Source organism: Chenopodium album, chromosome 14, assembly GCF_948465745.1.
Source record: "Chenopodium album chromosome 14, dcCheAlbu1.1, whole genome shotgun sequence".
NCBI classification, from domain to species: domain Eukaryota; kingdom Viridiplantae; phylum Streptophyta; class Magnoliopsida; order Caryophyllales; family Amaranthaceae; genus Chenopodium; species Chenopodium album.
The window spans coordinates 3,803,680-3,865,000 of record NC_137847.1 but is presented as its reverse complement, the minus strand read 5'-3'; the positions used below and the strand labels follow the sequence as shown (position 1 = coordinate 3,865,000).

Sequence of the window (61,321 nt, the reverse complement as noted above, 5' to 3'; positions counted from 1 at the left end):
AGTAGTTTGGAATTTAACTAGTAATGTGACAATTAAAATAAAAAAATAAAAGTGTAAATTTTTTTTTTTGTAAAAGTGTAAAATATTAAAAGTACAAGTTTTATTTGAATTTGAATACTTCGTGCTACATTATCTAGTTAAGTTTTGTACTCCATAATTACTTATTTTTAATAAAAGCTATAATTAAAATATTACAATATTGAGCATTTGTTTCACAATGTGAGGCACTCATGAGTCATGCTTATTGAGGGTCAAACTTTGACCACATAGTTTGTTAAAATTAAAATTAATATACTTTATAATAAAATATTAGGTTAGGATTGAAAAAATATTCTCACAATAATTTCATTTTGTGAGATTTGAGTTCAACCAAAATTTCATTAATTAAACCCTTGTATTATGATAAAGGGTGAATTATAAGAGTAATTTTTTAATATCGTCCTCTATTTTACTTAGAAAAAAGCTCTTATTATCAAACAAAAAGATAGTGTATGTAGTTCAAAGGTGCTAGCTAGCTAGTTGGTTAATTTAAAAGGGGTGGTATTCAAAATATGGGAATAGTTTCCTTCCAGATTTCTTCGATTCTCTTTGTAACTCTCTTTTAATTTCAATTCTCTGACGAAATTAAATAGTTTGAAGAAATGCTCAAATTTCAAGCTATATATGTTACTCTACCAGCTTTTTTTTTTTTTTTTTTTTTTTTTTTTTTTTTTTTTTTTGTGACAGAATGTTACTCTACCAGCTTGTTAGAGGAATAATTCGTATCTAATCATAGCTAAAACAGTCTAATATTTCAAAAAGTGTACTTAAAAAAGTCTAATATTTCAAAAAGTGTACTTAAAATGAGAATATTCATCCATACTCTAAATTCTTTCAAAAAAAAAAAAAAAAAAAAAAAACCTAGTTGTTATCATTTTTGTCCGAAAATTCTTTTCCATACATCTTCAATAATATTGATCAACAAGCTAGGGTTGCAAATATATAGCTGAAATTTGTGGATAAAAAATACACACTATATAATTTAGCTCTCCACTTAATTATATGCAATAACGCCAATAAGCTAGGCAAATACACAATAGTCTTGTATACCATCTAAAATCACATTATATTTTCCATTAACTTAATCTGCTACTCGATTTGCCACTCGATGTTAATTAGTAATGCATCAAAGCATATACAAGCACATCAGAAGAATATAATTACATCGACTCTAATAAGCGATCTTCATATGTTAATTATCTTCCAAATATCGATCGATATATATATATATATATATATATATATATATATATATGTATATATATATATATATATATATGTATATATATATATATGTATATATATATATATATATATATATATATATGTATGTATATATGTATAGTACTTGTACGCGTTCTTCCCCATTGACGAACAAGATATATACTGCATCTTAGCTTCTTGATTCAACTTCTGGCTGTTATCGATTAAACCCGAGTTCCCGAAACCTCCGGGAAATTATCTCATTGATTAGAGTGATAGCCTGAGCTCCAAATCTACTTCTTCCTGATCACTTGATTCTGAATTCTGGCTATTTCTCAAGAAATCAATTCTTGAATCCTACAAGTTCGAATTTTTCTAAACTAATTTAGTACTCGTAATTCATAATTAAAAGGAATGAACATATAACATAAAACAAAATAAAATTATGGATATATATATGTACTAGCTAGAACTAATTGATTTCATGAATATACCTCATAATAGCTAATCCGATGCCTAGGAATCGCGTTTGCTTGTGTATACGTCGAGCTCTCTAGTATACCATTAGGGTTCCATCTGATCCAAGATAAACATTATATTATTAGTTAATTTAGCATGTTTAAATGAAAATTAAAATATTAAGATGCTATATTTAAAAAAAAAAAAAGTAATCTTTATATGTAAGAATTTAAACTAGTATTTATAATCATTCTTCATTTAGGTTTTACATAAAATTAGTATAATACTATAATCGTAAATGGTTTCAAAAAAAAAAAAAAAAATCGTAAATGGTTTAAATGGGAAAATATATTACTTAAATTAATCTTGCTAGAAAACTATAGTTTAAATTCAATAATGCAGCAATTAAAAAAAATTTAGCTATGTACATTGCATTGGAAAAACTAGCCACATACGTAGTACTACTCTATACAATTAACTTGCTTGTTTAAAATCGATGTACCGAAAGATTAGGCTCTTGATGCTTCACATTTAGAGATAATAATCATATAATTAAATATTAATTATATAGTAATATAGTTGAGTGCATCAAGCTTGTTCTAATTTTTTATTTTTTATTTATTTTTTAACCTTTATTACTTGTAAATCAAATGTATGTACATACCTTTGTGCACTACTAGGCTGAGAATCTTGGTATCTTAAATTGGACCTTTCATGATCTCCAAATACCATCTGCAAATTAAATTCATGCATGGAAATTTGTTAGAGATTTAGTGAATGTATATTCCTTTGAATATAGTCACCCAAAAAGACCAAAGAAGAAGCTAAAATAAAGATAACGATAATAGTAAGCTCGCCTATTAGGAAAACTATTACATGACAGTACTCTTTTCGTACCAATGTTTGGCAGATTTGTAGCACAAGTCACAAATTACAAAGTGATAAAAATTGTTGAATTTGGAATCTCCCAAGAAAATCCCTAACATTTTGTGAGTTACAAAAGTACCCCCCATAGTACTTAATTACTGTTTAATTAGAAGGACAAATTTAGATTTGCAACCAAGCTTATTATTCCACACCAAAGTCAAAGAAAAACAAAAACATTGTAAGAAGAAAACAAAATATTTGACTAAGCTACAATATGATGCAAAGATTGACTAAAAATTAATTACCATGAAGTTAGGATGATGAGCATAAGAAGTTGATGAAGTTGAAGGTGAAGAAGATTGTGAATAATATGGATTATTATATGATGCCGAAGATTGTTGTACCCCATAACTTTGTAGCCCTTGTAATCTCACATCGTCCTGTAATTTAAAATCACATAAAACAACCTAAAAAGTTAAAAACGCGACAATTTCATTATCGCCATAACAAAAAATACATAATTAGGTAACTCTTCGCGCTATAGCGAAGAAAACCTAATTTCTATTGTATACATAAATGAGAGTTGAAAATAAGTGTTACGAGTATTTAGAATATACAAAAACCGGCTACCTGATGAAAGGTGGCCGGGGTAGGGGAAGAGTTAAACCCGCTACAACCCATCTGGCTGCGCAGTCGGATTTGTTCCAACTGCGCAACCCCGAGACCTCTTTGAGGTTGTTTAGGCTTCTCAGAGCCACTCTTTTTACTCTTCCTAGACGACGAAGATGATGACGACGATTTATCATTCGAGTTTCCCATTTTAGGAATCCCAAAATAGCCGCTACCCATATCTTCAAATGATCTGATATCGATCTTTACTTTCTTCTTCTTGTAATTATTTATTTTTATGAGTTATTATAAATGAAAAATATGAAGGAAAAAAAAAAATTGAAGGTTTTAGAGAGAGAAAATGTAGCTTTCAGAAATCCTGAACTGATTTGCCCAGCTACCCTTTTTATATTCTGAGTGTGTAAAGTAGTTGCACCGCTGGATCTGATTGCGATTGATTTTTTCAATTTTTTTTACAAAAAAAAAATTAATTATTGTTTGAGAAAAATAATTAAAATAGAAATAATTAAAAATTATAATAAGAAATATTATAATTAATTAAAAATGATTGAATGAGGACGTAAGATTCTGTGCGGGATGCATGCTCGTTTAAATTGCGAAAGTGATAAAATAATAGGCGTTACTTTTAGGAAGTTCTACTACAATACCTATTATGTGCTGTCTTTCTTACTGGGTTTTTCTAATTATTGAAATCCCTTTATTTTAGGACTGCAACTTGATTGAGATTTGTCAGAGTTTTTTTTTTTTTTACTGGGTTTAAATTTTGATTTTAGTATTAATAATCTAAAAAGGAGTTGCCTAATTCATTGATAATGATCGAAGAGACAAAGTTAAAGCAATGGTTAATTAAAGTGATTGACTAGTTTAGTCAATATGTTATTTATTTTATTTTTGGGTGAAAATATTCAGTAAATTACTTTTCTCTCGTCTCTAAAAGTCTAAAAGTTCTTTAGTTTTGATGGTGTTTTAATAAAAAGAACTTTTAGATATGAAGAAAGTATAAGACTAGATCTACTTGGTATATGCAATGCTATAAATATTAAAAAATTAAAAAAATATTAAAAATATAAATATATTGTATATATACATATACAATACGACACTACGTACACCCATCATGCCATGATAACTTATTTTAAATTAGCATTTTAAAACACTAAATTTTATTAAGAGATAAAAAATAGTAGGACATTCATCAATATTAGGCAAACATCAAACTACTCTAGGGTAGAATTATATAATAGAGATATTTTCATTTGTATCATAATTATACTTTGACATTTATGATTATACTTTGACATTTATGTTTATTTGTCAATATACAACTTTGAACATCATAATAATTTTTTTAAAAAAATATGGTCAAAATAAAACATAAAAAGTGCAAAAAATGATAGGATCAAATTGTGTGTAAACTATTTTGAGACAAAAGATGTATGTATAAGATAAGGTTATATGCTATAATAAAAATAAGTTTAATTATTGTCTCAAAAAAAAAAATTTAAGTTTAATTAGATTAATAAAAAAAAAATACATACAAATTTGGTTGAATAGAACAAAGCTTAATTAAATTCAAATCGTGCTATTTCACTACATTGCCCCTCCCCTCCCCCTCGACTACCTTAATAAAACATTCACCGGTCTAACAATTTTAAATATATACTTCGTGTATATATATATATATATATATATATATATATATATATTATACTTTCATTTCTTTTTTATTTGTTTGTTTAGTATGGAATATTCAATTTGAGGAGCGAATGAATTTAAAAGTGATGAATCCTTATACATATAAATATAATGACTTATTCAGCAAAATCAACTATCGTAGTAATTTATAATTATGTGAGTATTTGTTACCTTTCTAGACCTAATAATGGCCAAGCCAAGAATAGCAAAAAAGTTGGCCCATTTCAAGAAAAATCTTTAATTTGAATCAAAAATGGCCCAAGTTTAAGAATAAAACCTATACCCACACCTAGGGGTGATAATGAGACTGAGCTATTCGTGAACTATTCGAGCTCGATTCGGTCAAAGCTCGATTCGTGGTGGCTCGACTCGGGTTTGAGCTCGGCTCGAGACCTTAACGAGCCAAGTTGAGTTATGCCAAGTTCGGCTCGAAAGTTCGTGAACAAGCTCGATTATTTTTTTTCATATAAAGAAATCATGTATATAAATATAAATATATTTATCAATAGATATTACACAATAATAAGTTAGTGTTTTCATTATTAAAAAAATAAACTTGTTGTAAAATAAAAAAAATTAATAATAAACAATAAAGAAGACAAGTAAACTAGGGATAAGAATAAATCAAGTTTGTTCGTGAACAGTTCGAGTTCGGCTCGGTCAACGCTTAGTCAAAGCTCGGCTCGGTCAAAGCTCGACTCTTAAAGGTTTGAACTCGGTTCGAGTTCGAACAAATTTAAACGATCATGAGCCGAGCTGACCATAGTTCGGGCTCGGCTCGCCCGATTAGCACCCCTACCCACACCTGTTATTTTAGGCCAATAATAGCGGGCTTTTCGGTCCATTCTTGATTTGGAGTAAAATTTTAATTAAATATATTGTTTTAGCGGCCTAAACCCTAAAGAATCATACAAAAATGTTTGGCTCGTATTTGAGATTCACTTTCGAGCTAGTAAATTTTTAGGATGGGTTGCATTTGATCAGCTATATGATTGTCAACTACTACGTCATTTTATTATTTTGAAAGGAAATGGTAATTGAGTTGTATTTAAGAACCTAAAAATAAAAGAGAAACATTAAATTAAATAAAACTTTAATTACACTAGTTTACGCGTAATTTTTTCAAGCATTTTCAAATTAATTGTAATTAAGGAATTGTTTTAAATGCCCACAAGCTATTCTTAGGGTTGCATATAGTACTACACATTATCAAAATGTACTTAGCTTGGAATGGTATGGTCTAAATATATAGTTTAAACATACTAGCAGCTAGCTTTTTATTTTGACGAACAATAATTTAAAATAAGATCAACATTTTTATGTTCAAATAAAGTTATGTACGTATTAGCAATCATACCTATTCAAATTGTACGTCTAAACTAATTAATATGGGACAAAGTAATTCAATTGGCTATATCTCTTGCGATGAATTGAAATATATATACTTAGCTTTGAGATCAGATAATTATATTGGATTATATTTGATTAGACAATGCAATGAGCACTTAGTGAGTTAGTGAACAATATTTATACTTTAGCAAGCTAAGATACCAAAAACATTCCCAAATGTCAAATGTGATTCCACATTATCTAGTAATCGTATCATCAAGTTTGTTAGAAAGTTTAGAACCTTTATGGCCTGTGTCTGTCAAAAGATTTGCATCAAGAATTGATATAATTATATTCTAGACATTTTATTATATATGTCAACATGTAATAAACTAAAACTGATTCTAGACATCTTATTACACACTCTTGGATAATAAAATTGGATATATCCTATGTCAACATGTAAACTAAAACTACTTTGCTAAACTTTATTATAGTTGATGAACCTAGAATATTTTTCCTTATTCAAATAATAGTCGTGAATATTATTTTAGAATTAGGATAGATCAAATAAAAAACATTGTCGATCTTATTTCATTAATTAAGGGCCTGTTCACTTAGCGTAATTTCAGTTCAGCTCCTAATTTCCTTCTCTTATAAAATATTCATTTCAGCCCAGCTCAGTTCAGTAAATGTGAACAAACCCTAAGTAAAATTTTATTACTCTGCTTCTTATATACGTATAGAATACTTAATTTTAATAATAACGAGTTGAAACAATGTGACGACTAATCCATTGTTTTAGAATGGAGAGAAGTCAAAGAATTATCCCTAGGAGAATATAGAGTTTAAGATACTCCTAGCAATTAGCAACTAACAGTGACTATTTATAGGAGAAATAAACGAGAAATTAAAATTTTTGGTCAAAAGCTAATCGTCATTTGTCAAAATCATACTTACATCGTATCTACTTGAGCTGTTCAACGCAGATTGCATGCATTATTCTACGGGGTTATTAATTTTTTATACTCTACGTGAGCATCGATAATTAAAAATAAAAATAAATACAGTGTAATTAATTTGTAAAGTTCAGCTGTTTCACTGTTTTTTTTTTTTTTTAAGAAGGAAAGTTTGTTACAGTTATTAATTGGCTGAAGTCCGAATTCTATGGCATAAGCCGCATAACGGTCGAATTTCATCAGACTTATATAAAAGTTGCAAATTTTTCTATGGATTTTTTACTATATATCACTTAGTTTTAATTTAATTCATCATATACTATCAAAAACTTTCTAATTCACCATGTACCACTGAGTTCCTTGCAATTAGTTGAAGTCTGACTTCTAGACATAACACAGAGCCACAGAGGCTGAATTTCATCAAACTTATTTAAAAGTTACAAATTTTTCTAAAATCTCCCTTTAGGATATAGGTCATCTCCTTCTTAGACGATACATGCATGCACTTCTACGAATGCTTGTCTCACACATACCTTTGTTTAGGTCACCTTCTTATATTCCCGAAAGCACCGACGAATGTTTTATTGTACAACAAGAGTTCATACATAACAACAACGGTCTTAGCTTATACTAAGTATATCTTTCCTCCTCCCCAAAAAATGCAACAAGTGTTGTGTTTGCCTGTTCAATGTGTTAAAAACATATTACGAGTTAGGGGTGACAATTTGAGTTATTAGCAGGTCGAGTTCGGGTCATTTTCGGGTTGTGCTTAAAAACTATCAAAATTAGTGTAAAACTTAATATTATTACAAAATATGAAATTTGGGTCAAATTAGATCAAATTCGAATCGTTCGGATTCGTTTTGGATCGAATTATCATGTCGGATCATGGATTGCAAGCCCTACTAGTAACAACCAACCAAACTAACCCCACTAGTCACAACTATATATCATGTCATGTAAGTAGATCAATTACTAGGAATAATTAAGTTACGTCTTGATTTCATACTCTTTATTTTTCTGATTCAAATATCCTTTGCTAGATTGTCCCTTGTTACACATCATGAATCATGTTAATATAGCAGCTGTCTAACCTAGTAAATTAAATCTAACCATCTTCGAAATTAAAGCCTAACGATATATACGACGACCTATTAATATTGTTATTGTTATTATTTTACGAATAAATTAACTATTTGCTGGTGATGACGTAATAGATGCAAATTAAAATATTTATTTAATAAAATGACAAATAATAACGCAAGATATTGGGGAAGGTATATACGGAGAGAGAAAATGATATCTACTGTAGATTTTGGGGCACATGGCAAGTATATTATTATTCTCTTAAAATACACTTATTAATAATTAATAAACATTTTAATTTTTTTGAAGATGAAGAAGCTCTCTTACAATACCCCACTCCTTGATCAGTTTTACTACCATACCATATCAACCTCAATCTCAATTTATATTATTATTATAAGATTCCCTGACTTTGTTATAATTGTTCTGTTGGCGTAAATTAATTAATACTATAGATTATACAAATTAGTAGATAACTTCACAATTAATCCTTGACTATTATCTTTCTCTTCTTTGTTGTGCTTTGCTAATTAGTTCTTGACTATATATCTATATATATCCACTCTATAACTGTTAAATATACTACCTTCGTCTTTCGTTACATATTTGTTGCAACTTTGGAATATTTTATGTCTCACAAATAATACCTCAAAGTTGCATATATAATATAAAACAGAGGTAGTAGGTGTATATATACTTCCAATTGTTTGACTAATTTTGAATTCACTAGCGTACATACAATAAGTAATGTATGTAATTTAATTTTTGAGCCAAGGGTTTATATATATTAATAATGTATATTTTCTATTTCAAAGCATAAACTACAATGAATGATATGAATTAGTTAGAAGTTTAGGCCGGGCTTGAATTAGCCGTTAATATTGATTAAGCCTTTTACTAATTGATTCAAGGACTTGTTTAAAGACAAATGAGATTTGTACTTAATTAAATTGTTTAAAGATTTCCTAAAAAAAAAAAAAAAATGTTTAAGATACTGATGTGTGTTTGAGTTTGGCCCAATTACTACCTAGTAACAAAAATACCCTTCTCAATACAAAGCCCATTGCTTGAACCAACATGTAATATTATTGTCTCATGAATTCACAATAAAATAAGATCTTGAATTAAAAGCGTCTAATTATCTTTCGTTAGAAATGACAATTAAGACTTGACTATCAGATCCTCGGAGAGGCATTTCAAAGATCAACTCTTGAGACAACTTACTTTTTCAATTTTATAGGCTATGGGACTCCCTAAAGAGATGACCTCAACCACTCTAACTACTCAAGAAGTCAAGATTCCGAGTTAGGATAATTATTCCGAAATACCCCTCATACTACTGATAAGAGATCTTTGTTCTAGAAACAATGTGTATATCTAATCTATATACATCTAGTAGACGAAATCACTTTTGTTGTAAACATTACTGGCCTCGTCTAAAATATTATTTGCCCCCCTTGCTAGCTAAGTATAGGTGGATGCTTTATCTCCTAATAATTGTTTCTTCATTTTTCAGTATAATAATATATATATTAATATACTAGTATGTATTGATTACTACAAATTATACAAAATCTACACCCAAATAAAAGATTTGAATACATAATAATGTACCCGTAACATGTGCATTGAAACAGCAGGGAGAATCTAACCCAAAGTGTGTGCCAAGTACAAGATCTTCAAAATTGCACAACATCCCAACTACTTGTGATTTGGTGGATCATCTGCGCATATACCTATGCAATTTATACTCACCCTTTTTGGCTAATCAAAACCATTATACTAGTATATCTTATGTTATACACAATGATCAGAGTGTAATATTAGATTAGTTTTAACCCTACGAATCTGTTTGTTTTGACATATTTTATCTTAAACAATTTCAGCCAAAATAACTTCTAACACATTCATCTTTAAGTTTTGTTATCATGATGAACAGATAATATAATTTTGTATGAAATGAGTTAAATCAATCAAACATAATCTTATGTACAACACACACCACTCTCCGATATAGTTTGAGAATTGTTGCATATATTAAATATGTTTAAAGGATCAAGTTGCATTGTATTAATTAAGAATTTACCACACTTGATTAGCCAATTAATCTAGGAAACTTCTATATATTTTGTACGCACTAATTAATCAACTAGAGATTGACCAATCCAATAATTTTGGGACAACTGTAATGGGGGACCTTGGAAACTACAAAGGAACCCTAGTGGTGAATGGTGATATATGTCCTAACAAACATGTGAGGATGCCTTAGAGGTGTACACGTGTTGGCTTCGGATACGGGGTCATGGAAAAAATATTTGCAATATATATATGACGTCTTATATTATGGAATTATTGTGAACAAATTATTAGCACAAACATCCCAATATATGCACTCAGAAATGAGGATCTATCTTGGATATGACATACAAGACCATGTTAAATGATAGAAGTGAATCAAGTTTGCAGGCTGATTTGATTGGTTTGAGCTATAATTTGTGTCATTTTAACTAAATTATCATTAATCAGGATTAAAATAAGTATCAAATAGATCTATTAATTTTGTACAAGACGTAAATGTCGGTTTTCTTAAGTCTATTGTACAAAATACATCCGTTAATTAAGCTTATATTAGTCCGTGACTACTATTGGCATGATGGATAAGATAATTCTGTATACATCCAATCAATTACTCATACATTCTTTTAATTTGCCTTCTTTGTATATCCGCCATATATATATTACTCAACCGTTGTCATTTGAGCCAATAACTACTTCTCCTTTGACGTCGTAACAACAACGACAACAACTCTAAGAATTTTATTTAATTTCCCTCTTTGGTGCTAGATCAATGAAAAGGCAACTATATTATTATCCTTTCTATATATCATGTAAAGAAACACATTCATGCATTTATTAAGTAAAGAGTTTCTTTTATTTAATGTCTTAATCTTGGAAGACAACTTTTAATGAAAAATATTGTTTTTTAGTACAATAGTTGTGATAATATGATTGATGTCTCTTGCTGCAATTCCACCTTCCTCTGTTTGTAAGCCTTGTTTTTCTCTCTTTATTTTCATTGATTTCAATTTATATATGTATAAGTTCATGATAATTAAGTTTAGATAAAAGCAAGGCTAGCTAATGAGATCGAGCTGAGAAATTCAAATGTACGTATTCAGATCAATAAAATTATCATTTAATTCAATTCTTATATGATTATATGTGAGTTTAATTCAATTCTTATATAATTATATGTAAAAATTGGGTAAATATAATAATGCACTCTTAAATAGTGTCCTTATTATCACTAGCCAACTCTTTATTATTGACATGCGCGCAATGTAGCTTTAAGTAAACAAAAATCCTAAGTACGTATTATAATCGAATCCACTAAAGACCCTTGGGTCTCAATTCTCAATGGTAACAACTTCAATCTTCTAGGGGAAGACGTGAGTTCAAGCTAGGAGCCTAGGAGGAAACATATAGAGGAGGAAGGATGGGTTTAATGGCCTGTGTTGGATCGACGTATCCTTAGAGTTTGAGACAAGACATTATGACCCAGACCGCATGGACTAGATCGAAACATTACAAGGCATCCTTATCTAGCCCACATGTTCCAAACCAAAAAAATGCTATTGATTGAATTTTTTTTCTAGCTTAGCTAACACAAAATCGATTCTAGCTTAGCTAATTAAGAACAATTGACCCATAACTAATAATTCTTCAAAACCAAGATAAAATCCAATATTTATATATTCAACCAGATAATCATACATGCATGCATGATATTTGCTGTTGTTGCTTCAGAAGATCAGATTATATCACTCACACCCAAAACTTTTGATGCACACATGGTGTGTACGTGCACATTGCACAAATACCTACGAATTGAAAGAGATCATAATAATTAAATTAAATTAAAATTAAATCACAAGTTACTAATAATATGATCAAATACATGGGACCCACCACTAATTATATGGTTTTATTTCACCATAATGCATATATATCTTAAAATGAAGATCAGAATATAATCTGAATGAAAAGGGAAGATCGGATAACAATCTGTTGGTACATCTCAATATTAAGAAGCATAGGATATGATATGGGGGGATGTATAAAGACTTTAATTTGCTTGCTAATTAGGTGGATTTCTTTAAAAGCTAAACACTGTTTTAGAATAATCTCCCTTAATTTAAAGATACCTTTGTTGATGGACTACTACTGTTTGTCTACAAATCTTCTTAATCATTGGGTTTAGTAACGTAAATGACTTTTTGGTCTAATTATAATATTACTATGTTTTAGTATGTATGCATGCTTTTTTTTCTTATTCATTATTGTGTCATGATTCATGATGAACTTGAGTTGGTTGCTAGAACGATTAATAAGTTATACTCCTGTTTTTATTTATTTATTTATTTATTTTTTATATAAGCTAGAGTTGAATTTGCATATTTGCCAAGACAAAACTTTAAATATCAATATCTTTAATTAGAGGTTAGAAAAAATTATGAAAAAATTAATTTATAATACATTATAATAAATCCAACAACATATTATATGTGATCATATTTATATATTATATATTGACAAAAAATTTAAGTTAATGATGACATATGAATAGTGAAAAATCCCAACTCCAGCTTAAAAAAAAATAAAAAATAAAAAATAAAAATAAAAAAATAAAAAAATAAACCGGAGGAAGTACGTTGTAACCAAACAAGTTTGGTGAAGTTAGTTGGTGAAGTATAAAATTTGCTACCAATATATATAATCCTATGAATTACAAGCATATAAGCATAAAATATATTTCTTATAATAGTATTAATTATGAAATCGATGACAAAATTGCGCATTGAACGATATTCTTAAGGGTTTTTTTTTTTTGGATGATGTATTCTTTAAGTTGATGATTTACTTTGTAAGGGTGCTTTATTTCATATAATTATACACAGAATTATGTATTAAGTTTACCAAAATACATTGACAGAAAAAATGATCGAAGTTCAACTTTTTTTTTAAATCAATAAATAAAATACTAAATATAAAAAGGGACAAAGGTTAATAGTATTACTACTTTACTAGTAACTAATGTAAAGGAGTAGTTCTTTTTATGTAAGAGAAGTTTTCCTTTCAATTCAGAACTACTCATTAGTTAACTCGACTCAGCTTAATGGACTAGACATTTTGAGAGTGGCAGTGGGGGAAGATAAGGGGGTCTTCATTTTTAAAGTATCTCTAATGAAAATAATTAAACCCCCAACCCATGCTTAACAGGGAGTGTTCTATTTTTACTTTTCTGAATTTATTTGAACTCATTCGAATTTATCTTAGTTCATCTGAGAACATATTAAAACTTATTTTAGTTGTAATTTGAACTTGAATAACGTTTATGAGAACTTATTTTCCCTGAACTATACTTATTATAACTTAATTAAACTTATCTGAACTTATTAGCGAGAAATAAGTGAAAATAAGGTTAACATAACAGGCTTTGAAAGGTTCATTCCTTAGTCCTTACTCCTTACCACTAGACTAACATGGGTTTTTTTTTTTTTTTTTTTTTAATTGTTTACTGTTAGTGTATGGGAATAGTTGAGTGTAATATGACAACCTTAAATGAAGCATCATTTGACTCATTTCAAATAGATTAAGAAACTTGAACTCACAATCTTTCCCGAAGAAAGAAACTTGAACTGACAAAGAAATTTGGATCCATTGAGCCCAAGGAAAAAATGTTACTTAAACCACTAAGAAAGTAAGAGGTAGTAAGGTCCAAGGGCATATTCTTAGATGCACCCTTGTGCATCTAAGGTAGGTGCACCACTCATCAAATTTCCCATTTTATACACCAAACACACATATATACTATGTACTAGTGTATTACTGGAGTATTGGTATATACTACTTCATCTCCTTCCTTCAATCTTCTTCTTATTTTATTTCTTTCCTTATTTCTTAATATTCACATAAATTTTTCTCTTTTTTCAAATTCTTTACTTAATTCTTAATTTTGGTTGAAATTTTCTCATCCACTGTGTTTGACATTATCTTTTTCTATTAAAATTTTCTCTCTCCTTCATTTTTTATATTTTCGTTGATTTGTGATGGATTTAATAGGAATCTTGAAGAGATTGTTGATATAAGTTAGTTTATGTTATTGATTTGTAATTTGGTTTAATTGGTTTTATTCCAGGTTAGTGTTTTGTTTGGTTGATTGTAATTAGGTTTTTTTTAAGGTTATATTCAATTGTAATTGTATTTAGTTTAATTTCAATCAATTTGATCTGTGTATGAATTTCGATTTTTTTTGTGGTGATTTTGTAATGAATTTTGATCAATTTTATTAGGTTTGTGAACATGTATTCATATGAATTGAATTTACGGCCTTTAATTATGAACATAAGAAAATTGAAGAAATAAAAAATAAATTGATTATTAAACATACGCATTATAAGTATTAAAAATATGAACATATGCATTTTATAAAATGAACATACACATTCAAAATTTGAACATATACATTGGTTCATTTTTGAATGCGTATGGACATAATTAAGCATTTCAGAAGGTGAACATATACATAAAAAATATGAACATATGGATTTAGAAAGTGAATATATGCATTTCAGATGTGAACATAAGTTCAAAATATGAACATAAGAATTCAAAATACGAACATATGCATTTCAGAATGTGAACATATAGTATCCGTTTGATTTCACTAATTTTTTTTGACAATTCCAATAAAAAATTTCGAACAACAGGGTCTCGAACAATATTCAAACAAAATTAAGTGATAATCATATAAATTCAAACAAAATTAAGTGAAATTTACATAAAATTGCCTTTTTTTTTTGGGGAGAATTCGTTTGATTTTTCATCTCATCTCAAATATTCATGATTATTTTTGAAGAGAGAGAGTGAATTGTGTTTGATTGTTAGAGAGAGAAAATCAAAGAGAGGAATAATAAATTTTAGAAATTTAAATTTAAGAGTGACGTTTTTTTTAAAAAAAATTATATTTAAAAAATAATAGCTAATAAAAGTGAGGGTTAAGTGGGCTGTATCTTAAAAATATGTTTAGTTTTTGGGTGGGCTCATTTTGATTTGGGGCTTTTTTAATGGGGCGAGTTTAAAATTGGACTTGTGGGCTGATGTTGCATCTAAAATAAGTGTACAAAGGTGCAGCTTAGACTTATTGAGGTCCAAGGTCCACTTTTGACATGGGGCCTTAACTGGTTTTTTTTTTTGACAAGAGGGCCTTAACTATTACAGACAGGTTTTATGATATACAAGTAATGTACTTTTTACTTCTGTACTTTGTATCTAAAGTAACACTCCATCAGTCTCTTAACACAATTACTTCGTAATTTTCTTATAAAATTGATAAATTAGTGTGTTAGTTTATCTCGACAGAGTAGTATTATTTTTTATTTTATTTTATATGAAACTAGAACATTTACTTTTATTTTAAGAGACATACTACCTTTTGCGCCAAATTTATAAGAAAACTATATAGAGCAATTAAACTAAGAAAGGGTAAATGCTCATCTATAAATCAAAAACTATTTCGTTATGTGGAGGGTTTGGCCACCTAGGTGACACAAGAACGCGTACGAAATAAGGTATAGAATACATAATAATATGAATTTAGTATAGTAGAAGGGGATGCATGATACACCCGAAAGTATATTACATATAAGTAAAAGAACATTGGGATAAATTTAATGTTCTTTTATTTAAAAATACATTATTATAACTTTGATTTTTTTTTTTTAATTTTTTTTTTAATACTCCCATTATTATATAAATTCAAAGGATATATTTATATGTAATGTTCTAATATTTATAGGTTCTATTGAGCTATAGCTACATAATATGCTAGTTCTAAAAAATAGTGGATATGTGTACGACCAATTACGTATTATAATTATACGATATAGGCTTTTTGAAGAAATAATTATACGATATAGATGAGAATTGATTCCAGGATCACCTAAAATCAAGAGGAAAGCTTTATTAACCACTAATATAGCTATCCCTCGCTCTCAAAATAAAAAAAAAAAAAAAAAAAAAAAAAGAAGACCAATTGAAGTACCTATATTAATCGGGGGGATTGGGCCGATATCAAGGAAAAGTGACCTTTATTGACATATATGGACTGCCTAATTGGGCTCAAACAATGTGTTTATAGAAGCGTTCATTAAATTCATTGAATTAAGTTATCACAATATTCAGAAATGAAGATAAGAAGCTAATGCCCTGCCTTTCATTTCCTTCTTCTTACTCACTTCCACAAACATAGAAATAGAGAGAGACTGACACTCTGAGCTTCTCTATTTTCTGGGTTTATCCTACTTTTCCTGTGACTTTCAACTTTTAATTTCCAAATTTTATCACCCCTTTTGTTTGGAGATTATTATTCTTAATACAATTAGAAAGGTACGAGCTTTTGTACAATACTTCCTTCTTATGTAGTTTAATTGTCAATTTTCTTTTCCGGCTTGATATTCAATGTTTCTTTGATTATTACGGGTTTATGTTGTGTTCTTGTTTCTGGGTTTTGTTTTTTCTTCTGAAATTGTTGTATTAGTTGATTAATCCTGCGTTTGAGCTACTAATTGTGAAAATTAAGAATTTATTTGGTAATTTAATTGTAAGTTGTAATTTATATTGCTCATAGTTCAGCTTTATTCAAATGCTTCTGTCAATTGCAGTTGCTGGTATTTGTTTTATATTTCAAGGTTAATGCTAAAAGCAAATTTCTCTGTTCTAATTCATATTTACCCTTTTGATAAAAGTCCGCATTGTAGTAGAATTATCAATTTTGAACGGTTTATTGATTAATTGTGAGAAATCATGGTGTATTTTTGTTATCCCTAGTGTGCAAAGTCTTATTTTTGTGTTAGTTTGTAGACTTGGAAAATGTAATGGAATTTGTGCCAATTGGCATTTGTAAAGTATATAGCATGTCCAAAGTAATGGGGTTAGTTTAGTTTGGCTAACATATCAATTTTATAATATGAGCAAGCTTTATTATTGCTATGTTTTGAGCTTTAGATTATGGACCTTATATGTTAGGAGTCATATGATGATATTTTTGGTGTTAATAATAGCATATGGTTGGTATGTACACAACTGAGTGTCTTTGATTTCCTGGAAGGCTTTCAACGCGATGTAAACCTTTGCTTCAAAGATTTAATGAAGATGAGTGTTTAGTCGAGTTTCTAGTAAATGAAATTGTTTAGTTAAGGCATTGACCAGATGAAATTATATGTAGATGCCATATTGCAGGTAGTATACTTAGTTTGTTACATTTTTGTTATGTGGATTGATTTATCGTATGCTATTGTTATCCATACTATGCTCCTAGGTGTGAATGAGGAACGTATAATGTATAGTGATAATGGCATGACAATGATAAAATACGACTTTTATCTTTCTTATGATTTCACCAACATTTCATCTTTGTTTTTCAGGTACATAGATGATCTGCTAATTTCAGCAAAACAAAAAAGAGGAGACCATAACTTTATGCACTAGCCTAAATGACGCCTGTAATTCCTTGTTCAGTGAGCAATATTTCATTTATTCCTGGAAATGCATTTACGACAAGGAAGAGCAGGTGTTTTTCCAGATACTCTGGAAACCTTAAAAGGTCGTTATTATCCTCCCAAAAACATTCTATAGCCCTTCCACAAAGCATCACAGTATTTCAACAATTGAAAAATGGATGTTCAAGAATTCAGAAATTATCAGCCACAGGGACAGATGTAGTGTTAGAGGAACAAGGTTCATCAGTGGCAGATGAAGCATCTGCTGGACCACCTGAAGAAGTCCAGACAAATGAAGAACCCTCTGCTAAATCTGATGAAAGTGCTGCTCCTGCTCGGGTCAAGAGAAGACAAGGCAGGAAGAGTGAGATGCCACCTGTTAAGGATGAAGATCTAGTTGCTGGGGCAATATTTACTGGGAAAATCAGGTCAATACAGCCGTTTGGTGCTTTTGTTGATTTTGGAGCATTTACAGATGGTTTGGTGCATGTTTCCCAATTAAGTGCTAGCTTTGTAAAGGATGTCAATGATGTGGTTTCTATAGGCCAAGAGGTGAAAGTGAGACTATTAGAAGTGAATACTGAGACAGGGAGGATATCTCTTTCAATGCGTGACGATGATAGTAGCAATAAGCCCCAGCAAACGAAAGATGGTAGCAGTGACAAGGATAGATCACCTAGAAGGAGCTCAACTAGAAGTTCTCAGAAGAGAGAAGATGTGAAGAAAACCAAGTTTGTCCAGGGGCAAGATCTTGTGGGCACTGTTAAAAATTTTGCACGAAGTGGTGCTTTTATATCTCTTCCTGAGGGAGAGGAAGGTTTTCTGCCGACATCAGAGGAACCAGATGATGGTTTTGGGAACGTTATGGGGACCACATCGCTAGAGGTTGGCCAAGAAGTTAAAGTCCGCGTGTTACGTATTTCAAGAGGCATAGTAACATTAACCATGAAGACAGCGGAAGATGTGAACAAGCTCGATTCAAAGTTGAATCAGGGTGTTGTCCATGAAGCAACAAACCCCTTTGTTGTTGCTTTCCGTAGGAACAAGGATATTGCTGCCTTTTTAGATGAGAGAGAAAAACCTGAGGAAGATGCATCTGCTGAAACCTCGAGCAAGGAGTCTAGTGAAGTTAGTTCTGTAGATGATACATCAGAAAATGTTGAGGCTGCTGCTCCCTCCATTGAGGAAGAAGCAGAGAATACAAACCGTGAAGAAATTGCAATGACGAGTCAAGATGATGCTCCCGTTGCAGAAGATGAGACAGCAGCAATATCTGGTGTCCCTTTGGCTGACAATGAACAGACAAGTGAGGCCTCTTCAGTCGTCCAGGAAGTTGTGGCAGAAACTCAACCTGAGATTGTTAGTGCAAAAGAAGACGTGCAAGTAGAGATTCCCACAGATGAATCCATAGTGGAGGCGTCTAGTCCTGACAGCATTAGTGCCTCAAGTGCGGAAGATGAGGCAACAACACCAATACCTTCTCCCCCATCGGCTGAAGATGGAGAGACAAAAAGTGAGGCATCTCCTCTTAGCCAAGAAACAGTAGTAGAAACTCCAGCTGAGGATGTTAGTGCAAAAGAGGATGCTCCTGTAGAAATCCCTACTGATGCAGCCAGTGTTGAGACGACTTCTCCTGAGGCTAATGGGAGTATCAATGACTCAAGTGGACCAAATGGATCTTCCCCTCAGGGAAGCGCCTCGACAGGTGGCTAAACTTCCCGTCTGTTAGTTCCTAATTAAAATTAAAATTTGCTAGATCTAAAAATATCTTAGTGCATATTATCACAATATTTTAAAGCTTTCAGGGTGCCTTCTAAGTAACAGCATTTCTATTTCAAAATTATCTGTATCTTGTTTTTCTCCGTCTTAAAATCTCTAATGACAGTTTTGTGTAGCGTTTGGTTGAGTGAACGTCCCTGATTTTCTGAAGTGTATATGTAGGCACTATGAAAATTGATGTAACCAATTGAACTCAAAAACGAGTTTTCAGAAATTTATGGTCAATTTTTATATTTGTACTACCAGCGTAAATGTTAAATTGAGGTGTGGTGGTTAGTTTTGGTTGAAGGATTATGTAATTTACCAAGTTTTTCAAAGTGTACTTTCTCCCTGTCACAGACGAATATTTGGATATTTGTGAAACTTGTCTGGTGTTGTGAAGAACCCCTGCAAAAGCCATGTTAAGTCTAGAAGGTAAAACTGTGACAAACCTTTAGGATGCTATTAATTCTCAACTTTTTTTTTTTTATAAATTTTTCCTGTGTTCTGTGATGTCTAGGTAGCTGAAGTCATTGTTTTGGTCTAAAATGCTTCTAGATTCCCTTCCCCACATTCCACTGCAATAACAAGAATGAAAGATAAAAGAACTTACAAAGCATTAATTGTTGGATGTTTGTGAAACCAGTCTACCCCAGGAGAAAGGCTGAAGCTCTCTTCATAGAGATAAGACATGCTTTATTTTCAATGGAAGCATAGAAGTATTTGTTTTTTTTTTTTTTTTTTTTTTTTTTTTCTTCCTTTAGAAGCCAGATAAATTACATGTCACAGACTAATGTGCTTGGCTGATTCCTGTAAATAGGATCATGCATAAGCGCTTATCATTGCCTTATTATTTACAGTTTCTGCATCCTTGTCTGTTATGTTTGCAGCAGCTATATCCCCTGCTCTTGTAAAGCAGTTAAGAGATGAAACAGGAGCTGGGATGATGGATTGCAAAAAGGCACTATCTGAGACTGGAGGTGATATTGTTAAAGCACAAGAGTTTCTCAGAAAGAAAGGACTAGCCAGTGCAGATAAGAAAGCTAGCAGAACCACTGCTGAAGGGAGAATAGGTTCCTACATTCATGATAGCAGAATCGGAGTTCTGATTGAGGTGAATTGTGAGACAGATTTTGTTTCTCGGGGTGATATTTTTCGGGAGCTAGTCGATGATCTAGCTATGCAAGTGGCTGCATGCCCTCAAGTGGAGTATCTTTCTACTGATGATGTTCCAAAAGAAATTGTGAATAAAGAAAAAGAAATTGAAATGCAGAAGGAAGATTTATTGTCAAAACCTGAGCAAATCAGGTCAAAAATTGTTGAAGGGCGGGTTAATAAGAGGCTTGGAGACTTGGCTTTGCTTGAGCAGCCATACATCAAGGATGATAAAGTGGTTGTTAAGGATTGGGTGAAGCAGACAATTGCAACAATTGGAGAAAACATTAAAGTGAATAGGTTTGTGAGGTACAATCTTGGTGAAGGATTGGAGAAGAAATCCCAAGATTTTGCAGCTGAGGTGGCTGCCCAAACTGCAGCAAAACCATCCTCTGCACCAGAGCAAGAGAAGCCTGCTACAGCTGAAATTGAAAAACCAGTTGAGAAGTAAGTTATACCTTGATTTTCCTCTTATTACAGTATATAATATAATATTATCCGACTTTACTTAGACTCGATAGAAATGTCTGACATAGATGTCGGGTGTGTTTATGTATCAGACATGAGCCTACACGATCATTTTATGGATATTTTGCATGTTTTGGTGTCATACCACGTCTAAGTGTAGAGTATCCGATCACTAGTACAGTAATACTTGATATCATATGAAGGTTTAGAGTTCATAGATATTATTTAATGGCTCTTGTCACAGACCTCACGTTGCAAAATATGAAATGGTATGTTGTGTGCTATCTGTCTATTCATACCTTTAGAATTTATTAGAATACGGTCTTTCCTACTATCATTCGAACAACCTTGTAAAATTATACAGTAAGTAATACACACTACAGTATTTTAGCCTCATTCTATGATACTTGAGCTTTTCTGGTAAATAACCAGTCTATCACCCTGCTTAGATTTCTGTGTACGACTTTTATAACAAGTAATATATCCCTTGATCTGCTGATTTACATTTGTAATGAGACTAATGACGTGTTGAAAGTGATGCACTTCATAAATTATACATACTGATATACGTACATTCACCCATGCAAAGATTGAGCATATATCATAACTTTTTTGGAAGTTTAAGGTTCAAGTCTACTGCATTACTGCTGATCTTGTTATGAATTGTGTAATAATAAAAAAGAGTTGGTATTGAAGTCTGAAATTTTAAATTTCTAGCAATCTATTTCACTAGTTGAAGCACTCCTTTAGATACATAAACAATAAAAATACATGCGCATACTCTTGCACTCATTGTTGCAGGCATGGATCAGTAATTTTTGCATTCAAAATGGACATTATATTCCAAGTTTTCAAGAGTCTGATTACTCACAGATTATGTGGGATCACTAATTAATCAAGGAGTGAAAGCTGTTTAGGTTCTAGTCAGTTATTGATGTTTTTGTTTAGCATAAATTTCATGGCACAGCATATATTCTCTTTTTCTTTCGTTTTCATGGTTGAGAAATTGAGATTGTGAAAGGGATCCGCAAAATTTGATTATCTGGTATCATACTTTACTAGCAGTAAAACAGCAGTCTCAACTTCAGCTGCTCGGTAATCTATAATCTGTATTGGATCTCCACATCAGATATAATACTCCCTAACTTAAAACTACAACCATTAAATGAAATTAAGGATTTTGAGTTTCCTTGCTTAGCACCAAAGCCATATACATAGTTATTCATAATCAACACTTTATGTGTTCTTTAGTCTTGTCTGCAATACCCCTCCTAAATAACACTGACAGAATAGATCATGTATAAGTGCCTCTGGTGAAACTTGTACTTAGTTTGAAGTTAAACTTCTGTAGATTGTTGACAGATCGATGTTCATCACATATGTTGTTCTCTTCTAATTTGTCCTTTAAGTAACATGCTGATCTCAATTTCATATACTTCAATGCATAATGCAGGGCACCAACAGTAGCAGTCTCAGCTGCCTTAGTCAAACAATTACGAGATGAAACTGGAGCAGGCATGATGGATTGCAAGAAGGCTCTTGCTGAGACTGGAGGGGATCTTGAGCAAGCTCAAGAGTATCTTAGAAAGAAGGGCCTATCTAGTGCTGAAAAGAAATCTAGTCGGCTTGCAGCTGAGGGAAGAATTGGGTCCTATGTTCATGACGCTCGCATAGGAGTGCTTCTTGAAATTAACTGTGAAACTGACTTTGTGGGTAGAAGTGAAAAGTTCAAGGAATTGGTGGATGACTTGGCTATGCAAGTTGCAGCTTGCCCACGGGTTGAGTATGTATCTGTCGAGGATATACCAGAAAGTATAGTGAGCAAGGAAAAGGAGATTGAGATGCAGAGAGAAGATATATTATCAAAGCCTGAGAATATCAGGGAGAAAATTGTTGAAGGAAGGATTTCAAAGCGGTTAGGAGAACTCGCTCTTTCGGAGCAGCCCTACATCAAAGATGACAGTATCCTGGTGAAGGACCTTGTGAAGCAAACTGTTGCTGCACTTGGGGAGAACATTAAAGTTCGGAGGTTTACCCGGTACACCCTTGGTGAGCAAATTGTAAGTCCTAACACAGAAACTGAAGCTTCAGAAGTTGAGATTTAGTGTTCAATAAATAATTATCATAGCATCTGAAGAAAGTTTCCAATTCAGGTTGGTGGGACTTTTGAATTCAGAAAGGATAATCTAATTCTTTCGAGTTTGTTGTATCTTTAAAAGGCAGTTTTTGTTTGCTTTTATTGCCTTTGTCTTCTATAATCATCATATATAGCTCAAGTACTAGCAATTATGGTCGTATGGAGAGAAGTCTATGTAGAGACAGAAAGAGGCTGCATCTTCAATTGTATTTTTAAGTTGGGAGGAAACCATGAAACCTTTTTGTAAAGGTGTTTTTGAGGCTTTTATGTATATGTTTATTTTTCACATAGATTACACAGTGAGTACAACATTTTCAGCTAGTCTGTTCAGCTCTGTAAATCATGCAATCATTTTGGCAAAATGAATTATTTCTCTGGTTTACTTCTGTGAACAATCAATCTGATGCATATAACTTACTTCATATGGCCGTCTATCAGTTACGTTTGAAGCTAATGAGCAGTGAGGCCAGTGACCAGACTTTTCTTCTCGCACTCAGTTACATGCTATTGAATTTTCGTATATAACAGAAGAAAAAGTTGTTGGCAACGAATAATACAGTGTATAATCCATATGCTGCCAGCATCTAAATAATCCCAACTCAAGAGATTGCACAAAATTAATCTCAATAACTAAAATCTGATCTTACATAATCACGATCATAAAATAATAATTTCAAAAACTAGTAATATTCAAGTATTACAAAAATAGTTTCAGGGAATCTCTAAGAAAGAATAAATAGCATTGTGTAGCTTTCAATTGTGTCAGACTAAGTATTTTACAGAGGATAATGTGTATATTATCTAGTTGCCTGACTTGACATTTGATGAGTCAAAATTCCTCTTTACTTCCTACAAGAGAACAGTTTCTGAAACTTGATTCATGCCACATTCTGTTGGCAAAAGATTTGAAGAAATCACGACCATCTGCAACGTTAAACACCATTTCCAGCTGCTGGTGTGGGCACAAATCGCCAGAGGTCTACTGCAATGTCAACCTCTTTTTTCTTATGGAACTTGTACAGTTGTGGGACATCATATCGAAGCTGAAAAAATCAACAGAGAAAATGAAATGAGTAAAACCTGCTATATCCTGCAAAAGACCATTATATTTGCTCTCTACAGAGGAAAATTAACAGTACTAACCTCACACAATACCTCAGCACTTTTAGCATTATAGTCTCGCAAGGCTGTCTTTCCCACATGCTGAACATCGGCACAACCAAACAAAAGATATAAAGAAAACAAAGGTTAAGAATACACTAGTAATTCATAGCATAGGCTCTGAACTCAATCTACAAAAAGTTTTGCATTACATGTACACAGAACTTAACAGAATCATTTAAACGTTACAGGTCACAATCTAGCTCAGGGATATCATATCTACAAGAAGAATCAGCAAGGAAACAGCTCATGAGCTCATTAGATAAACCAGGGGGCCAAAACAACCCTTAACTATAACTTCCAACAAGTTACTAGGAAACCTAATTTCTTACATGTAGACTAGACTAAACTTGTTAATTATCACATAAATAGATTACAGTTTCAATTTGGAAGACTCACATCTCTTGTTGTTGTTTTATGCAAAGAATATACTGCTTGAGAAGCGACCTGAGAAACAAGTTTCAAGAAGTAAAAATCAGCAAATCACAAAGAAGTGCACCATTTGAAAATATATCTAGCTAGCTGCAATACAGTACCTTCAAAGCTACAGACAGAAAGTCCATGTCAGCTCCCTTATTGCGGGTTCCAAAAGGAGGATTCATCACAACTGTATCAATGGTTTTCCCTAAAATAGTTCACTAATATTGTTTCAGAACATGAAATCTAACTGTCAGGTTTGATGTTATAAGGAAAAAAATACAATATATAACTATATGCAGACAACACGACGACACTAGCATAATGTCAGAAGAAAATTAACTTTAATTGTAGTTAAGATTGACAAGTTATCAAAGATTAAATAGACAGCATGTATTCTATTTGTGCCCTCTCTGTTTGCGACTAAGTGATACCTCCTTGAAGTCTTATTTTATACATTTACTTAATTAAGAAATTCGAAATAGACATAAATAATCAACAATGGCACTGAGCATAGCGCTTCAGAGTTCGTGAGGCTCATCAATAAGATTCAAAGTGGTGGACCTCCTGACAAACCTCTGACAGGAAAAGAAAAAAGGAAAAAAAAAAAAAAAACTTTCTATACTTTCTGAAGAATCAAGATTCAACACTTTCTTGTTCCCACCTTCTGCCCACCACCCATAGACCTTCAGGATCACCATCCATGGATCAGAAAAGGCCAGTATAGCAGGATTGCATTAGACTTCAAATGTTATAAAGACCTCGTTTAAAAGAAAGCATAGAAGCGCATAAATGACAACCATTTCTATTCAACATTACGAATAAGCAAATAATTACTGAAACCAGTGCATATAAACCATACCTCAGGCACTGGAACATTAAATTCAAAGCAACAAAGCCATGACAGCCTCTAAGGTGTCCCAAGGAGCATCAGCATTGCATCAGGAATCTTGATGTTCTATTCAGTATGTTGCTAATTGTTGCATTACTATGAAAATTTTGATGGTTTTATTGCTTATTTTTACCCTCAACTAATGAGTAAATCTTTAACCTCTTAACTTACGCCAAGGCTCTAGGATCCTTGCCAACTCGATGTGCCTCAAGTCTTTCAAAACAAGATTGAAGGCTTTGAAGCTCTCTAACAAATCAATACTTCTTCAAAGGAGCATATTCACATAAACAGCTAACAGAATTTAACAGTTTGTAGGTGACACCTAACATTTCAGGCAATATTTTTATAATGAACTTGAAATTAACTTAGAGAAGAAATCACAGAGGTCAAGGGGAACATTACCTCGGCATCCTAAGTTCCGGATATCACATTGAACAAAATTCATATCCAGCTGCACATATATACAATTAAACAAATGGTTAAGTCATAAACAAATTCAACAATATATACCAGTATTGATGCTGGGTCAGGTAAAAAAACAATTTAGTTACAATTTTGCTATCAAATTCAAATTATGTATTATAAGTTATCCTCTCTTCCTCTTAAAATCCACCACTTTTACCTTTCGGAGGGGGGGATTAGCAGACTAAAAACTTATAAGGAAAAGCCAACAAAAGCTACAAGCCTACGACTATAAGAGCGAAGGAGAAGTTTTCTTGGTCTCTGTCTATTATTATCATTTAACAGTGAAACAGTCTGCTATTATGATGCTCGATTGCAACAATCAGAGAGTAAAGTAGTGACTAAATCTTCAATTCAACAATGATATCACAATGCTTATTATCAAATGCAAAGTGCAACATATCATATATTCCTAAATGTTATAAAAGCAAATCTAAGCCTAGAACCTTTTCATTTCATATCTAAGGTAGTGACTCTAGTAAGGGATGTACCAGGTGGCATGATTAGCTTTGATCCGGAGGTTTTCACCTACTAATAGTGGCTACACAAGTCCAATCCAATAGACAAGTTCTGATAAGATATATAAAGTTCTAATAAGGAGAATTTAGGAGAAATGAATGAAGCCAGTAGGGCAGTAACACTAAGCAAAAACCATTGCTTGTCAGTTGTCACCAGGTGGCATTATTAGCTTGGAGATTCTTTGCCTAGTTTAGGCCACTTGAGCTCAATTGATAATCGAAACTGATCAACATCAACTAAATGTAAAGCTCAATTTTGATACACTGAAAAGAAAGACCTCTAATTAGCTTAAACTCAGTCTAGCCAAGTAAGTGGGATTCCAAATGTAAAACAAATAAATCCATCAAGTTCCACGAACGCCCTTAGGTAGTCAACAACTCTTCAAATTATAATCACAGTTTGTCAGGGGTTATTTAATACTTCCTCTGTTTTTTGACACCGTTTGACTTTTACACTATTCACACAACACGCTTTGACTCGCTTTTATGGTTTATAGATACGATAAAACGTATTAATGTGGGATCTTGTTTGAATCAATGTATATTTTATTAATATCAACTTTTTATAATCTTACAATGTTGATAATTAGAGATATTACTCGTTAAAACCGTGCGTTGGCAAGCGTGATAATAGAAAGGTGTCAACTAAAAAAAAACAGAGGAAGTATTTCGTAATTGATACGGTGTAAAAGTAATGCCCATCTAGTTCCTTATACCTCAAATCTTTCAGTAAACAAGAATCAAAAGGCCAGTAGCATCAGCATATTGAATAATGTGTTAAAATTACAAAACTACAACACATAATATAATACCTCTAGATCTTCTGCATTTAAGTATGCAATTTCAAGGGATTCAGCGTCCACATCAAAACCTATAACATGACTGTTGACAGCAATCAACTTCAGCCCAAGAAAAAAGAAGACAACAAACAAACATTCAAACAAACATGACTGAAATACTTCCTACATTCAGTCATATGTTAAAAGCTCGATTTTCGGACAATGTACATTAAAAATCAAATCAAGCACTCAAGCTCACAGAAATGCTAAAAGAAACTCACTCTGCACCCAGAAGAGCAGCAGCAATTCCTAATGTGCCACACCCACAACCAAAATCAGCCACCACCTTATCACTAACATCTCCAAATGAATTCTCTGCCTGCCCAATTCAAGAAACAAAAATACCCATCAATTATCAGTCCAGTAAATCGATCATACTTCAAAAAGATTACAACTTTCTAATGATATCAACAACAAAATAATGTTATACTAATGAAGAAAGTAATGGGATTATGCATACAGTGTATAACATTCGAGAAGCAATATGAGGGCCAGTTGGGTATTGTTCAAGTTCAATCTGCAGCAACAAAGGAGTGATATCCAACACTAATTAACATATGTAAAATCTTGAATTAAGAAAAATATTGTGCAATAATTTATTGAAAATAAAGAAAAATTGGGAGGAATTAGAAAATTGAGAAGAATTTGTATGTTGGGTTTTACAGAAATTTATACCTTTGGTGAAGCAAACTGATCAAGATTTCCGAGGAGACCCTCTAATTGCTTCAGCTTCATCTTTCTGCCTAATTTCTAAGAACAGTATTTACTTCTGTATTATTTTTGGACAACCCAGGGTTTTGACGAGGGGTTAAGGAAAGAACATTAGCCGGATTGACAAATGTACGAGAGAGGGCTTTATTGCGCATTTGCGCATATTATTACTCCCATCGTTACATAAAAATTGACATATTGACTTTCATTATAATTACTCCATATGAATTTATGACCGTGTTTTTTTGTTATTATGTTGTATATAAAATCAAAATTATAAAATGTTGTTGAAATATCAAGATTTACTAATTTTACTAATTCATGTTTATGATCAAAGTTATAATAAAAGTCAAATTATGTCAATTATTTACAACTAAAAATGTACTCCATATCATTGTTGTGTGTGTGGTGGGTCGGATTGGATTTGAGCCACATTTTCATTTTTGAGAAAACACAATAATGTGCATAGCAATAAGTCAATAAAAAAAAATGGTACACTTAGGCCTTATTTTGATTTACTGATCTGAGTTGAACTGAATTGAACTGAATTATTGTTTATAAAAGAAAGAAATTAAGAAGTGCATTGAAGTGAACTGAAATTAAGTTGAATAGAACAAGTCCTAAAACTAGCATGTGAAAAATGAGTAGTAATATTTGGTTTAGGCACACAAGTATAATACGACAATCATGATGACATGTGGGGTTGAGTTGTGTATGAATTGCCCCGCTGAAATTACTAAATTGGTATTGAGTTAGTGCCTTTAGTAGGCTAATGGAGCATGTTATGAATCATTCACCAATAAGTGATACTATCTACTTTATATATTTTCCTTATTTATTTAAGTTTGTGCTTTGATAGTGTTTGTTGACGCACATATTTAAACATTAATTAAAAAAAATTAAAAAAAAAGAAGAAAAATTAACATATTTATTTATGTTCGTGTTTTAATAGTGTTTGTTGACACACATCCCTACCTTATAAAAAGTAGAAACATACTCTTATGAATAGTGTAATGCCAATTATACCCTTCAAAATGTGTATTTACATACATACCCTCATTAATATGTAGATGCTATTTTAATGAATAGTGTTTAGACAACTATACCCTCTAAAATATTTATGTACTTTTATGCTTTCATAAATGTTAGTTGTCTTGAACATTTATACCACCTAAATATAGTTGATTACATATTTTCTCTTATTGTTTTTTTTTTTAGGAAAAATTTCTCTTATTGTTAATTTAACTAATTTTGTGATTTAAAAGCCAAACCAAAAAAACCTTCAAGATATGGCTAGCTATGGCGCGCGCATCGCGCGCGTTAGCTGCCCTAGTATATATATAAATGGATTTTGCTAACGAACGCCCTTGGGGCGTTGAATAAGCATTTAAAATATCACCTAAAGTGGTATTAATTTGGGAAAGCATGACAAAATTACGCGTCGATCGGTATAATTAATGTTAATTTTTAATTTAATGTTTCTACTTTTAGTTAGCTTATCCAACGCCTCGGGGGCGTTCATTAGCTTTTGCCATATAAAAATTAATAAAAAAAAAATAACATGTAATCTCAAATTTTGACATTTGAGACTTAACATTTTTTTTTTTTTAGAAATAGTTAGAGACATTCCATTTAATTAGGTCTTAATTATTACATATTTACATGTTATTTTTGTACCCAACAGTGAATAATAAAAAATAATTTAACAATGATTAAAAAAATGAAAGTGAGATTCAATCATGAATTTTGTGTCTAAGAATTGACCCAAGTCATAGATGATGGTCTATTTGTTTCTCGTTCTATTAATATTTGGTGATTTTGTAGCTCGTCAATATCAGTTTCACTAATTTTAACACAATTTTATTTGCTTTTTGATTGATTTAATTTACTTTTCATACGGAGCTGTTTTTTCTTTACTTTCAAACCAAGTTCACGAAAACTTATTTGTAATAATTTCTAATCAAAGACACTGAAAAATTTTGTTATCAAAGTTGCTACTTAATGCCTATTAATGTCGTACTTAAAATATCAAAAGTCATGTATAAAGAGTTGCACCATTGGGCATTACCTACTTTAATGTTACTAGTTTTTTTTCACCCGTGCAACACGCGCGCACCGTCTTGTTAATCTAAATTAGGATGCCATTAGTGTAGAGCTAAATAAATATATTTGGATTAGTCATTATTATTTTGTTATTTGGTTAGTTTTGTAAGTTTGTGCATGAATTCATTCTTCTATGAAATATAAGTTATTGAAATGAATGTGTAAGATATAATTATTTCATATTGAAATATATTAGCGTTATTAATTATTTATATCACACACAATTGATAAGTATTGACACTTATGTTGATATAAAGTGTAGAATAGTAGTAAAGTTAATAGCATTTCTTGGATTGGAATAGATGTTTTATTTGTGACTTGTCTTTTATTGAATATTTTTCTAGTGGGTATGTACGCTTTCATGATATTTATTATTTTGAATGTATATGATTTAGTCTCTTATAAGAAGAATATTGTTATAAATATTATGTGTTGCATGAAAATCATTATATATGTTTTGACTTGATTTACCTATCATGATTAATGTCATTGAATACAGAGAAGGAATATGTAAGTAATTTTTTTTTATATTCTTGATAAAAGAATCTTGCATAGTGATACTTGTTAAAAAGCATGTAGAATGTTGACTAATATATAGTTTAAGTAACTTTAAATTTTAGGAATTAATCAAGTCACAGGTAAATATGTGTGGAATGTTATTATTATGAATTAAGTTTTTGACTAAGATAATCTGACTTAGTTAGCAATTGCTAGTGATTATTATGTATTTGGTTTGCATGGCGTACTTGAGATTAATAAGTAATTACATATGGAGTATAGAAAATTAGTAAAGCTAATATCATTGCTTGGATTGGAAGAGATGTTTGACTTTTGTCTTGTTTATGTGAAATATCTTGTTGTGAATATGTAGACCTTGATGATACTTTTTGAAGTACGTAAGAGCACAAGAACAAGATTCATCCTAATTTGAAATGTTACGATAGGAAAGCCCAAAAGAAGATGGGCCAACATTATAATTGGTTAGCTTATGAGTTTTATGGATAGGTAATTAAAAGGATTTGATAACTCCTCGAGTAACCCTGACCGAGTAACCTCTCAAGTAATCTCAAAATGAGTAACCCCTCAAATAACCTCTAACTGAACCCTTAAGTAACCACTCACTGAGTAACCCTGACTGAACTCCTTAAGTAACCCTGACCGAATTACTCGAGTAACCCCTAACCAAACTCGTTAATAACCCCTTGTCGAGTAACTCGAGTAACCCCTAACCGAGTAGCACGAGTAACCCATGACCGAGTAAACCTTAAGTAACCTCTAACCAAGTAACTCGAGTAACACTTGACCGAGTAACTCGACTAACCCCTGATCGAGTAGCCCATGGATAAACCCCTCGAGTAACCCCTAACCGAGTAATCCCTCCCCCTCAATTAACCCCTAATTAATTAACCCCTCAAGTAACCCCTAACCGAACTCTTTAAATAACCCCTGACTTAGTAACTCGAGTAACCATTGACCGAATAGTTTGAGTAACGCATGACTGCGTAACCTCTCGAGTAACCCTTGACTGAGTAACTCGAGTAACCCCTGACCGAGTAACCCCTCAAGTAACCCTTGACCAAGTGAACCCCTCGAGTAACCCTTGTCCGAACCCTTGATCGAGTAACCCTTGACCGAGTGAACCCCTCGAGTAACCATTATCCCAACCCCTCAAGTAACCCTTGACCGAGTAACTTGAGTAACCCCTGACTGAATAACTCGAGTAAACCCTAATAAAATAACTCAAATAACCTATGCCACAGTTTGTTTCATAATAATTGCAACACTACTTTCTTTGGTAAGAGTCCACAAATATCTTATTATTTCTCCCTCACCAACCCCATTTACACTTTTTTTATTATTATTTCTCTCTCCTACGAACAAATAAATATATACCACTACCTACACTTTATATTATGAAATCACAAATTTTTGTATGCAACCTGTTGTACCGTGCAACAAGGGTTACTCGAGTTTCTCGGTACGAGATTACTCAAGTTGTCGGGGTTACTCGAATTTCTCGGTCAAGAGTTACTCGAGTTGATGGGGTTACTCAAGTTACTTGGTCAGGGGTTACTTGAGTTACTCTTCATCGAGTAACCCCTCGAGTAATTCATGACCAAACCCCTCAAGTAACCCCTGACCGAGTAACCCCTCGAGTAATCCATGACTGAACCCCTCGAGTAATCCCTAACCAAGTAACCCCTGATTGAGCAACCCCTCAAGTAACCCCTGACTGAACCCTCAAGTAACCCCTGACCTAACTCCTTAAATAACCCCTGACCAAGTAACTCGAGTAACCCCTGACTGAGTAACCCCTCAAGTGAACCCTTGACCAAGTGAACCCCTCGAGTAACCCCTGTCCGAACCCCTCAAGTAAACCCTGATCGAGTAACCCCTCAAGCAACCCTTGACCGAGTGAACACCTCGAGTAACTCTTGTCTCAACCCCTCAAGTGTAACCCCTGATCGAGTACCTCGAGTGACCCCTAACTGAATAACTCAGGTAACCCCTAACAAAATAACTAAGGTAACCTCTGCTACAGTTCATTTCATAATAATTGCAACACTACTTTTTTGGGTAAGAGTCTACAACTATTTTATTTTTTCTCTCTGACCAACCCCATTTACACCTTTTTTTTTTTTTATTATTATTATTTCTCTCTCCTACTAACAAATAATTTTTATTATTATTTCTCTCTCCTACTAACAAATAAATATATCCAACCACCTATTTTTTATATTATAAAATCACAAATTTTTATATGCAGGCTGTTGTACCGTGCAACAAGGGTTACATTGAGATTCTCAGTATAAGATTACTCGAGTTGTCGGGGTTACTCGAGTTTCTCGGTCAGGGGTTACTCAAGTTGCTGGGGTTACTCATGTTAATTGGTAAGGAGTAACTCAAGTAACCCCTGACCGAGTAATCCTTGAGTAATCCATGACCGAACCCTTCGAATAACTCCTAACCAAGTAACCCCTCCCCCTCAAGTAACTCCGATTGAGTAACCCCTCAAGTAATCCCTAACTAAATCCTCAAATAATCCTTGAACTAACTCCTTAATTAACCCCTAACAGAGTAACTCGAGTAACCACTAACCGAGTAGCTCGAGTAACCCATGACCGAGTACCCTCTTGAGTAACCCTTGACCGAGTAACTCGAGTAACCCCTGACTGAGTAACCCCTCAACTGAACCCTTAACCAAGTGAACCCCACGAGTAACCCTTGTCCAAACCCCTCAAATAACCCCTGATCAAGTAACCCCTCAAGCAATCCTTGACCGAGTGAACCCCTCGAGTAACCCTTGTCCCAACCCTTCAAGTGTAACCCCTGACCGAGTAGCTCGAGTAACCCCTTATTGAATATGTAATACCCTGTACTTCTATACGTATTTTATTTAAAATAAGTATTTTGTGAAGTATTTAAATAATTTGAAATGTTTTATTTATAGTATTTTAATTATTTATTTTGATAAGTTTGGAAATATTTTATAAAAGGAAAACTTGTTTAATTAATTATTTTATTTAAGTTGGGGTTTTATTTAAGAAAGTTTTATTTTAGTAAAGTTTTATTAGGAAAGGGATTAGGAAAGATTTAAAAGGGAAAGTTTAGGAAGAAGGGTTTCTAGAGAAAGGGGTATAAATATTCAACACTTGAGGCAAATTAAACTTTGCCTAGAGTGGAGAAAATCCAAGGTAAACTTTCTCTCTCTTCTCCTTTATTTTTCTTTTCTTTTTCTTTCTTTTTCCCCTTCCCCTTCCCCTTTTTCGGCCTTCACCACCGCCGGCCACCACCACCACCGGTGGGCCGCCGGCCACCAGCAGTAGCCGGCAGTGGCGCCGGCCTACTGTCCGGCTGCCCTTCTTCATTCGAAAAAAAAAATTTAATTTTTGTTTTAAAAATTGATTTAATCTTAGATCTAATTATTAAATATGAGTTTTGTGATTAATATTATGATGTTTGATTACAAGTAGTATGTAATTTAATTTTCAGATTTTAATTCTAAGTAAAAAGCCCCAATTTTAAAACCCTAGATTCATAAATTATTAATTATTGAAGGATTATAATATAGGATGGTTTAAACCTTTGATTTAAGTGTTTTAAAGCCTAATTACAACAAGTTTTCATTAAAATATAATGCTGGAATTTTTGGTAGTGCATTAAAAATCAAGTTTCTTTAAGGAATTTTAATTACCCATTAATTGGGATTAAATTATGATGTTTTAAATATAATTTCAGCTTATTTTAATTAAATTATGAGGGGTTTAATAATGGTATATATTGCTGAAAATTTGTGTAGAGAGGATTTTAATACTCTTCTATGATTTTAAATTGTAGGAGACTTCGAAGTGAGTGATTTCTATTAGTCGTGGCTATATTAAGATCGTATTCAAGGTACGTTCGCGTACTTAGCATTATTTTTATGATGTAGTAGCATGCTAAATGTGTTTAATTGATTACAAGTAGTATCATGCTAGATTTGGAATGGAAATTATGATTTGGTTGTCATTGGTGATTGAATTATGAAGCATGATTTATTTGTGATGGATTAATGGTTGGAAAATAATAGTTTGTAGTGTTAAATATGAACCACACTTTTATTTATGGCATGATAGAAAGCATGTTTAATTAAACTAAATGTTTAATTTGGTTTGGAATATTAAAAGGGAATTTTATTATAGTTCATATAATTTTTATTAATGCTTTAAACATAACAAAGGAGCTAGGCAAGTGTCTATGTACACAAGGAATAAATTGTATATTGGTGCCTTAGTGCACTTAAGGTGTTTCTAACACCGAGGGATAGGAATTATGGCGCATGATGCGTTTAAGGTGTTTTTGACACCAAGGTAGATTAAAAAAGGGTTCAACATTAAATATTATGTGGTCACTAAATATTCAAGAATTAAATTGGTATATTGAGTTGTTTGAATAATTATAATGATTGAATTGTGTTATGGTTTGAGAGTCATCACTAAGTCTAATAATATGTAAACAACGTAAAGTGAAAGAGATTACGCACCAAAACTCTTGGAACGTATATACCTTGAGTATGAACATATGGGGGGAGTTATGCGACTTTATATTTGACCATAACTTCTAATGGAGTACAGGACGCTGTACATTCCTTTTATTATTATGCGCATGAATTCCGCCACTTACGAGTGGTTCTTTTATACTGGAACAGTTAGCTTCCGTGTTAGTACCCCTTTTATTGGGATAGGTTAGGAGGGAAACCCGTTCGATGCGTAATCAAAACTAAATAAATTATTTAGTTACTTAGTTGAGAAGTTTTGTTGAATGTTGTATGCTTGAAAAACAGGTGCAACAAGGTAAGTTGTGTGTTGATAGGTAAATGCATGTTAGTGTGTTTAATTACGCTTATGTACTCAGCTTTGCTGATTGTGTGTTTGTGTGTTTGTTGGTCTTATCTTTACCTTGGCCCTATGATGACCCATTTTTAATGGAGAGTAGTGGAAACAAGTAGAGAGAAGCTTTTCAGGTGATGAACATATTCATGATGGGCATGAGTAAAGAGCGAATCATGGTAGTTTCCATAAGTAATCAATGTGTTATTGCTTTTATTTATTTTATGATATTTCTATTGCGAGACTAACGTAAAGGTTTTTAATTGAATTGGTTTGTTAAGGGCCTACAATGGTTCCAAATTGTAGGTTTGACTTTGTTTTACTTTGGATTGACTTTATTTTCGCGAGTTGACTTTTAAGTTGATTTGTTTTAAAATATTTTAAAGGAGAGTCTTTCGCTGTGTGTCTTTGATAGTTGCCTTAGCCGTTTTCACGGTGGCGGTAATATCTTAGATGTTCCTATTTAAAGTTTTAAACAGGGAAAAACAGGTATGTTAAAAGAAAGGAATTTCTAAGATGTTATAGAATAACTTGGGTAACCCCTAGCAAAATAACTAAGGTAACTCTTGTCATAGTTCGTTCGTAATAATTACAACACTATTTTCTTTGGTAAGAGTCCACAACTATTTTATTATTTCCCTATGACAAACCCCATTTACATTTTTTATTTTTATTATTATTTCTCTCTCCTACGAACACATAAATATATCCCACTAACTATACTTTATATTATAGAATTACAAGTTTTTGTATGCAGCCTGTTATACCATGCAGTAAGGGTTACTCGAGTTACTTGGTTAGGGGTTACTTGAGTTACTCCTTATTGAGTAACCTCTCAAATAACCCTTGAGCGAGTAACCCCTCGAGTAATTCATGACTGAAACTCTCGAGTAACCCATAACCGAGTAACCCTTCTCCCTCAAGTAACCCCTGACTAAACCCTCAAATAACCCATGAACTAACTCCTAAATTAACCCGTGACAGAGTAACTCGAGTAACCACTGATCGAGTAGCTCGAGTAACCCATGACCGAGTATCCTCTCGAGTAACCCCTTGACTATGTAACTTGAGTAACCCCTGATTGAGTAACCCCTCATGTGAACCCTTAACCAAGTGATGTAATACCTCGTATTTTTATATGTATTTTATTTAAAATAAGTATTTTGTAAAGTATTTAAATAAATTGAAATGTTTTATATATAGTATTTTAATTATTTATTTTAATAAGTTTAGAAATATTTTATAAAAGGAAAGTCATTTAATTAATTATTTTATTTAAGTTGGGATTTAATTTAAGAAAGTTTTATTTTAGTAAAGTTTTATTAGGGAGGGGATTAGGAAAGATTAAAAGGGGAAAGTTTAGGAAGAAGGGTTTCTAGAGAAAGAGTATAAATATTCAACACTTGGGGCAAATCAAACTTTGCCCAGAGTGGAGAAAAACCTAAAGTAAACTTTCTCTCCCTTCTCCTTATTTTTCTTTTGCTTTTCTTTTTTTTCCCCCCTTCCCTTTCCTTTCGGCCTCACCACCGCCGGCCACCACCACCACCAGTAAGCCGCCAGCGCCAGCTACCAGCAGCACCAGCCGGCAGTGGTGGCTGGCCAACCACCTTTTTGAACAAAAAAAAAATTAAATCTTTGTAAAAATTAAAACTTTGTTTTAAAAACTAGTTTAATCCTAGATCTAATTATTAATTATGAGTTTTGTGATTTGAATTTTGATGTTTGATTATGAGTATTATGTAAATTAATTTTCAGATTTTATTTTTAATTGAAAAGCCCCAATTTTTGAAACCCTAGGTTCTTAAATTATGAATTATTGAAGGATTATGATATATAATGGTTTAAACCTTTGATTAAAGTGTTTTAAGGCTAAATTACAACAAGTTTTCATTAAAATATAATGCTGGAATTTTTGGTAGTGCATTAAAAATCAAGTTTCTTTAAGGAATTTCAATTACCCATTAATTGGGATTAAAGTATGATGTTTTAAATATAATTTCAGTTTATTTTAATTAAATTATGAGGGGTTTTTATAATAGTATATATTGCTGGAAATTTATGTAGAGAGGATTTTAATACTCTTCTATGAATTTAAATTGTAGGATACTTCGAAGTGAGTGATTTCTATTAGTTGTGGCGATATTAAGATCGTATACAAGGTACGTTCGCGTACTTAGCATAATTTTATTGATGTAGTATCATGCTAAATGTGTTTAATTGATTACAAGTAGTATCATGCTAGATTTGGAATGGAAATTATGAATTGGTTGTTATTGGTGATTGAATATTGAAGCATGAATTATTTGTGATGGATTAATGGTTGGAAAATTATAGTTTGGAATATTGTTTATGAACCACACTTTTATTTATGGCATGATAGAGAGCATGTTTAATTAGGTTTGGAATATCAAAAGAGAATTTTATTATAGTTCATATAATTTTTATTGATGCTTTAAGCATGGGAAATGAGCTATATAAGTATCTATGTACACGGGGAATAAATTATATGTTGGTTCCTGTAGACACCCATTTGTGTCTCCCCAAAACCAAACCCAATGATGAATACCTTTTGCGTCGAATGATAATCGAATAAAGTGAAAGTGTGAAAGGTCAGGTGTTGCGGTTGGTTTTTATTAAAAATTCTTTCTTTCTGTTTTCGAAAAACAACTCTATTTTATGAAAACAGTCAATCTAGTTTAGTTTTGTCCACGACCAGGGTCCAATAATAGTGTAGTTGGATGGGGCTTGCAAAGAGCTTTTCAACGATATATTATAAGCCCAATTCCGATGAATAATGAGGAAGTTATGGCCAAAATACTAAGCTGGGCCCGGTTGATCTTTACATGCGGCCCGATGATCTAGGGGAGGACCCAATGTTAATTATTATTCCTAAAGTTATTAGAATTAATTATAGTCTTCTAGAATTTTCTAGAGGGTTCTTTTAAGTCCTAATAAAATTAGAATTAATAATTATATTTTGATAAGTTTTACTTGGAATAAAATATTATTTTATGAAAAATACGATTTCAGTTTTCATACGGACTTTACAAGTCAATTTTGATTGATAAGTGGACTCCGTGTTTGAAAGCGCGTAGGAATCCAGGCTGTCGCCAAACGACAGGCTTGTCGCGTAAGATCTTGTCGCCAAGCGACAAGTTTGGTTTTGCGGCGACAACGTGGAGTTTTATTCCTTATCAAATTCTACTTATTTTCGGACTGTTTTCTTATAAATAGGGTCCCGAACCTCCGTTTTTCAAGGATTATCAATTCTCATCTACAATCAATCTATTCTCTCTAAGCTCTCATCTCTCTAGTTTTTCACAAACTCAATTCCGCATACACGAGATCTAGAAACACTTAGCCAAGTTCGAAGTTGCCTTCGCCCTAGACGTGAAAGGTTATAATTTCTGAGGGTTTGGTCCAAATCTCTATTTCCATTATTTAATTTAATTATTTGATTTTATATTTTCCTTGAAGTTACTAATGTACGAGGCATCAAAGTATGTAATCTTATTGCTCTATTCTTGTAGAAAGTATGTTTAAATTTGTTTAATTCCTAGTATCATGTTAGGGTGTTATTATTGCTTTCTAGTATCATGTCTAGGGTGCCTTTTACTCTTTCCTAATATCATGTTAGGTTTAAAGTTTTGATTTTTAATGCTTAGTGACATGATAGGGTTTGTTATTAATCTTCCTAGTATCATGCCTAGGATCTTGTTATTATATTTAAGCTTTATTATTAACATGATTATAATTATTATGATGATTATTATGTTGCTTGATATATATTATTGTTATTGCTTAATCACGCCTTTTATGCATGTTTAAAGGGAATTGGTACTTGTAATCACGCTTAATAAGATAATTAATAATCTTGTTTAGGGTTAATTTGATTATAATTCAAGTGATCGCCAATAATAGTTTTGCTTGTGCATTAAATTCAACCAACACAGATAAACAGGTTTAGGGTTGATCTGTTGATTGCATGTTAGTCAGAAAGCGCACATGAATACGAGAAGAATAAAGTAGAGGCCTATTTTATAGGGCAGGTTCAATCTCTTTTAGGTTGAATTTGTACCTTCATCCCCGAACACCAGTCGTGGTTCAAGACCTTTTGGAGTTGACGATCTCATGGATCGTTAAGGGGTGTAACCTTCACCCTATGAACGGTTTACAAGTTCCTAAAACTTGTTGGCGACTCTTTTGCTCTAGCTTCCTTCCCTTTGGACGCCACCATGCTTAAGTGTATGATCACAGTGGGGCTCAAGTGTAGGATGGCTTGAAATATTCCCTATAATGCCTTAGTGCACTTAAGGTGTTTTTAACACCGAGTGATAAGATTTGTGGCGCTTTATGCGTTTCAGGTGTCATTGGTACCGAGGTAGAATTAAAAAGGGTTCAACATTAAATATTATGTGGTCACTAATTATTCAAGAATTAAATTGGTATGTTTGATTGTTTGAATAATTATTGTTGATTGAATGATTATGGTTTGAGAGTCATCACCAAGTTTAATAATATGTAAATAATGTACAATGAAAGAGATTACGCACCAAAACTCTTGAAACGTATATACCTTGAGTATGAACATATGGGGGGAGTTATGTGACTTTATATTTGATCATAACTTCTACTGGAATACAGGACGTTGTACATTCCTTTTATTATTATTATGCGCAGGAATTCCGCCACTTACGAGTAGTAATTGATGTTGGCACGGTTAGCTCCCGTGTCAGTAACCTCAATTTATTGGGGGAGGCTAGTGAGGAAACTCGTTCGATGCGTAGTCAACGCTAAATAAATTATGTAATTGTCTAGTTGAGAAGTTTTGTTGAGTGTTGTATGCTTGAAAACAGGTGCAACAAGGTAAGTTGTGTGTTGATAGGTAATTGCATGTTAGTGTGTTAATTACGCTTATGTACTCAGCTTTGCTGATTGTGTGTTTTGTGTGTTTGTTAGCCTTGTCTTTATCTTAGCCCTATGATGACCCATTTTTAATGGAGAGTAGTGGAAACAAGTAGAGAGAAGTTTTTCGGGTGATGAAGCATATTCATAATGGCATGAGTGAAGAGCGAATCATGCTAGTTTCTATAAGTATATGATGTGTTTAATGCTTTAATTATTTATTATATTATAATTATGCATGACTAACGCAAAAGTTTTAAAGTTGGTTTGGTTTTTAATAAGGGCGTATAGTGGTTCCAAGTTGTAGGTTGATTTTATTTTACCACGTTTGACTTTGGTTTGACTTTACTTTCGTTGATTGAATTTTCAAGTGGACTTGTTTTGAATGGTTTTGAAATTACTCTTCCACTGTGTGTCTTTGATAATTGCCTTAGCCGTTTTCACGGTGGCGGTAATATCTTAGATGTTCCTATTTAAAGTTTTAAACAGGGCAAAACAGGTATTTTTAAAAAAGGAATTTCTAGGGTGTTACAAGTGAATTCCTCGAGTAACCCATATCCAAACCACTCAAGTATCCTCTGATCGAGTAACCCCTCAAGTAATCTTTGACCGAGTGAACCCCTCAAGTAACCCTTGTCCCAACCCCTCAAGTGTAACCCTTGACCGAGTAGCTTGAGTAACCTCTTACTGAATAACTCGGGTAACCCCTAACAAAATAACTCAGGTAACCTCTGTCACAGTTCGTTTCGTAATAATTGCAACACTACTTTCTTTGGTAAGAGTCCACAACTATTTTATTATTTCTCTATGACAAACCCCATTTACACTTTTTCTTTTTCTTTTTGTTTATTATTTTTTTTTTATTATTTCTATCACCTACGAACAAATAAATATATCCCACTAACTATACTCTATATTATAGAATCACAAGTTTTTGTATGCAGCTTGTTATACCATGCAATAAGGGTTACTAGAGTTACTTGGTTAGGGGTTACTTGAGTTACTCCTTATTGAGTAACCCCTCAAGTAACCCTTGATCGAGTAACCCCTCGAGTAATTCATGACTGAACCTCTCGAGTAACCCATAACCGAGTAACCCCTCCCCCTCAAGTAACCCCTGATTGAACCCTAAAATAACCCCTGACCGAACTCCTTAAATAAACCCTGACCGAGAAACTCGAGTAACCACTGACCGAGTAGCTCGAGTAACCCATGACCGAGTAACCTCTCGAGTAACCCTTGAGTGAATAACTCGAGTAACTCCTGACCAAGTAACCCTTAACCAAGTGAATTCCTCGAGTAACCCATGTCCGAACCACTCAAGTATCCCCTGATCGAGTAACCCCTCAAGTATTCCTTGACCAAGTAAAATCCTCGAGTAATCCTTGTCTCAACCTGTCAAGTAACCCCTGACCGAGTAACTCGAGTAACCCTCAATTGAATAATTCGGGTAACCCCTAACAAAATAACTCAGGTAACTCCTGCCACAGTTCGTTTCATAATAATTGCAACACTACTTTCTTCGGTAAGAATTCACAACTATTTTATTATTTCTCTCTGACCAACCCCATTTACACTTTTTTTTTTTTTTTTTTTTGACAAGAGCTTAAGCAAACAACCACCAAGGAAAAATTATACAACATTATTAAAGGAAGACAAACTACTGTTTGCTATAGTAGCAAGCACATGTGCTCTCTCCACTGTTGCCCGATCCACCTTGTGAACGCTACACCACTCAAGACCGTTACTGATGCGTCGGATATTAGCAATCGTCCAACAAATGGAAGAATCTGAAACATGTGCATCCCGCAGGCATCTGACCAATGTAGTAGAATCTGTATAAATAGTAACCGCCAGAATTGACCTTGTGACAACCCACTGTAGGCTGGCAAGACAAGCATTCAACTCTGCATGCAGAGCCGACTGAGCAAGGCCAGAAGAAGCCCCTCCTAACCAACCTTGTCCCCCGTACTCCCTAATTTCTGGACACCAACCCATCCCTGATCTGTTAGTGCTCCTCTTCCACGAGCCATCAACAAGAATAACTGTTGGCACCAGCGAGTGAGCAGAGCCCGAGTCCTGCAATATAGCCCGTAAAAACCCCGGTGGATAATCAGCAACCTGTTTCAGGTGGGTGCATTGCCCGAAGCTCACCTTCCTTCTTAGCAATAAATAATCCCTGGTATCGCAGACCCTCTGACATAATAGCCGGTGTTGACACAGCAGCGGCTATAGGAGCGTTGAAAATCTTATTATTACTCGAAATCCACAACCCCAGAGAGTTGCGATAAAAAAGGTCAACCTGTGACCATCATAACCATCCTGGCTTAGAAACAGCCGGATTACTATCCATTGAATGCATAGTTCCATACTTCCATTAATCTCTCATCAACAATATGGTCCCAATATTTTACCATTTAATCGACTCCACTCAACTAAAAATTTTAGGCTTGAGAGGAGGAGGATATTCCACAATATTGGGTGTGTCAGCACTTTCATAATCCCTGTCAGCGAACATCATCTGATGAAGACGACGGTCAACATTAGGACCAAGAGAAGAGTGAGTAATGTCGCAAAGCTTTTCACAAGCTTCAATAGTTCGATATTCTTACTGACAACTCCTCCGACCTAGAGAGATGGCATTTGGGGTTACGTTGAGTAAACATTATATAAGATGATTGAAATCTACCAAGGATGTGTCTTTGTTGACCAAATTTCATGTTTTGTAGTTTGTACAGAGTATTAAGTACAAACCTCAACCTTCTGTAACGTAGCTTCATATTCTTTGATACTCAAACTTATCTTTTGCTTGGTCAAATTCTCACTCTACTGAACAAAAATTACAGCAGAAATTTGGAGAAGAAGAACCACCTTGATTGATGATTTTTTTGAGGATAAATGAAGCAGGACTGTGATCCAGAGGTTGGGAACTCAATCTCCTGCATAACATTTCTGTTAGACACAGCACTATAATTGCTTGTGCTGATAAACCAAACTGAAATTAAAAACCACAAAAAAAAAAAAAAAAAAAAAAAGAAATAGCGTATCTTATCTTACCTAAATACAAAGGTACATTAATGACGTATTTCATTCAACTAATTTTCACTTATATAAACTTATCTTATTTGAGTTTATCCGAACTTATTTTAGTTATCATAACCAATTATATTTATAATAAGTGTAACTAATGCGAACTCAAATAAATTGTAAAACTAGTTAAATCTAAATCCAGGTAAGTGATTTTTTTTTTTTTTTTTTTTTTTTTTTTTTTTTTGAGGGATCCAAATAAGTGAAAATTAATAATGTGAAACAAATTAATAAAGCACGGCATTATTTGTATGATCTCCTCAAATCATTTTTTCCATATTTGTTGATTTTTTTTTTTTTTAATATTTTGTTATGATTTATTTCCTCTGAAAGACAAATACATAGTATCCTTCCGAATCACTATGATTTTGTCCCTAGTAAAGACTGATTTACTCTCATTTATTTATATATATGATCCTTTCCCAATTTGGAATTGAATAAATAAACATTCACACGGAATAATTGATATATGATCGTTGAATTTTACTTCCTATAATATATACTCCATCCGTCCCTTTTTCACATTTCTGCTTTCCTTTTTTGGTATTCCAAAATTACATTCCTCCTTTTCTTTTTTAGTAAATATTTTTTTTCCAAATATCCCAAATTATCCCTCTTTTTTCTGTTTTGTAATTAATGCTAACTCTTACTTTCCTATTCTCACTCTTATTTTCCCCCTAAAAAAATTCAGAATCCTTGTGCCTAAATTTAGATGAATATGACTGATTCTTAATTTTCCAATAGGAGCATGTTATTGGTCCTTTTTTTTTTTGCAAAGGATTGATGACATGACATCATTAAATATTAATCTATCTTTGTTTTACTCAAAGATATCATTTAATGTTTTGTACTTCCCATTGTGTTTTGTTTTATTGTTAGGGCCTGTTCATATTTACTTATTTTCAGTTCAGTTCAGTTAAGCTGAATCAGTTCAGTTCAGTTCAGTTCAGCTCAGTTCAGTTCAGTTCAGCTCAATAATAATAATAATAATAATTATTATTATTATTATTATTATTATAATAATAATAACAATAATAATGTTGTTATTGCTCCATTAAATTAATTACTTCTATTTTTCACTTGGGATAACATTTTGATTAGTGGGTATGCAATTTTTCACTTCATTTATTAGATTTTAAATTTTATATTTACTTATTTTCAGTTCAGTTCAGTTCAGCTCTAATCAGTTCAGTTCAGTTCAGTTCAGCTCGGTTCAGTAAATATGAACAGGCCCTTATTTGTTTTATTCTTAGTTTCTTAATTTCCGTGTAATTTTACAAACAGGAATGTAAAAAAGGGACGAAGGGAGTACTTTATACAAGTATTTAATACTCATACTATTCAATTGAATGTGCATATATTGTTTTATGAGTTAAAAATAATTTCAAAAGTTTTGAAAAATTATAAAATATGTTCACCATATTAGAAAGATAAATAAATAATAATTGTACATTTAGTTTTGTATAAAATTGCTCATCATTATTATTTTAAAACCAGTCTCATTTGATAAACCTATATCCGCAAATCAAATAAGATAATACTCCCATCGACACTTATTATTTTCGAGACATTAGTATGTGTCATTTTTTTTAAATGTTTGTTCATTTTTACGCTTTAATAATTTTTCCTTCACAAAATAATTTCAAATTTAAATAAAGATTTTAACATAACAGAGACATTAGTATGTGTCTTTTTTTTTTTTTTTTTTTTTTTTTGTGAAGGGTAGTATGAGTCATTTATATTAAGATAAATCAATTTAGTAAAAAAAATTAAGTAATTAAATAAAACCTAAAAAAATCAACTTGTTTCTCAAGTGCTAAGAACACAGATAGTACGCGGGCTCCTGAGTTTGAGGAACCTTAATGCTATCTCATTTATCTCACTTTCCCAGATAAAAACCTACATTTTCTCAAACTCTTTATACATATAATTATCAACCTTTCCTCAAATTTTCCAAACCAAAAAAAAAAAAAAAAAGTCTAAAAAAAGTCTCAGAAATTAGTGAATGGGTGAAAGAAAAATCAATCGTTATGACTCTCTTGATATCGAATCTGCTAAAGTTAAAGGCAATCATGCTCATGCTGCTAAGGTTAGTCCATTTCCAAAAAAAATTCACATTAATTTTATTAGGTTCGTGTCAATTTCTTTCTGTCATTCTGATAATTAGATGCACCGCACACCTAATGCTATTTTTTTCGCTTCTATATGCATGCTCGTTTGGTAAAACTTGAATTCTCGAGCAAGGAAATGAGGAAAATAACAAGTATATTTTTTTTAAAGTGTGTGGTGCATTGATACATCAAGATTTTGTACAAGTATTCTTCTAGTAAAGTGCTTGATTATTATGGTTTATTTTTGAATTATTTTTCAAGAAAATTGTCAATAATCAAAAGAATTCTCTCAATATATTTCTTTCATCCCGTTTCATAAAGTTGCACCATTTCTTTTTCGTGGCTTCCAATTTACTGTTTTTTTATTTTTTTTGGCGAAATTTAATAGTATATGATTATAAATATCTTCTATTTTATTTTATTTATTCAAAATTATAAATAGTTAATATTTTGAAAATAACGCTTTAAATGAGAAATGGTGCAATTATATAGTAACGGATGTATTAATTTCCATCACATGAAATGATATTTTTTTTATATGCACATTTAATTGGGAAACCAATTAATTAATTTTGGTTGGTTAATTGAATTAGGATGCAAGTTGGGGAGTGATATTGACATTGGCATTCCAAAGTATTGGAGTAGTTTTTGGAGACCTTGGAACATCACCATTGTACGTGTATTCGAGCACGTTTCCTAACGGGGTTAAACACAGAGAAGACATTGTTGGAGTTCTTTCTCTCATCTATTATACACTTACTTTGATGCCCGTTATCAAATATGTCTTCATCGTCTTAAAGGCTAATGACAATGGCAATGGTATGTTCATATTTCTATGTGAGAGAGAATAAATTACGTATTGCTTCATGTAAAAGGTTTTTCTATTTTCGTAATGGAAGTATGAACAATGTTTCGTAGTTGTAAAAAAAGAATACTCTCTCCATCTCAGGGAATATTTTTTTATTACAGCTATACTTTGTGTATTATTGTGGTGCATTTATTATCAGTTTATCACTCTTGATTTGTTTCTAAATTAATTTGTAACCTTCGTAATTACTCAGTATTTGTTACCTTATTCATTTTCTTAATTTGATACTCCGTCGACTCACTTAACTAGGCCATGGACCCCTAAAGGCCCAATTAGACACTAAAAATTAGGCCAAGTCTGATTTCGCCTTTGATATCTTATTGATTTTTATGGGAAATAGGTGGAACTTTTGCGTTATATTCTCTATTATGCCGAAAGGTGAAAGTTGGTTTGTTACCAAATCAACAAAAGGAAGATCGAGAAGTAGCCTATTATGAAAATCATCAATCAACAAATAATAGAGAAAGAAGAAGGGAATTGTCTTCCAAGGTTCAAAACTCATTAGAAAATAGTTCATTTGCCAAATATACTCTCTTATTTGCCACACTTCTTGCTGTTTCACTTGTTATTGGAGATGGTGTTTTTACTCCTTGTATGTCAGGTAATACCTCTCTCTCTTTTTCTTTTTTCTTTTTTTTTTTTTTTTTTTAAATTAAGTTCCCTATTTAATTTTTGGGTACCATATTATTTTCTTTATTTGGAACTAATAAAGTTCTTCATATTGACGTGAATTTAATGACAGTTTTATCTGCTATTGGAGGGATCAAAGGAGCTTCATCTGCTTTAACTGATAGTACGTGTTAATGATTCCGTTTTTTTTTTTTTTAATAAATTTTATTAAAAAAAAAAAAAGAAAAAAGACTTACGAGGTTGACCTTCTTGTAATATTGATACTACATACAAGATACAACTATATAAAATGTTGTTATTGTACACTTGTGCAATAGTTGTGTAATGTACTTCAACTAATTTTAACTATTGATAAAATGGGTTGAAATTAGGTCAAGTAAATTATCCATGATCGAGCAATAATGCATGCATTGCATATGAACCATTGGAATCTTCATAATTCTTGAACATTAGTGTCTACGTAGTACATGATTGTATTGCTTGGTAGAGAAAATGCAAAATTATTTCATATGAAGTGATTTTATTTGTACCTCCATAATTATAATTTTACGCTTGCAGAAATGGTTGTTTGGATGTCAATTGTCATCTTAATCTTCCTCTTCATGATGCAAAGATTTGGAACTGATAAAGTCGGATATAGTTTCGCTCCTATACTTACCCTATGGTTTGTATTCAATGGTGTTGTTGGAATCTACAATTTCATCAAACACGATCCATTAGTTATTAGGGCCGTAAATCCGTGGGAATTCATTCAGTATTTCAAGAGGAATGGCAAAGATGGTTGGTCCTCTCTTGGCGGTATCATCCTCTGTATCACCGGTAACTATTTCTCCTGTTTTTTCTTATAGAAATTTTTTCCGGCCATCCTAAAATAGTAACATATGTATGAAGTTGTTGATGTAGTATATGTATGATGCAACATCTAATGCAGGAACTGAAGCATTATTTGCTGATCTTGGACATTTTTCAGTTCGATCAATCCAAATTAGTATGACTGCAATTGTATACCCTGCTATTATCTTGCAGTATACTGGTCAAGCATCTTACCTTAGTAATCATTCATGGGATGTTGGAAACGCTTTCTACAAATCAGTACCAGGTAACAAACTATCAACAAATTATGTTGAAAATGCATGGAGTGACATAATTTTTGAATTTTATTTTTACAGCTCCATTATACTGGCCGATGTTTGTCGTGGCAGTCTTGGCTGCAATCATAGCTAGCCAAGCAATGATATCGGCGACTTTCTCTATCATCCATCAATCTCTGGCTCTAGGATGCTTTCCTCGAGTCAAAGTTGTACACACATCGGCCAAATTTGAAGGCCAAGTTTATATACCAGAACTCAACTATCTACTCATGTTTGCATGTATTTTTGTTACACTTGGATTTGGAACTAGCACAAACATTGGCAATGCTTACGGTAAGCTACATTCCTTGATAGAACAAACTAGTAATACGAAGTTTATCTTTTTTTTTTTTTTTTTTGTAAGTAAACAACTTGATTGTGTTAATCCTTTTATGTACTACAGGAATCGCGGTTGTCTTTGCAGAGGCTATAACCTCGTCATTTATGATTCTTGTTATGATACTTGTATGGAAGACGCACATAATACTTGTGCTTTTGTATGCCTGCTGCATTTTGTCCGTTGAGTTGGTTTACTTGAGCGCGGTTTTCTCCAAGTTTGTTCATGGGGGATATCTTCCAATAGTATTTGCTTTAGTATTAATGACCATGATGTTCACATGGAATTATGCCTATAGGAAGACTTACTATTATGAGCTCGACAACAAGGTTTCGACTGAGAAACTTAGAGAGATAGTTGATCAGTCTAACTTGTGTCATGTTCCGGGCTTGGCTATCTTCTACTCACAGCTTGTCCATGGCATCCCACCCATCTTTGCATGCTACTTGGGGAATGTGAATGCCTTACACTCTGTCCTTGTTTTTACGACTATCAAGTCGTTGCATATCAGCAAGGTACCACAAGAGGAACGGTTTCTCTTCCGAAGGGTGGATCCAAAGGCTCTTTTGTTTCGGTGTGTGGTTAGATATGGTTACACAGATATTCATGATGATGCAGAAGGGTTTGAGAGGTTATTGATCATAAAATTGGTTGAGTTCATCAAAATATACGAAAAGACAAATGAAGAGAAAACCCTTGCACATATTAATGAAGATTTAATACAGAGTGACGTATGTAATGAAGAATTGGCAGAAGAGATCGAACAAGAAGTAGAGATGGTTCAAAAGGCAGCAAATCTTGGGGTGGTGCATATGATGAGTGAAAGCGAAGTGATTGCGAAAAAAGATTCGAATGTCGTAAAGAAGCTTGCAATCAACTATGGATACAGTTTCTTGAAGAGGAATGTGAGGCGAAGTGATGAGGTATTTAACATACCTCGTGCTCGGTTACTAAAAGTTGGGATGACATACGAGCTCTAGCTAGCTTGAGGTTATTTGTAAACTACCCATCACAAATCATATATTTCGCTAGGGTAGATTTCCTTATTTAAGTTTCAATTATTGATACATTTGGTATTTGAGAGGGTTGTTTCCAAGTTCAATGCTAAACATGAATGCAATTTCTTACCAAGGCTCCTTGCTAAATTATGTAGCAATTTCAATTTTGAAACCTCTCAAAGGTCTCTGTGTTCAGTCCACAAACCTACACACATATAAACACTTGCGCATTTAGTCCACAAATCCACAATCCTGCCTTTAATAATGTCACATTTAACAATCGAATCATGCTGTTTCAACAATAATAATAAGAATAAAATTAAACAAATAAAACCATGTTGCTTTTAATCATTATCCTTGAACTTCATTAACAAAACTTCAAGCACATAATTTTAGTTTGAATTGTTAATCTTATACTAATATTTATTATAAAAGTATATATTTTGACATTATAATAATCAAGTTTAGTGAGTTTTAATATCAAAATCAAGCATGACTTTCTTCCTCAGAATACATAGGTAGAATATGTTTAGATAGGGGAGAAAATTTACCAAACCAGAGAATTCTTCAAACATACAAGTTTACATAAACGCATGAAATGATCTTGACTACAAACTGAGCTCAAGCGAGTTCAAGCTAATGTCGACAGTCTAGTACCATAGCTGAGAGCCAATAGCAAATAGCAAGAGCATGCATACCAGTCCTAATTTCACTCAGATCAACTATATAGCAAAGACATTCATTACAATTGAATATTGATACATGCTTGGGTTGTCTGCTGTTTATAACATACATTCTGCAACAACAACCTGTTGCAATTCAAAGGAGCTTCTGAATTGACCATCCTCGAGCTACATCAGAAGGTCCCAGAGGAAAGACAGTCAAAATTTCCTTGAGACATCACTGGTAAAGAGACTCGGACAAAATCAGTCCTCGCTAGCTCTTGATGCTGCAAGAAACAGACAATTGTTCAGAAAATCTGCACGTTGGGTGACCAGACCAAAGAAAGATAATTAAAAGGTATAGTCATTTTAGTGTTACCTAGCCCAACTGCATCTGAACTCTTCATGATCCTCAGTCTTCTACAGGTTTCCAAAAACATACTGCAAGATGTACAATTGAATAATTGATGCTCGAATGATTTTCATATATTTAAAAAGAAAAGGCAGGAAAAAACAAAGTTTTCGTGAATCATGAATATAATATGAGTCCTTAGCTTTCCAAAAGATGCATATATAAGTATGAAGACTATCGAAGATGCCTCTAAGGAGAGTGTATATACTTACTTCCATGGAACATCACCGACTAGCATCCAGTCACCATCCTTGTCTTCATAGGTAAGAACATATTCAGAATGCCGAAGATTATCCATTAATCTACCCTTACTAAAATCAACTTGACCTATGCAAATCATACACATTTTTATTTAAGGACTGTGAAAGGGGTAACTGGATAAGAGAAAAATAACTAACTTGAGGGGCATGGAAGAATAGAACAATGTTCAAGTACATAAAACAACAAACTAGCGACAAGCCTACAGCCCTTCTTTCTTATGTTAGAGAATCAGATGCTGCATTGATCTATTAGCTAATGCATTAAGCCAAATGAAGTCAAATTAAAATTAGTTCAATATTAGACTACACATGGAACATCACCGACTAGCATCCAGTCACCATCCTTGTCTTCATAGGTAAGAACATATTCAGAATGCCGAAGATTATCCATTAATCTACCCTTACTAAAATCAACTTGACCTATGCAAATCATACACATTTTTATTTAAGGACTGTGAAAGGGGTAACTGGATAAGAGAAAAATAACTAACTTGAGGGGCATGGAAGAATAGAACAATGTTCAAGTACATAAAACAACAAACTAGCGACAAGCCTACAGCCCTTCTTTCTTATGTTAGAGAATCAGATGCTGCATTGATCTATTAGCTAATGCATTAAGCCAAATGAAGTCAAATTAAAATTAGTTCAATATTAGACTACATTGCTGATTGTCAATTCTATCTAAAGTACTATGAAAGATATAGTGAGCTTGAATATACTGTATGAAATTCAGCCAACAAAGTTGAGCTCTAATCAGCAGAGTAAGAGAATGAGAGGTCATTAAGAAGAACCTTAACGCTTATCCTAAATGGTTTGGCATCATATATTTTTGAAATGATCTTTCAATCAAAGAGAAGAACAAAAGTCTTTTAAAAAGTGCTCTGTGCTAGCTAGCCTGTGGAAAAACAATGCTGGGATGTGGATGGTTGCCACTTTAACCAGCAATCTGGATGCAGATTTATAGAAAGAAAAGATAACAGCATAATATCATACCCACTGTAAAGCCACTGAACATCTTCTCAAGGGCTGAGGACAGTTCAACATAACCTCCATAGGTTCCAAGATTGATTTTCCTTAGGTAGGGGGCGCCATCCATACTGACCTTTACAAAGAGGCACCCTGATTCCGACTTGGAATCTTTGTTGCTTTCATTGGTTTTTGGTGTGTTGATGGCCATGGAATTCTTCCGAAATGATCTAATTGGTGGCCATCCTACAACCTGTGCCCTGTTATTCACAGACATGCATAGTTTATATTACAGATTTCACAAAATAGTCAACAAAATGTAACATCAGAACTTCAGAAGTCATTGGTCTTGAGAGCAATACTCAAAGCCAGCCAGACGTCCCAAAATTTAATGTTGAGATAAGCATATGAATGAAAACATCTAAATAATGACAAAGAAGGAAATACATATGCATAAAAGACACAAGTAAGACTGTAAGATACAATGATATTATTTTCTCTTCCTTTATACCTAACATAAACTTCCCAGTAAGCTTGTTACTATCTCAATCCAACAAAGTCCGTAATCAATCATATCATCAATAATTGTCATCTCTTTCTGATTACAAGTACATTATCATCAATGATACTCTATTCTTATTCTTTCAAAGTAATACACAAATCACCTCTCATAGAATTAGCAAGACTTTCTCCTACTTTATGCTATCCTTAGTTAAAGTAGCTCCTTCGTGGTGCTAATTGAGAAAGGTTTTCATGAAAAATTTTCTACAATCCATTAAACTATATGTCCAATGTGTTAGCATGACTAAGATCAGCTGTGTGAAACTATATTTTTTTTTAGAAAAAACTTAACCCAAGTTGAGCACCTATGCAAAAACTTCTTAAGAATTTTTTTTCAGGAAAAAATTAACCCGAGTTGAGCATAATATTATTACTATGTCTACCTAATCATCTTACATTACTACTCCCTCAATTTCTTAAATAACAGGCCCCATTTGCAAGCTTTTACCATAACTTTCCGACTTCACAGTAATAGTTCTCTAAAATAATGATCAATACCATATTACCATAGCTTCGCATAACTCAACACATATTTTGACAATTAATAGTCAAATTTGAATAACAACCATCAAAATCAAAGGTGACTTATTGTTTAAGAACAAGGTATGTCTAAGTATGTTATACACAAGTCAATGAAACAAAAAATGAAGTACAGAGTACATATCAATTGTCAGCACGAGCTAATCCCATTTTACATGAGTTACCTATGATATCTATTACAGTATGTTAATTGAAAGCATAATTTGGTTGGCTAGTTATGGCACATGCCAGTCATCGATTGGCTTGATTCATTCACCTGACGACATCTACCGCTAAAAGTTAAAGATTCATACACCAAACAAACTGAACATATAATGTTACAATTTCCAGGTTTTCCTCAATTAATTAATTAGCACTTCGAACAAGATCATGACAACAAATTTCAGATTTTAATTTTATAATTTTGTCCAACTTCATCAACATACAACAAGTTGACAACATATCTAACCAAAAAAGAAAAACATTTTCCAAATAAAATAACAAGAAATAAAGGTCTTGTATACGACAGGTGTATAGTCACCTGAAAACATGTCATCTTTTTGTGAACTACACTTCTACATGTAGTATACAATACACCCGTTGTATTCAAAAACACAAGACAATTCATAAGAACAAAAAAAGATAATTAGGAGGAAGAAAGTGAATTACTTTGAAGAAGCAAGAACAGAGTTGGCTGGCTGCACAGAAACAGGGGAATTCTGCAACTTCTTTTCCTCATTCTTCACAGAATTATTATCAGATCCGCCATTTTCAGATGAACCCCAGTTGTTAGAAGCTCCATTAATGGCATCAGAAAAACCCCTTTTAGCCCCAGATACTAAACTGTTAAATTTAGCAACTTTGTATTTGAAATCATCACCATTTTTATCATTATCATCATCACCATTTTCAGAGGATTGCGAGCCTGGTAATCCAAGCCTTAATTCAGTGGCCTTAAAGTTGAGAATTTTGGTGTTATTTTTGTCAGAAAAAGCTGAGTTTTTGGATTTTTCAGAGGTTTGATCTTCAATTGAAGAAACCTCTGATAAACCTATGTAATCATGTTCTTCAAACACCCTTGACATTAATTAAAAACTCAAAACGTTGTTTTTTCTAATAAAATATAATTTGGGGGATTTTCAATGTTTCAGAGAATGAAGAAAGAGAGGAGAAGAGAGAAAATTTTGGAATGCAGAAATGAGAGAAATTTGTCTCTGTTGTATCATATTTTTGCAGTAAGAGTGTGTAGCAACTAGCAGGGGTGTTTGTAGTTGTATTTTAACTTTTTTTTTTGAATAATAATTACAACTTTTGGCATCTTTTCTTAATTCCAATTTTGGATGAATTCGAATAATTTTAGCTTTGGGGTACCCTTTTTCCAAAATTGTCTTAAAAGACCATTTTAAAGGACCAACCCAAAATATTAGAATTATCTTTAAAAAGTAATTAAAAGTATTTTTCCAAAAAAAAATTAAAAATAATTATTGATTGTTGATTATCATTAATAAAGATATTGATAACCAATGAGGTTATTGACACAATAATAAAAATAATGAAGTTACAAGGTGTTTAGTCCTTCTGTTCACCTTTTAAAAAAAAAAAAAAAAAGTTTCACAACTAATTAGGACTGATCAAATCCAATCAGATGTAGATATATATGAAAATCAGGGATGATTAGGTATAATAAATTAAAGACAAATAAGTTCAGATGAAGAAAATACACCCTTAATCAGTATTGGTTTGATGAGAGAAATGATTAAATATAACACTATATTTATAGTATATATTTTTTCAATTATCACGTCAAATAAGTTTATCATAACTTAATATCTTTGTGAAAACATGTTAAGAGAAAAGGGGTGGTGAACTGGTGGTTAGTAAATTTGTCCTAAGATAAAAATTTACTTTGTAAACCACAACTCCAGTTTTTTTTTTTTTTTTTTTTTTTTTAACACAAATAAAAGAGATACTTCTATTAAGTGTCTAAAGCCATAATATTTACAACTCCTACAGTTGCATGAGTTACAAATTTACATTAAAGAATATGCCTTTTATCATTATTGAAGGTAAATAAATTAAAATATATATATATATATATATATATATATATATATATATATATATATATATATATATATATATATATATATATATATATATATAATGAAACTAGCAAACCAACTGTGCAAAAATTACTGTAGAACAATTTCGAAAAGTAAGAATATCTAGCAGATCAAGGGCCCAACCCAAAAAAGTGGGCCCACAAAAGAAAATACTGTACTTTCAAAAATGGGTCCTACAAATGGGGTTAGTGTCCTCGAGCAGTGCCCCAAAAAGGGATTTGTGGGCCAGACCACTCTTGACCCATTTTTTAGGGGTGTCTTCTTCGCTATCTTTCCCTTCCCTACATTTTCTGTTTGGCCAAGCTCAACTATCCTAGATGTGTGGGCCCCTACCTAATATAAAGTGAGTTCCACATGTCACTGGATAAGTTAGCTTCATTAAAGCTAATATAGTACATTAAAATTGTTAATCACACAAGTGATACAACAATTCTTTAATCCCATAATCTCAACTACTCTTTATACAAGAATTGCAATAATTTGATTTGTTTTTGGTGTCTATTATGCTTTGTACATCGTGTTACTATGAAAATCAATAGCCAAGTCTGGTAACTAGGTGGTAGCAAAGGGTGGCTAGTTTGTCAAACAGTATTATTCAAGATGTATTGGTGGATGGTTTGGATGCTATCCTATTTCTTGGGCACCTCATGAAGAAAATGTTTTAGAGGAAAAGAAAAAAGCTAGACAATTAGACGGAGAAGAATTACACAAAGTAGAAAAGACACAAGGATTAAGAAAATACGAGTAGTAAACTAGTAATGAGATAATTAAATATATGTTGTTCGATACACCATGAAGATAAGTTCATATGGAAAAAAAAAAAAAATTATACAAAGTAATTTTGTTTATAAAACCAAAAAATTGTTATACAAAGTAATTTTATCTATAAAACCTCACTACATTCATATTCAACAATAAGCATGCATGTTATTGACAAGAAGCTGATGACATTGCTCAAGTAATCACCCTGAAAGGATTCTTATCTCCAAAGTTGTGATGAGAACACCACTTTCTCTTGATTCTATACTAATCATTTTAAAGTGATTGATGATAATTTGTTCCACTACTTATCTTGGTCTTTTATTCTATCTTGAGGTTCCACATTTTCCATCCATAGCAAATGTAAGGACCGTGCTAGAACTGTCCTTGATCAATGGTAAATTCATTTGCATGCAAGCATTTGCTTGTATACCTAGGAAATATATATATATATATATATATATATGTTGACTATGGTAAAATCCATTGGCATTCATCTCGGTAGGTTCCACAATGAAGACATCAAGCAGGGGCGAAGCCAAAAGCCAAACTTAATGGTCGAAGAGAAGTCAGTCTAGTTATTAAAAACTAAGGGAGGTTTTCATGCTTTGGCCTGAACTATGCCTCGTTACAAATAAGTACGTTTAATGGGTGTAACAAGCTACAAGTCACGTTACAAAACTGATCAAATAAATGCCCCCTACCAATAAGCAACATTCATCTACAATTTATATTATCCATTCACCCTGATAACAACTAAGGTTAAGCCTAACGATTGGTTTGATGTACTTAAAAGTTCTCTCAAATCCAAGCACGTTGCAATAGTAGGGGAAGTTAGATACGAACAAGCATATATCACAGATTAGGGCGACAATGTTTGAACAAGTAAGGAAATGTATCTAAAATGTAATGGACAAGCAACATGGGTATAGAGAGAGAGAGCTAGGCAGGGCAACGCTAAAGAAGTAAAGATGCCCTCAAAATGCCAAGTTACAAACAAGATTGGGTAAATTGGAATATTTGAATTGTAGGACAAGAAATAATGAAAAATACCTATTAGAAAAGAAAGGCATTAGCAAATGGCATGAGTGATGTGGATAACAACAAAGACCAATTTCTGTAGAAATGGGGACAACTTGAATAATCTTTACACACCACTCTCGATTCTTTGTTAAAGGAGGATGGATTTAACACAAAGGGGGGTCATTATACCAATCAAGTCACTCAAGTAACATCATTGCCATATTAATAATTTATTTTTTTTTGGCAATAATTTATTTTTTTGACATAAAAAACCCTGATACATGTAAATATTAGTTATCTAATAGTAGTAACCTAACGATATGTCATTTATTTATGTTCAATTACCTAAAAGTCTAAAATAGTTAAAATGTAAAGGCATATGTATGATTCATACGAATTAAATAAACTAATCTACTGTTTTTTAACCGAATTTAGTAACTGAAGTCACGTCCACCATCAAGTCATGAACCCCACCACACACCTACACCAAGATGTGAAAAAAAAAAAAAAAAAAAAAAAAAAAAAAAAAAAAAAAAAACCCTCCCTTCAAATTTTAAGCTGTTCCTAATCCTAGATGCCTCCCAGCTAAAGAATAAAGAAGGTGACCCAACATCATCATATTTCAAAAGAACAATCATAAAATATCATGCATATTAAGGTAAATATCTCTAAATAGCATGTGTTTAAAGGAAGTTATCAGATTAACTAATATAATCTGCGAAGTAATACTCAAATCGACATAAGCATGCATCTAAGTTGACACGGTAGAATGAGCACAAATGGATACAAAAGCTCGTAGTAAAGCCATTATTATAGCAATGTCCCATGAGAAGAAAAAGAGTAATAATGTGTTGACATATCAACATCAGTTAAGAGCAATACAAAATACACTGGTAGTTTAGTACTGCACAATAATTGAAGTTTATTTCCCCACATTACTATGCACGCAGATGATAGACAAGAATTCATGCCTCTTTTAGCTTATCATAGTTTCATACATGTGAATGTGTGATGATAGATTTGCCAAATAAAAACTCATCCGTACTTCTTCCTACCTTTTATTGGGTCCTCCAAAGAGCTTTAATAATTGAAGGCAAAAAAGAGATTGAATCTAACCTTATATTATCACAGTAACTTGTAAGAGCGCCAGTCAGGAAGCAACCCGAGTATTTCTCACCTGAAATGATGAGTAGACAATGGTCGGCAACTGATATAACCTGCACGAAATGACAGAAGTATGTACATACCTAACTCAGTGAAAGATTCATCAAGAATGGACTAAATAAAAGTACTTATTCATTGTGAAGTAGAAAAACAGTTGTGCAACAGATAAAAAATAAAAAGCTTGATTGGAAATACTTTTTTCTGTTACTACAAATATAAAGATGTGTGCATCCTGCTCGCTAACCCTGCCCAAAGTAAGTGTGTATTTAGAAGGATTGGGGAAATGTAGCTGCGAGGACTGAAGATTTACCAGCGTGCTAACAAGTAGTCTACATTGAGCACATAAACGTTCACGTTTCAAATCACAAAGTAAAAAACTTCTCTGCTCATCATTGTCAATAAGACGAACAACAATAGGTATATGAGGGGACAAGGTTAGCAACTAGCAGTAGCAATGATCCCACTTACAGTGGGATCCATAGTAATTGTAGGGTTTGGAATAGCAATGACCTCAATAGAATGATGGAAATAGACATTTTACGAAGAAAACTAAAAAGCGGAAGTAAGGCAGTCATGAATGACATATAGCATCATATATTGGTGAAACTTAACAAACCATCAACTAGCTAGATAGGATTTCAGGAATGAAAAGAGGAAGTGCATTGTAGGTTTTACAGGAAGACAGCAGCCCAAAGTTTACGAAAAATTATCTTTAATCTAAATTTTCCAAATGGAAAACAGAGTTAAGGTGAATTCTGAAGTTCATGATTAGAATATCATGGTTTTAATACAAGCATAAATTGTCAGATATACAAATTAACAAAGCAGCTTCATCAGATAACTAGAGTCTTAGATTATCCACAGAACTAAGTCAACTATACCAAAGTATTTATCCAAAATTAGATAATACAATTATCCATATTTCAGATTACAGATATTTACAATTTTGTAAGACCAAAATCTTTTCAAGGCTCCTTTGCCAACAGCTTTCCCCCTATTAGCGACAAGGTTCATATATCCAGCATGGACATCAGCAAACTATTTATCGATGAACATGTAAGCAGTTAATAACGAGAATATTCAGACACAATACAATGACCCCAGAAGAACAAACAAAGAAATTCTCTCTTGGAGCTTAATCCCAGGTCTTAGCAGCTTAGGGAACTCAAGGTCAACTCGCAAGTCAACTAAAAAGAGCTTTTTCAGGATATAGATAGCCTGTTGAACATTCCTAGTGAAAGACCAACGGGTTACAAAGGAATTCTTCAAGCGCAGAAAGTGCTGTGTTGGATACAACACAAATAACTGATTGAGTTTAACAAGTACAACAAGCCTATTAAATCAAGCAGAAGTCAAGACATATAGTGGAAGATCCCTGTGCTTATCCCTCTGCAGATTGAAGCTCAATAAATTGGAAGTGCTTCTCAAAAAGAAGGTGGAGTTTAACTATTACCATTCACTTTTTCTATGGTAATTGGACTTCTACTTGTCGAGTCACTTCAGCCAAGGAGCTACAACTTCAGAGGAAAGAAAGAAACGACTTATAAATTCACAGAAAAGATTTTACCGAACACAAGACTACAAGGGTCAGGATGTTATCAGCTTAAAGTTTCCTTTCACTCTTTTGAAAAGGTGGGGGAAAAGATGAAGAAAGGATCATCTGTGATGACATGGCCAAACCATTAAGTCTTATGCCAAGGGGCAAGGTCTTCCATTGATTTTACTACTACTACTTAAGAGTACACTACATCACAAAGAAGGCAGAACCATCAGAAGGTGAGACAACAATACATTAGTATTTTACAATCAAAATTCGACTCACAAAATGACCCAAATCCGGGTCCAAATCACAGCTTCCCCCACCCACCCAAACAAACAAAACAAAAGGCAAAAGAAAGGGTTTAAGTTGTCACAATCACGAATCACACATCCAATATACATAACATGTGTATTGCTACCTTGACAAAATATAGGGTCATTCCGGTCTAGAAAAGGTACAAGCATAAGGCATACTCCGGTACTACACTACTACGTAGAAATGTAGAGTTAACTCACAGTTCAAAGACGGTAAAAAAAACTCCTTTTTTGTTTTCCTCTTATGCATTAAACCTATTTACTTCAGCTTCACCCTTGGGATTATCATAAAGCCTAGGCCCTAGCACTAATCCTCATATATCCCACAACTCAGTTTCTTGTGTCTAAAATTTGTTCAACTATTGGCACATTATTTTGTCAGCCTTTGTTTCCACAATTGATAGTTATTTCCGCCATCTAGTGCTAGGGTTAGCAACATAGACATCAAGGAGTCATTACTCATTATAAATTCATCATCAGGTATCACTCTTAAGTCTGAAATTATTACCTGGAATTCTAGATGGATATTGTCAAGCTAATAAATCTGACAAATAGCAGTATATGAACTGATACTGTAATTGCAAATACATTCATAATTGAGAGTATTATGCTGCTCAATCAAGGTATTGCTTTTTTTTTTGTGTGTGTGTGTGTGGGGGGGGGGGGGGGTGGCGGGGTGGTTTGGAGTTGTGGGGAGCAAAGCATGTCATAAAATAGTGAAATCAGTCATTTCAATGGAAGAGAGTGCATAATCAACCTCATTCAAGCTGTGGTCCCTTTGTAAAAGTTAGAAAGGAAAGGATAACATACCATGCTCCATAGATGAACCCCATCAGAAGAGTCTGCCCATAGGCGAGAATCAGCAAGCTCTCATTACTAAACGTCCTTCAATGGCACCAACATTGCATTATCGAATGCCTGCAAATAAACATTGCATTAAGAAAAACATGTGCGCTTCATGCATCTCTTTGGTACAAATACCATACTTGATGGCGTGCCTGGGAAATTATTGATCAGTTGCTGAACCTGTATACATATAATTACAAACGTGTCTACATATGTAAATTCAGTGCATAAATCAGATTACTTCTGTAGGTAATTTTAGTTCAAAAATCTCAAATAACTTCAGTCAAAT

At 32.7% G+C, this 61,321-nt stretch overlaps 5 protein-coding genes across 7 annotated transcripts; 2 read left to right on the top strand and 3 right to left on the bottom strand.

Moving 5' to 3' along the window:
- Window positions 1-1,509: 1,509 nt before the first annotated feature.
- On the bottom strand, window positions 1,510-3,576 carry LOC145577613 (protein SPEAR3-like). The gene is made up of 5 exons (XM_081635105.1): window positions 3,199-3,576; window positions 2,874-3,008; window positions 2,366-2,433; window positions 1,737-1,818; window positions 1,510-1,599 (listed from the first exon to the last, which is right to left on the bottom strand). Exons 1-5 carry the CDS (start codon window positions 3,415-3,417, stop codon window positions 1,510-1,512), a joined length of 594 nt encoding a protein of 197 aa, XP_081491231.1. The 5' UTR covers window positions 3,418-3,576.
- A 12,924-nt stretch (window positions 3,577-16,500) lies between these two features.
- On the top strand, window positions 16,501-23,640 carry LOC145579889 (polyprotein of EF-Ts, chloroplastic-like). Of its 2 annotated transcripts, none has more exons than XM_081637182.1 (4): window positions 16,501-16,715; window positions 17,753-19,532; window positions 20,479-21,187; window positions 22,662-23,640. In XM_081637182.1, the coding sequence occupies exons 2-4, from the start codon at window positions 17,822-17,824 to the stop codon at window positions 23,311-23,313; spliced, it is 3,072 nt and encodes a 1,023-aa protein (XP_081493308.1). In that variant the 5' UTR covers window positions 16,501-16,715; window positions 17,753-17,821; the 3' UTR covers window positions 23,314-23,640. The 2 variants fall into 2 exon arrangements, with proteins under 2 accessions (XP_081493308.1, XP_081493307.1); XM_081637181.1 differs by having other exon boundaries at window positions 20,476-21,187.
- Window positions 23,641-23,952: 312 nt separating this feature from the next.
- On the bottom strand, window positions 23,953-28,463 carry LOC145578607 (uncharacterized). Its single transcript, XM_081635904.1, has 9 exons — window positions 28,310-28,463; window positions 28,095-28,151; window positions 27,856-27,953; window positions 27,608-27,677; window positions 26,218-26,266; window positions 25,043-25,131; window positions 24,906-24,953; window positions 24,489-24,548; window positions 23,953-24,388 (listed from the first exon to the last, which is right to left on the bottom strand). Exons 1-9 carry the CDS (start codon window positions 28,367-28,369, stop codon window positions 24,278-24,280), a joined length of 642 nt encoding a protein of 213 aa, XP_081492030.1. The 5' UTR covers window positions 28,370-28,463; the 3' UTR covers window positions 23,953-24,277.
- Window positions 28,464-45,814: 17,351 nt separating this feature from the next.
- LOC145577612 (potassium transporter 5-like) lies at window positions 45,815-49,865 on the top strand. Its single transcript, XM_081635104.1, has 8 exons — window positions 45,815-45,898; window positions 46,514-46,739; window positions 47,129-47,389; window positions 47,531-47,581; window positions 47,977-48,237; window positions 48,350-48,517; window positions 48,588-48,842; window positions 48,952-49,865. The coding sequence occupies exons 1-8, from the start codon at window positions 45,815-45,817 to the stop codon at window positions 49,863-49,865; spliced, it is 2,220 nt and encodes a 739-aa protein (XP_081491230.1).
- A 473-nt stretch (window positions 49,866-50,338) lies between these two features.
- Window positions 50,339-54,543, bottom strand: LOC145579888 (auxin-responsive protein IAA27-like). Of its 2 annotated transcripts, XM_081637180.1 has the most exons (5): window positions 53,933-54,543; window positions 52,211-52,443; window positions 51,170-51,284; window positions 50,925-50,986; window positions 50,339-50,832 (listed from the first exon to the last, which is right to left on the bottom strand). In XM_081637180.1, the coding sequence occupies exons 1-5, from the start codon at window positions 54,346-54,348 to the stop codon at window positions 50,810-50,812; spliced, it is 849 nt and encodes a 282-aa protein (XP_081493306.1). In that variant the 5' UTR covers window positions 54,349-54,543; the 3' UTR covers window positions 50,339-50,809. The 2 variants fall into 2 exon arrangements, with proteins under 2 accessions (XP_081493306.1, XP_081493305.1); XM_081637179.1 differs by lacking the exons at window positions 50,339-50,832; window positions 50,925-50,986; window positions 51,170-51,284 and adding an exon at window positions 51,501-51,637 and having other exon boundaries at window positions 53,933-54,528.
- Between the last annotated feature and the right edge of the window lie 6,778 nt (window positions 54,544-61,321).

What these genes read in the sequence shown, in the direction of transcription:
- LOC145577613 (XM_081635105.1), bottom strand. Translation starts at nt 3,417, where the DNA reads ATGGGTAGCGGCTATTTTGGGATTCCTAAAATGGGAAACTCGAATGAT. An exon ending in CCCCGGCCACCTTTCATCAG is followed by an intron (nt 3,009 to 3,198) that starts GTAGCCGGTTTT and finishes TTTAAATTACAG; the next exon opens with GACGATGTGAGATTACAAGG. An exon ending in CAGCCTAGTAGTGCACAAAG is followed by an intron (nt 1,819 to 2,365) that starts GTATGTACATAC and finishes ATCTTGGATCAG; the next exon opens with ATGGAACCCTAATGGTATAC.
- LOC145579889 (XM_081637181.1), top strand. Translation starts at nt 17,822, where the DNA reads ATGACGCCTGTAATTCCTTGTTCAGTGAGCAATATTTCATTTATTCCT. An exon ending in TCAGGGAAGCGCCTCGACAG is followed by an intron (nt 19,533 to 20,475) that starts GTGGCTAAACTT and finishes TTATGTTTGCAG; the next exon opens with CAGCTATATCCCCTGCTCTT. An exon ending in ATTGAAAAACCAGTTGAGAA is followed by an intron (nt 21,188 to 22,661) that starts GTAAGTTATACC and finishes TGCATAATGCAG; the next exon opens with GGCACCAACAGTAGCAGTCT.
- LOC145578607 (XM_081635904.1), bottom strand. Translation starts at nt 28,369, where the DNA reads ATGAAGCTGAAGCAATTAGAGGGTCTCCTCGGAAATCTTGATCAGTTT. An exon ending in TAAATGCAGAAGATCTAGAG is followed by an intron (nt 26,267 to 27,607) that starts GTATTATATTAT and finishes ATATATGTGCAG; the next exon opens with CTGGATATGAATTTTGTTCA. An exon ending in TTCTGTCTGTAGCTTTGAAG is followed by an intron (nt 24,954 to 25,042) that starts GTACTGTATTGC and finishes CTTGTTTCTCAG; the next exon opens with GTCGCTTCTCAAGCAGTATA.
- LOC145577612 (XM_081635104.1), top strand. Translation starts at nt 45,815, where the DNA reads ATGGGTGAAAGAAAAATCAATCGTTATGACTCTCTTGATATCGAATCT. An exon ending in ATCATGCTCATGCTGCTAAG is followed by an intron (nt 45,899 to 46,513) that starts GTTAGTCCATTT and finishes TAATTGAATTAG; the next exon opens with GATGCAAGTTGGGGAGTGAT. An exon ending in TATCATCCTCTGTATCACCG is followed by an intron (nt 48,238 to 48,349) that starts GTAACTATTTCT and finishes CATCTAATGCAG; the next exon opens with GAACTGAAGCATTATTTGCT.
- LOC145579888 (XM_081637180.1), bottom strand. Translation starts at nt 54,348, where the DNA reads ATGTCAAGGGTGTTTGAAGAACATGATTACATAGGTTTATCAGAGGTT. An exon ending in GTTCAGTGGCTTTACAGTGG is followed by an intron (nt 51,285 to 52,210) that starts GTATGATATTAT and finishes TGATTTGCATAG; the next exon opens with GTCAAGTTGATTTTAGTAAG. An exon ending in GTCGGTGATGTTCCATGGAA is followed by an intron (nt 50,987 to 51,169) that starts GTAAGTATATAC and finishes TACATCTTGCAG; the next exon opens with TATGTTTTTGGAAACCTGTA.